General features: G+C 48.7%; 2 protein-coding genes across 5 annotated transcripts; one reads left to right on the top strand and one right to left on the bottom strand.

Annotated features, from left to right (window-relative positions):
* The first annotated feature begins 2,591 nt into the window (after window positions 1-2,591).
* Sh2d2a (SH2 domain containing 2A) lies at window positions 2,592-11,111 on the top strand. 4 transcript variants are annotated; one of them, XM_052731593.1, is made up of 9 exons: window positions 2,592-2,716; window positions 3,279-3,385; window positions 4,043-4,224; window positions 4,748-4,837; window positions 4,994-5,162; window positions 7,389-7,544; window positions 7,789-8,076; window positions 8,295-8,303; window positions 10,556-11,111. In XM_052731593.1, exons 1-9 carry the CDS (start codon window positions 2,683-2,685, stop codon window positions 10,691-10,693), a joined length of 1,173 nt encoding a protein of 390 aa, XP_052587553.1. In that variant the 5' UTR covers window positions 2,592-2,682; the 3' UTR covers window positions 10,694-11,111. The 4 variants fall into 4 exon arrangements, with proteins under 4 accessions (XP_052587553.1, XP_052587554.1, XP_052587555.1 ...); XM_052731594.1 differs by lacking the exons at window positions 8,295-8,303; window positions 10,556-11,111 and having other exon boundaries at window positions 3,279-3,433; window positions 4,946-5,162; window positions 7,389-7,520; window positions 7,789-8,183; XM_052731595.1 differs by lacking the exons at window positions 8,295-8,303; window positions 10,556-11,111 and having other exon boundaries at window positions 3,279-3,433; window positions 7,789-8,183.
* Window positions 11,112-15,271: 4,160 nt separating this feature from the next.
* On the bottom strand, window positions 15,272-46,559 carry Prcc (proline rich mitotic checkpoint control factor). Its single transcript, XM_052730737.1, has 7 exons — window positions 45,843-46,559; window positions 31,021-31,068; window positions 28,732-29,298; window positions 26,501-26,596; window positions 20,566-20,709; window positions 18,625-18,690; window positions 15,272-17,626 (listed from the first exon to the last, which is right to left on the bottom strand). The coding sequence occupies exons 1-7, from the start codon at window positions 46,302-46,304 to the stop codon at window positions 17,540-17,542; spliced, it is 1,470 nt and encodes a 489-aa protein (XP_052586697.1). The 5' UTR covers window positions 46,305-46,559; the 3' UTR covers window positions 15,272-17,539.
* Window positions 46,560-52,167: the final 5,608 nt, after the last annotated feature.

Below are 52,167 nucleotides of genomic sequence, written 5' to 3' on the forward strand. Positions count from 1 at the left end.
TAATATCTGTGTAGTAGGGTAGGGAGCTCTCAAGGTGTGTGCCCAGGAGTGAATAGCTGAGTCATATGGTAGCTCTGGTTTTCATTTTTTTGAGGAATCTCCAAACTGATTTCCACAACGGCTGTATTAATTTGTACTCCCACCAATGGTGAATAAGCGTTCCTTTCTCTCCACTTCCTCTCCAACAGTTTGTTGACACAGGGAATTTGTTGACCGCCATTCTGACTGGGGCCAGGAGGTATCTCACAAGAGTTTTAAATTGCATTTCCCTGATGATAGGGATGTTGAACACCTTGTAAAACACAAATGGCCATTTGTATTTCTTCTTTTGATAATGTCTAGTCAATTCATCTGCCATTTGTTGATTGGCAGTTTCCTTGATATTTAATTTCTGAAATTCAATATAAATTCTAGATATTAACTCCTTCTTTTGGGGGTTTTGTTTCGGTTCTGGTTTTGGTTTTTTTGAGACAAAGTCTCTATATGTAAGCCAGGCTGGCCTTGAATTCACAGAGGTCTGCATGCCTCTCAAGTGCTGCGTACAACCATGCCCAGCTTCTTATAGTTTCTTTTGCTGTGCAGAAACTTTTATTTATGTGTTGTGCCATCTTTAATACTCAGGACCAGTTCCTGTCATGGTGGTATTCTGTTCAGAAAGCTCTTACCTACCCCAGTGTCCTGCAGAGTATTCCTTATGTTTTCTTCTAGAAGTTTCCATGTTTAAATTAAGGTCTTGGATCCATTTTTAACTGATTTTTGTTCAAGATGAAAGATGTGAATCCAGTTTCGTTATTTTGCATGTGAATATCCAACTTTGCCGGCACCGTTTCTTGAATGGGCTTTTTCCACTGGATGTTTTTGTCTCCTTTGTCAAAAATTCAGGGGACACAGCTTTGCGTTTGCTTCCACCGTCTCTGTGCCCGCTGAACTGGTTCAGTCTTCTGCTTCTATACCAGTTCCAGGCGGCTTTGATCACAGCTCCGCCTGAAGTTGGCTGTTGTGATGTTCCAGCTGTTGTGATATTCCAGCTGTGTTCTTAGTCTTTGGGATACTTTGCTATTTGTGGTCATCTGTGGTTCCAGATGGATTCTTGGATTGTTTTTCCTGGATCTGTAAAATATGACACTGGGATTTTATAGGTATTGCATTAACTCTGTAGATTAATTTTGGCAATACAACATTTTCACATTACTAACCTCGCCAGTCTAGCACCATCTAGAGCCTTCTTCGATTTCCTTTTTGATGTCTCGAGGTTCTCCTTGTAGAGGACTTGCTCTTCATTGGTTAGGTGTGTGCCTCCTACTTAACTTTTTGGAGCTAATACAAATAGGAGATTTTTCTCTCAGAGAGTACATTGTTGGTATATATAAAGGCTACTGTTTTGATTTTGTATCCTGCAACTGTGTTATTAGAGCTAAGAGTTTTCTAGTAAATTCTATAGGGTCTTTTCCTTTTTTTTTTTTTTTTTTTTTTTTTTTTTTTTTCTAGACAGGGTTTCTCTGTGTAGCCCTGGCTGTCCCAAAACTTGCTCTGTAGACCAGGCTGGCCTCAAACTCAAAAATTTGACTGCCTCTGCCTCAGAGTGCTGGGATTAAAGGCCTGCACCACCACTGCCTGGCAAGTCTTTTCCATTTCTAAGTAATGTTAAATACCATGTCATGAGTCACAGGATCTGGTCTCCTGGGTTGACACAAAAAGGATGCCGCCTGCTCTGGTACCCGGTTCTACCTCTTAAAAGGCCCACAGCTTCCCAGGACAGCACTCACTGCCTGCTTGGAATCATATGTTCAAAGCACGAACCTGTGGAGACAGTTCAGATTCAACCACAACTGCTAATCCTGCCACTTCTAACAGTGACCTGTGTAGTTAGAGAATCCCCCGAGGTGGCTCCATTATCTGCTCAAGGACGGATGTCAGGCTCCTTTTCTTGAACTCAGTGTCTCACAGATCTCATATGGCTAAAATAAGTCCCCCCAGCCTCCAGAGCAATGGCTCCATGGGCAAAGCTCCTGCTGTACAGATTTGTGGACCCGAGTCGGGAGCTTCAGTGTGCACATAAAAACTGGGCACATGTCTGAAACCCCAATGCTGGTTTAAGGGGAGATAGGTGAATCCCAGGGGATTAACTGACCAGTCAGTCCAGCTGAAATTATAAGCTCAAGGCTCACTGAAAGACCCTGTCTCAAAATGTAAGGCCGAGAGTGGATGAGGAAGACCTTGCTTCACCCTTTAGTTTCCATGTACACACATGGGTAAGTGCACCTGTGGTGTACACACACATCACATAAACACAGACACATACACACAGCAAAATTCTTCCAGAAGTCTAACCCACATCCTTCCTGTTGCTGCCCTGCCCCTCTGTCCTCACGTCTCTCCTCAAAGTAAAACTCTATGCATCTCTGAGAACTGGTAGAAAGCTTTCAGAGAAGGGAGAAAGGTCAGATAGGAAGACCTCCTCAACACTTAACAGAGTAAGCCACCAGCACCCCGGTGCCCGCCTTCCAGGGCCAGGACTGTCTGTCGTCTTACTGGGCTTTCCATGACGTGGGTCCTCTTCATGACAGAGGAGGTGGGTAAAGCGACGACGATGTTTCCTGTCCCTGGGGGAAGGAGTGAGAGGAGAGATGAGCTGCCGCTGCCGAGTGCGCACCTCTTTTGAGAGCACACACACCTGCCTCTATGGAGTTCTGCTTGGCTCAGACATGCCCCCAAGGTACGTGTGAAGTTCAAGGCTCTCCTACCCCTTCGGCCTTCCTGGGCCTGAGCTCCCACATCCCAGTTACAGCAGCTGACCCAAGCCAGAGCGGCCATAGTGTCCACAACTCCTGCTCCATCTCGGGGGCTCCCTACTATGCACCCCTGCAGGCAAGGGACAGGGTCTTCGGAGATTTTTAGGAGACTGGAACAAAAGGGTAAAAGAAGACAACAGGCGGAAGAACCTAGACAGGAGAGGGCCTGGCCTGAAGGGATTCACCTCTCCACACAGCTTCCCGGCCATCAGAAGGCCAGCCTAGTTCCCAGGGTTTCTTTTTTATTGACGAGCCTTCTTTGGCCGCCAGTCCCTCTGGACCCTCTTGACTCTTTACTCCTGTCCCTGAGATTCCCACTCACTTCCCCGGTTCACACTTACACTTACGCTATCGTCATGACTGCCCCTGTCAGGAAAAGCCCCTTCAGGGATGTTTGAGAGACACTCTAAGCCTGGGGTACAGGAGAGAGGGAGGGGCACCACCACCACTCCCGAGAAACCCCGGCAACCCCCTTCATTCCAACAGGGAATCATGAAGCCCCCTCCCCCACCTTCAGCACCTTCCAGCCCATGAACTTGACCCAGGGGAGATGCCAGGACCTGAATTTGGGGAGCAAGCCCAGCATGCAGGCTGTGACGGAACAGGAGGTTCAGCTCAGCCCCAGGGCCACACACACTGTGGTAAGTAGAAACATGGAGGGGTACAGTTGCCTCATCCACTCCCACCCCCTCAAGGATGAGGGCAAGCACATGGATACAGGTCAAGAAGAAAGGCAGCAGGAATGAGTGGCTGGCTGAGGACCGGGACGGGTGCAGAGGAGGAGGGAGTGGGGGTGCCTCCTTCCCGTACACAGAGACCCACCTGCCCTCAGTTTCTGTGGAAAGCTCAGGCCCAGTCAGCAGGTGACCAGGATATGGTCAGGCACTGATCCTGGCCAGATGCAGCTGTCTGCATTCTGGGTCAGCACCTCCATGAAATGCCCAAAGCACGTAAGATCTTATTTCAGTCCCTTCCCCTCCCAGCCACCAGCTCAATGTCCTTTTCCAGAGAAGAAGCCACCCTCTCCTGCCTGGGGCGACTTCCTATACCATCCCCTGCCCTCTGAGGCCAGTATGGAAGGCCATCAGAAGGCCAGAAGAAATTTAAATCAGTGGCCTTGGGAAGGACTTTCTGGACAATCTGACCCTGAGATAGGTTGAGGGACCGATATGAAGATAAAAAGGAGGCAGCTTGGGGTCAGGAGCCCTCAAATCATGGCTGTTTCTGTCCCTGACGTCTCTCATGTCCAGGCTTCTGCCTCAGCCCCAGGAGCCGCCTGGGTCCTAGGGAATGCTGACAAGGAGGAAGAGGTACCTGGGAAAGGTGGTCTGTCACTGCAAGCTGAGACCAGAGCATGGGTCCAGAAGACCCAGTCCCACTGGCTCTTGCTCAGGACCGCCCCTGTTTGGTTCCATGGCTTCATCACCAGGAGGTGAGTCACAGGGGACAAAACCCCCAGAAAGCACAGGGGCTGTGGATCTGAGTCAGTCCGGAAATCATGACAGTTAGGACTCTAGTTTCCCAGGCCTTTCGCTAAGGGGGAGCTCTGGTTCAGTCCGCTCTGTGCCTCAGTTTCTCTCCCGAGGCTCATTTACCCTACTGGCTCTAGGCCTCCTATTTTCAGCCCCTCTCCCTCCATCTCTATCAGCTCCGTCCAGCCCTCTCCTCTTTCTTCCTACCCTTGCAGACCCTCCATGTCTCAACCCCACTTTTCCTTCATCTCCTCAGTCCAGGTTCCAACTTCCAAACTCCAGCACGGTAACTGCCATGCCTGTTGAGGCTGCAGCTCCCCCCGATCCCACCCCCCTGCCAGACTGTCCTGCAGGATGAAGCCCAGGGCCCTTTAAGTAGGACCCCTCATCTCCACCTAGCCATGATATACTTGCTTGGTGGGGGTGAGGGAAAGGAGGTCGTAAGAGTCAGAACTGACCCCACACTTCTCTCCAACTGCACAGGGAAGCTGAGAGGCTGCTGCAACCCCAGCCTCAAGGATGCTATCTGGTGCGCTTTAGCGAGAGCACTGTGACCTTCGTGCTATCCTACAGGTAAGGGGCGGTCCTTGACCATCTGGATGTGGGGCTTTGTGCTAACCAAGGGGTGGGTTCCTGTGCTGACCTGCACTCTCCAAGGAGGGTTCGGGGCTCTTCCCTCAGCATGGTAGGGGGAGAAATGGTGTGTCTGACTCGAAGTGGCCCCTCCAGGAGCCGGACCTGCTGCCGTCACTTCCTCCTTGCCCAGCTAGGGGATGGGCGTCACGTGGTGCTGGGCGAAGACAGTGCCCACGCGCAGCTTCAGGACCTGCTTCAACACTACACAGAGTTTCCCCTCAGCCCCTATGGGGAGACGCTCACCCAGCCCCTTGCCCGCCAGGTGAGCCCTTACCCTAAACCCACAACTGAGGCCAATGTTTGTAATTGTTGCCCCCTCCAGGATCACAGTCAGGGCCAGGCTACTGGCATCTGCCTTTCCCATCCCAACCCATGACCGGGCACACTTGCCTACCCACACCTCTTCCAGAAAGGCCCATGACCAGACCAGCAGGGCAAAGGGAGGCAAGCGAGGCAATCGAGTTAAATTAAGCCAGGTTTACTGAGTCTCCGGGGCAAGGGGAGGAGCAGAGGTCCTGTAAACAGAACTATGGCCATGACAGGTGGGCATCTCACTCATAAACCTTACTTACCGTAGCAACGACAGACAGTCCAATGATGGGGTCAAGTGCGGAGACTGTGGTGGATGCCAGGGGATGCAAGGCCCACCACTTCGCTTGGCAGGAATTGTCAGGGAGCCCCCACCTTCAAAAAGTGCAGGTGCCTCTGACCACTGACAAGACTGACTCCATGAGTAATACAGAGAACAGACTGATCGCAGAAACAGTGAGGGCTAGGAAGAGAGCCAAGCGGCGATGGAGAGTTCCAGGGTTGGCACTGTCACACATAGGGACAGCAGAGAAGTTGGGGACATCGAAACAGAGACCTGAATGAGTGAAAGGGGGCGGTTTGAAGACAGCTGGAGGAAGAGCATTTGGAGCGAAAGTAACAGCCACACGCGGCAAAGGCCCTGAAGTGGGAGGTTGAGGTGTTGGAGAACGATGAGCAGTGAGGGAGCTGCCGTGGGTGGATCAGGATGGCTGATGGAGGAAGAGCCGGAAATGGGGTCAGAAGAGTGAGGTAAGGGGGCCTGCGGCTCTTCCAAGGGTCTGAGGTTCTATTCCAGGTCCAATTACACTAGACAGTTAGAAGCAAAGGCCTGACCAGACAAGTTCATGAGGGCCAGACAGGGCGGCTGGAGAGGGAGACGGCTACGGTGTTTCAGAAGGTGAGGGGGTGGGCTAGTGCAGGGGAGCTGACGGAGTAAAAGGGCCTGCTGGCTGTTGAGAAGGTGGAGCTGACAGCGTGTTTGCAGAACTAGATGAGGAAGCAGGAAGATGTTTGGATGAGGACAAGAAGAAGAGCATGTCTGATCCAGAGAGAAGCACATGGAGTTTGAGATGTCAAATAGGAAGCTACGGGTCGGGGTGTAGCTAGAGGGCCTTGTCTAGCTCCAGGCCCTGGGTTCAATCCCCAGATCCACAGGAGGAAAGCAGCTGGAGCCCACAGAGCTGGATCCAGTCTGGAACAAAGGTCAGAATGGGAACTGGGCCCAACACTAACCAAGCTTGAAAGTCTGGGTCCTTCTAGAGCAGGAAGCCTGTGTGTGGATGGGGAGACGGGCAAAGAGGCTGCAGAGAGTGGGAGGATTCAGTGTGGGGTGGGGGAGTCTCGTACCTAACGACGGTGCTGGCTGTGTGAGAGCCTGGAGAAGATGTGCAGAAGTGAAAGACCGGCAGTGGGCAGAGCTGATCTTGGGTTGGGTTTGAGGTGGGAGGGCGGTGAGGGACTGAGGCTGATTTTCCTGCCGATTGGGCAGCAGGGTGAATACACGGCTTCCTGGGGGAAGGGCAGGGAAGGATGGACACCAGGAGGAAGAGTGCTCATTTGGATCTAGAAAGCCTTGAGTGGATTGTAGGAGCCTGAGGAAGTCCTCCGGAAGCGGAGGGCACATGGAGCCCTTTATAAGGCTAGCCTTAATGCTGAACTAAAAGCTTTAACTACCCAGGGGTAGTTACCAGGGAATAACTGCCTAGGTAGGAATAGTTACCAGGGAATAACTACCTAGGGGTAGTTACCAGGGAAGGCTCATCTCTCCCGAGGTGGTCTCTGCCCCTAGACATTTAGTTTCTGTCTTCACATATTAAACTTCTTGAGCCTAAAGAAATAAGGCCCAGCTGTCATGGAGGTGTGTCCCCCATGCGGATTGCTCTGAAGGTAAATTCTCCTAAAGCCTCCTGTTTCTGCAACCACAAGCATAAAGACTGTCTTGGCCCTGTATTCTAGATGAATGAAGTTGAGAGTGCTCGGCACACCTGTGACCAGAGTTCACTTCCATCCACAGTCCCCAGGCCGCCTCAACACCTTCTCTCCCTCTTCCTCACACACAGAACTTGGCCCACGCCACACTTCTCTCTTCAGCTCTCCCTGCCTCTCAGACCTGTTTTTCCTCCATTACCCGTCATCCCCACCCCACCTCAGTCCTTCAGGCCTCCTTCTCTCCCTGCAGACTGCCGAGCCGGCTGGGCTTTCCCTGAGGACCGAATCAGACTCTGGAAGCAAAAGACAGGAAGATCCAGACAGCCAACACAAGCTACTCATCCAACAGGGGCAGGCCCAGGCCCCAGCACACAAAGAGGGAGTGTGGGCCTCCCAAGCCAAGGAGGTACTATATGAGATGAGTGGGCCTCCGGAGAGGGGATCAGCCTCTGGAGAGGGGATCAGCCTCTGGAGAGGGGATCAGCCTCTGGAGAGGGGATCAGCCTCCGGAGAGGGGACACAGGACAGAGGGAGAGGCCAGGAAGGTAGGGACCTCATGGGTAGATGCTCAGGCTGAGACAGGCCTGAGCTTAGCCCCTGTCTCTAAGGTTCTCATTACTTCTCTTCCCTGGCCTTGCCTTTTCTCCTAGACTTCACAGGGATCCAGACCCAGGCCTCCCATTCCTGCCAAGCCCCAGCTTCCTCTTGAAGTCTATACACGTCCTACTTCACGACCCCATCGGGCTCTACCTGTTCACCCCATCTACCAGGAGCCTGATGAACCCATAGCCTTCTACGCCATGGGACGGGGCAGCCCTGGAGAAGCCCCCAGTAATATCTATGCTGAGGTAGAAGGGCCATCGGGAATGGCACCCACTGGGCACCCCACCCTCCAGAAGTGCTGGTCCAGGCCTATCTCAGGAGGCCAAGCAAAGGGAGTACAGGGGAAAAAAAGTTCAAGAAGGCCAGCAGAAAGAGGGAGCCCCTCCTGAACAACGGGGCAAGGTGAAGTCTGAAACAGGATGGAGTGGTCCATGCGGCCGGAAACCTTTGCCCAGCTCCAGGCCTGAGACTGCTCTATCCACTCTCCTGGACATTCCCACGGGCTCACCTTTGCCAAGCCCTACCTGCCCCCACTTCAGAAAAAAAAATTAAGGGAGACAGGGTTCCCTCAACCTTCCTCCTCCCAGCCTGCCTCTAGACTGTCAGGCCTTCCTCAAACAGAGGACACCTAGAATCCCGCATGTCACCCCCAGGGGACTCAGAGGAAGTGGCCACTGCACTCTGTGCTCACCCCTTTCAGGCTCCCCACTGAGAGTTTCAGTCACATCTGAAAGTGGTATTGCTTTGCCATGAGTCAGACTCCCCATACTTCAGGTCCTTCCTCAGACTTCCTCTCTGCGGGCACCGAAGTTCCCTGCTCTGCCTGTGCCCGCTGAGCTCACCTGTGCCCCCTGCCACCTTCTGCCTTCACAGTTCTGTCTCCATCCAGGTTCCCTATGTAGACAGTGTTTTCTTTGGGTTGCCAACCAGCTCCCAAATAAAGACATGGAGAGTTATTATTAATCATGAATGCCCAGGCTTAGCTTAGGCTTGTCCCACTAGCTCTTATGACTTAATTTAACTATTCATCTGCATTTTGCCTTGAGGTCTTTTACTTTTCTTTCATTCTGTATGTCCTACTTTCCTGCTTCCTCCATGTCTGGCTGACTGGCCCCTGGCGTCTCCCTGGTGTCTCTTTTTCTTTCTCCCTCAAATCTAAATTCCTCCTCCTACTTATCCTCCCTGCCCAAAGTCCCACCTATACGCTCTCCCTCACTATTGGCCATTCAGCTTTTTTTTTAATTTATTTATATTTTATGTGTGTTGGTGTTTTGCCTGAATGTATGTCTGTGTGCAAGTGTGGGATCCCCTGGAACAGGAGTTAGACAGGTGTGAGCTGCCATGTGGGTGCTGGGAATTGAACCTGGGTCCTCTGGAAGAGCAGTCCGTGCTCTTAACTGCTGAGCCACCTCTCCAGTCCTGTCATTCAGCTTTTTATTAGACCAATCAGGTGCCGTAGGCAGGCTAGGTAAAACAGCAACACATCTTTACATAGTTAAACAAATATTCCACAACATCCCCCTGGTTCTAAAGCCACTCAAATGTCATTCAGGCCAATACCTCTCCCTCTCCCTCTCCCTCTCAAACACATACACACACACACACACACACACACACACACACACACACACACGAGTGTCCTTCTGTGTTCCACATCCTTACCTCCCAGAACCTCCAACCAGAGATGTGGGGTCCCTAAACATCTCCACCCTTTTCACTTTAATCTCTGTAGGTCGATAACATCTGCCCTCTCCCCCAATTCTAGCTCCTGCCATTTTCTCATCAAGACTTTTCTAGGAACTATATTTTTGTTGGTGTTATTTTTGAGACAGGGGCTCACTGGCTGGCCTGGAAGTCACTATGTAGACCAGACTGGCTTACAGATAGCTGCTTGTTTCAGCCTTCCAAAGGATGCTGGGATGATGGGTGTGCATCAAGCTTCCATCTTACTATGAAGCCGATAGACCTTGAACTTCTGACCCTACAGCATCTACCTCTGGCATGCTGGGATTACAAGTGTGTGCTCCCGAGCAGCTCATACGGCACTAGGGATCAAGCTCGGGGCCTGTGAAGCTAGACAACCTCTTCACCATCTGAGGTATACCCCAGTTTCTCTAAGAGCTTCTCAACTGGCCTCCTTCGTACCAAGCTTGTCACTTCTGACCCATTCTTCCCCGAGGAAGCCAGAAGGGGCTTTCTGAAGCAGCTGCCCCCCCCCCGCCCCCCGCCCCCAGGTCTTCCACACGGAGGTGAGATCCCATGTCATCAGGCCCACTTTGAGCACTCCCATCACATTTCTCCAAACTCACCAAGAGCTACCAAGCCTCGTCTAGTTTACATGCATCTGTTCTGCCTATGGCAACTCCTACAAGCTTATCTACCTGCTGCCTGGCAACCCTTAACCCCACCTCAAGGCCATTTGCCCTTCTCCCTGGAAAGCCTTCCCTGGCCTGACCTCCTAACACACTTGCTGGGCCCCTGGCCAGCTGGGACACCCCTTCTTCCTTTTTATCTTCTGTCTCCCCCTTTCCCCACTGAGCATGACTCACTAGGGGTAGCCCTGGGGAATACTCAGCTATCTCTAACGTACCAGCCCAGTGCTTGGCACAAAGCAGGTGCTTAGAAAGGGAGAGGGAATGGAGAGGAGGAGAGACAGAGGGAATGAATGGACATGGGTGGGAGTCTAAATGCCCTCTCTGGAGGCTAAAGGGTTAAGACCAAATACCTTTTCCTAGAGACAGCATATCAGCCAAAGAGGCAGACGGTATGACCCAGGGCTGTCCTTCTGTCTGCACTTCTGCAGGTGCTCCAGAGCTGCATTCTGAGAACTCTGTGACAGAGCAAGGCCCTCTCCCTCCTCATCAGCCCTGCCCCTGGAAGTATACCCTTTGTAGACAGGTGCTTCAGAACAGAGAACAGGCATGGCTCCTCTCCGGCCTCATCATTACGTAGTATGTCTGATCTGAGAGAGGCTAGCTAAGGGTATTTTGTGCCCTGAGACCTTCATATTCGCCTGGTCCTTTCTTAGGAAAGGCAGGTGGATAGACTACAGGTGAGCTGTGCCCCTTCATCTACCGCAAGGATGGCAAGGAGGTGTCATGCCGCATGCCAACTCCAATCCATTGGTCTCGGCTGCCTAGAGCGCGGCATTGGAAAGGATATTAAGGTCACGTCCCAGCTCAGCAGAAAAGAGCACCATGACTGATGAGTGATGTCTGCTGTGGGTGCAGGAGCGGCATTTCTTTTGCCTGTATCAATTAAGTTCAATTCCCTCATTATGCAAATAATGAAACGAAGCCAGAGAGGGAGAAGGTCTGGGCCAAGGTCAAGGATTAAAACCTCTGTTCAGGGTTCTCTGTCCTCAGCCTGAATCCTCTCTTCTCCACAAGAGACAGAAGAGATTTCCTCAACTAAGAAGCCTGCTTGCTTTCCAGAGTTCTGTACTGGGGCCTCTCTGGACCCCAGCTTCTCCTGTCCCCTTAAGAAGTCTGCCCTCCTACTCCAAAGCAGCCTGGAGGTCACAGAAACGAATGTGGGATCTTCATCACAGCAGCACACTCCCTGGCTCTCCTGAGAGTCACCACGGACCCAATGCAAGGAAGTGTACTAGGGAAGCCATCCTGCCTCCTATGCCCTGGTTTTTCCTCCTGAAGAAACTGGACTTTAGGAAACCTTGGCCCTCTGAGCCTTCGAATCTGGGCCCTAGTCCAATGCTACTGTTGTCTGAGGGATGGTTTGGTGAGAACAGATGTTAGAATTTGTTTGTTGGTTCTTGTCTGGCTAATAAATCATCACCAACAATCTCCCTCCGCAGAGATCTGTCCTTCCAGCTCCTCCTCCACCCTTTCCTCTCTCCCACTGTGGTTCCCAGGGGTCTAGGGGTTCAAAGACACTTAGGCAAAGTTATAGATCTTTGGGCTGGAAGTTGAGAATCACTAAGGCAAGGCTCCCTTTACCAAGCACTTCTCCCCTAGCTGGGGTAGGCTGAATAGGCAGCCAGGGGCCTGGGAGTGAATGCTATAGAGACGGGGGCAATGATGTAAGACTCAGAAGAAGGGCACCTTATGAGTTTGTGAACCCTTGGAAGATGCAAACTCCTGGAACAGCTCCATGAGTCTCTTGGGACTTCTGAAACTCCTGGGCTTAGGCCCTTGCCTCACTCAGGAGCCCATTCTCTGCCCTGCTCCACCCTGGGGTGTCTTCTCCCTGCCCTGCCCCACCCTGGGGTATCTTCTCCCTGCCCTGCCCCACCCTGGGTGTCTTCTCCTTGTCCTGCCCCACCCTGGGTGTCTTCTCCCTGCCCTGCCCAGACTCACTTCAGGACTGACCTCCTGCCCCAGAGCAAAACTCCTCTCTGGGGTTCTGGCCAGGGAGAGATCTACTCTAGGTCCCACTTCCATCTCACTGGAGGCTTTCCGAGGCTGGTCATGCATGGTCCTGCTGGCTCCAGAGTTCACCTGAGTCCCTGGACGTGACCTTTACCGCTGCTCCCTACCTGGCTGGCATTCTGATTCTGCTAAAGCTCATTTAAGGCAACACGTGCCCTTTGGGTCACAGGCTCTTCCCTCCAGTTTGTTCCAGAAAGCTGGGTGCTGCCGCCATCGCAGCTCCCCCAGCCTGGCACCAACGCCAGCTCGGGTGACTAGCCAGTTTTCTCTTTTCCACTCCTGTGCTGAGGCTGAAGAGCCGTAGGTGCTGAGTCAACAGTTAGGGTTCCTTGTCTGCTGAAGATCTAGAGCCCTCCTGAGCCCTGGAAGATGAGAGTGGGGAACACATGCCCCCACCTCAGAATCAGAGAGGAGAAGAAAGCACAAGAAAGGTCTCACAGGACACTTGGGTAGTCACTTCAGGGTAGGTTCCGAGCAGGCATAAAAGAGTGACTGAGGCAGCAGGAGATGAGAGCAGGAAGTCAGAAAGCAATGAGCTTCGCTAAGCTTCCAGATAGAGCGTGGTGGGCAGGTATGTCTCCTTAGGGCATTCTACTGTTGAACAGTGCAGCCTTTGGCTTAGACCAAAGGTAGGCCCAAAGACGAAGTGGGACTGAGGCCTCACCAGCATATATGGGTCTCACATGAACAGCTTTGACTAGTATGATTACTTAGGGGCTTTGGAGATCCTTCATGACATCTACAGAGGGTTGTGGGGTCAGAGAGGGAGGTGACCGAGTCTTGATACCAAGGGGTCCCACAGATAGAAGGATAAGGTCCCTGCCCTGCCAAGGCTCTCAGAGGTAGCCCAGCCCTGAAGATGGAATCAGGGTGGATATAACTCAGAAGTAGGGCACCTGCCTTGCACCCATAAGGCCCTGGGCTCAGTCCCCAGCTTATGCATACAGAAATAAAATCCAAGGTGCTGACTCTCCCTGCCCTGCTGGCTTCACTACAGACCCGAGGTCTAGGGCTGCAATGCGGCCTGAAGATGAAAGGTAGAATCACCTGAAGATGGAAAGGGAGTTGTAGGGAGCAGGCCCCTCTCCTCCCCAGTCAGACTCCTCACATGGGAGATGGGGACCGGTTCAGTCTTCTCTGGCCATTCCATCTGCTACAGCTAGTGTCAACTGGACGGAAGCTAAAGTCATCCAAGGACAAGCCTCCAGGCACACCTGTGCTGTGGGGGCAGTGTCTAGATTAAGGCCAGCTTCTAAGAATGTCTGTGAGTGACATTAATTAATTAATCATCAATGTGGGAAGATGCACCTTAATTATGGATGGAACCTGTTTCTTCGGTAGGGGATCCTGGACTAAGAGGAGAAGGGAAGGCTTCAGGCTCCTATTGCCTTGGCTCCCCTGCCATGACACGTTTGCAGTGTGAGCCGGAATAAACCCTCTCCTCTGGGATGTTTTTGTCAGAATACCTTATCACATCAATAGGAAAAGAAAAGAAGACACCAACCCTTCTGCCCATTCCGGGCACTCGGGCCCAGACTGCTCCACATCTGCCAACAGTCTGCTCCCCAGTGGAAAGCCCTGCTGAGTGCAGGCAGTTCCCACTGCAGATCCAGCAGTCCTCAGACCCAGCCTTTGGCCATAGTGACTGATCCTCATTGCACTTCCATTTCCCCGCTCCCTCAGCGAACAGATGTCAGTAATGTCACTTGTGGTGGTCTCAGGACAGGGAGATTGGAAAGCAGCAGCGATCAAAACTCACTCAAAACTCACAGATGCACTCAAAAAGGGCTGTGGGCTGGTCATCCTGAACTACCTTACATAGCCCTCCCCTGAAAGCAAGCTATGGACCCTTTGCTGTTAGCCAACTGTGGCTGTCTGGGAGGCTCAAAGCCCCTCATGACAAGATCCCCATCTTTCTGCAGTTTGAGTCCAATCTTCAAACACCTCAGCCTCCTCGGTTCCTGTCCTGGTCAATGTGACTCAACATAGGGATGTTGTTTTGTTTTGAGGTTTTGAGGTAGGGTCTCATTCTGAAACCCAGGCTGGCCTTGAACCCAAAACCCACTGCCTCTGCCTCCAAGGGCTAGGATACAGGAGTGCAACACCACAACCAAGGACCCATTTGTGGTCAAGGCCTTCTCACCTTCTAGCCTTAACTGTTGCTGTTAGGCCAGTTTTAGCCAAGTATCATTCCTACCGCCCCTCTCTCTAGTCCACACCTGTCTTCTCTTTCCTGTTAACCAGAGGCCAGGCTATCACCCCTGGGAAGTGCCTTGTTTCTTTCCCCCTTTTCTTGACCCCCTCCCCAACCCCTCTTAGAAAGGGTCTGACTATGTAGCCTTGGCTGGCCTGGAAATCAGAGATCCACCTGCCTCTGGCCCCACAGTGCTGAGATTAGAGTGTACCACCAAATCCGGCCTACCTTTTGGATCTTGAAACAGTCTCACACTCTAGGCCTCACACTCATCGCAGTCCTCCTGCCTCCACCTTCCAAGTACAGAAATAATAGGTGTGAACTAAGATACATGTCAGCTTTTCTCTTGGTGACTAGGAAATTCCAATCACCAAATAAATGTCATCTTTGGTAGGACTAAAAAGTGGCTTTTTCAAAAATATGGCTGGGAGCTGGTGAGACGCCTCGGCAGATATGAGCACTTGCTCTTGCATAAGACCTAGGATTTGGTTCCCAGCACCCACTCATGGTAGATCACAACCATCCTTAACTCCAGTTCCAGGGGATCCTGATGCCATGTGGAGCACATACACACATGAATGCATCACATAAAACACAAATATGCAAAATAATTTTTATTTTAATTTTATGTATATGGGCATTTGCTGGTATGTATATCTATGGGTGCTGGGAACAGAACCCAAGTCTTCTGGAAGGACAGCCAGTGCTTTTAACCTCTGAGTCATCTTTCCTGTCTGACAATTATTTTTTCTAATTAATTTCTTTTTTTTTTTTTTTTTTTTTTTTTTTTTTGTTTTTTTTGGTTTTTCGAGACAGGGTTTCTCTGTGTAGCTTTGCGCCTTTCCTGGAACTCGCTTTGGAGACCAGGCTGGCCTCGAACTCACAGAGATCCGCCTGGCTCTGCCTCCCGAGTGCTGGGATTAAAGGCGTGCGCCACCACCGCCCGGCCTAATTAATTTCTTAATCTAGGCTTAACCAGGTGGTGGTGGCACACACCTTTAGTCCCAGCACTCAGGAGGCAGAAGCAGGCTAATCTCTGAGTTTGAGGCCAGCCTGGTCTACAGAGTGAGTTTCAGGACAGCAAAGGCTAAACAGAAAAATCCTGCTTTAAAAAAAAAAAAAAAAAAAAAAATTATTTTCTTTCTCGAGTGGGGCATAGTGGAGCATGCCTGTAATCCAGCACACGGGGGCAGGATTAAGCCCTGGTCAGTCTCAGCTATATGGTGAGTTCAAGATCAACCCAATTGTTTTAGTGATCATATCAAAACACAAACTTCTTTTAAAAGGTAGCTACAGACTCTGAGAACTGAAGGTAAAAGGCTCATCTCCTGCCGGGCGGTGGTGGCACACCCCTTTAATCCCAGCACTCGGGAGGCAGAGACAGGCAGATCTCTGTAAGTTTGAAGCCAGCCTGGTCTACAGAGTTCCAGGACAGCCAGGGCTACACAGAAAAACCATCTCAATTAAAGGGAAAAGGGGAGGGGGGTCATCTCCTGCCTCCCAGCAATGTAGGGCACTTCCTACTCCATCACAGTGCAGACTCTGAAGACAAGATACCAAATGCAGGGTGGTAACACAGACGACAAAGGCTGCTCTTAGAGTACACTGGACACAGAGCACCTGGCACAAAGGGACCTCAGACTTCTGAGCCCCGCTGGGTCAACTATCACCTAAGACATCCATCTGGAGGCAGACCTCAGCCTTGCCTGTCCTCTGCGGACAATGGAGGATCACTGGAGCTGAGTGAGGCTCCCTACTGAGACTGGCTGGATGTGAAGATCTGAACAACTACAATCCCTGTGGGACTCGGGAGCCCTGTCTGGCTCCAACCCGAAGTAGGTCAGATTTCAGATAAGCGGGTAGTTTTCCTGTAAGTGATGAAACCCTACAATGTACTTAATGAGAAACAGACTCCTCGACTTACCTCAGCACACAGCACCAGAAAGTGAGATGTCTCATCTGCTGGGCCCTAGTCCCCACCACACCCTATTCAAACTGTTCCTCGGGCCATAGCCTTGCCTATCCAGGACAGCCCCATCAGCAGTGGACTGAAGCACCTACGGCTCTGCTACCTGGCACCCACAGGCTCTGGAGTTTCTTTAGTGCTCCATTCCTGCACACCAGGTAACTCTTGGATGCCTGACAGCTGACTCGTGGTTTGATGTGCTATCTTTGTGATCATTCCTACTTGAGTCTTGACCTGAAAGGAAGACACTACAGAGTACACTGTTGCTGGTGTGCACATAGTGCCCTACAGCTCCTAAGTCTGTATTCTCTTCCAGATTCCTTCCCCAAAACAGCTAGAGATTCTGAAGTCTCCACGGAGATATATCTGGCCCCCACCTTCTATGCCTAGCTTCCAAAGCAGCTCACAATCTGTATTGGTGGTACAGTGGTGAACAGAACTCTCTCCAAACCAGTCCATGCCACAAACCTCAGTGTAAATTTGATTCACTTTGGGAACAAAGTATCTATCACAGATGCTTTTTCTTTTTAAATGGTAGGGTCTTGATCCTGCAGCTCAGGCTGAACTTGAACTCTTCATCCTTCCGCCTCCTGAGTGCTGGGACTACAGGCGTGCAGCGACACACCCAGTTTAACGCGGCTTTCGAGCCATAGGGCCCTTCTAGTCCATCTCTGAGATCAGCACTACTCTCCACATTTGGAATCCCAGGCCTCGGATTATCATCCCGCCCCAGGTAAAACTACCAACGACTGGGATGGTCAGGGCCACAAAGCCCGGGTGTAAGTCGGCAGAGAGGGTAAAAAAGCAAAGCAAGGATAAGGCAGCTCAGGGTGCGGGCGAGGCATCTGCACAAGCTCGACTCTGTGATCCAGACACGGTGCAGGCACATCTGTCACACTCAATGTTTTATTTCAACAGACATCCCTGGTTTAAAAAAAAAAAAAAAAAAAAAAAGACCGTGGGAGAGTTCAACGTCTCGTCACACCGACAGGGAGCAAAACTCCCAACCAAGGACTCAGGGCCTCTGGGGCAGCAGTCTCTCCAGCCCCAGCGCAGAAAGGAGCTGGATTTTCTAACTGTTAAGAAAAATCTATCAAATATGTTCCTTCTCCCAGAGGTGAGAGCTGGGTCCTCAAGGTGGAGGTGCTGGACTTAGAGCAGCTGGGGTCCTGGAGGTGAAGCTGGGGCCGGGCCAGCGGGGCCGGGTCAGCAGGGCCGACAGAAGATCCTGGGCCATCAGTCCCTGAGCCCTAGAATCCGTATTTGGCTTGGGTCTGCCGGCGACTGAGCTTGTTTTCTGACCAGGTGTTCTTCAGCTCCAGCTCCCGCTCCTTAGCCTGGAACACGAAAGAAGTGGGGTGGGGAGTCACTGTGAGCAGCTGGTTCACTGACAGACTGACTAGGAATCACAGTCTTTGTTCATGCTAGGTTCACACTATACCACTGTACATTCCAGACCCAGCCTTCTATTTATTTATTATTTTAAATAAAACTGATGGGGGGGGGTGGCGGTGCACGCCTTTAATCCCAGCACTTGGGAGGCAGAGGCAGGCGGGTCTCTGTGAGTTTGAGGCCAGCCTGGTCTACAGAGCGAGAGCCAGGACAGGCTCCAAAGCTACACAGAGAAACTGTCTTGAAAAGCCAAACCAAACCAACCAACCAACCAACCACACAAACAAACAAACAAAAAACAGATAAAGTTGCTATTGGAAAAGCCTGCTGGGAGGGGAGGGCTAACAAGATGGCTCTGGGTACAGTGCCCGCCACCAAGCTGGATGACTGAGTTCAATCCCTGGGACCTGCACAGTGGCTAGAGAAAAAGAGGGACATTTGTCTTGACTTCCTATAACTTACATTGTGACACACACACACACACACACACACACACACACACACACACACACACACACACGGGGATGAAGCTCGGTTGGTGGAGTTCTTGCATCAAGCACTGGGTGCTATCCCCTGCACCTTACAAACCAGGCAGGGAACCACATGCCCATCAATCTTGGCACTCAGGAGCTAGACCCAAGAGAATCAGAAGTTCAAGTCGTCCTGGGCTATAGCCTGGGATGCTTGAAACTCTGCCTCAAACAACCAAAAGATTCCTATAATAAACCATGTCACTTCCCTCTTACATAACACCGTTTCTCTAATCACCTGTACCAGAGACAGAGGGGAATGCTACCAAGGATGCAGCCTCCCCCTAGTGGCCACAAGGAGAACAAAAGGGAGCCTACCAAAACAGAGCCTGATACTGGGCCTGCTTTTACTAGCTCCACTTCTCATCCCCAGGTTAATTGGATCCTGTGAGTGGAGCCCTGAGCATCCTCACCTGATGAATCAGATATGTGATCTGGTGTTTCCTCCGCTGCTGGCCAGTTGGCTGCTCACCTTTCTTCTACAAGGGAAAACAAAAACAAACCAAAAACACAGTCCTTAATCCACAGATGGAAAGACATAAATTTCTCATGTGCCAGGACAGCGTAAGGCTGGTGAACCGAGACACTAAACATACAGCCTAAATCTCTGGGAGAAAAGTCAACTTGGAGCTATTTCTGTGTCTACATACTTTACAAAGCAGACATTTTATTAGCGCCATTATGAAAAACAAATCTAAGCTGGGAATACTTGCAAGAAATAGCCTGTTACTTCCCCAATTACTGGCTACATTCTGAGGTCAGGACTGGGATTCCTTATCTCCTTGATAACCCTGCTCTATCTCTAGCCCAAGCCCGAGGCTCTGCCTGTGGCCTGACACTGGCCTGTAGTGAGTCTAGGACAGCTTTCATGCCACGGATATGTGATCTGTTGACCTCCTCCAGACCTCCTTACTATCCCTCCATCCATCTGCCCCTTAAACCCACTTCATTTCTGTGCCCTTCTCCCCACTCTGGCCAGACGTCTAGTCTGACTCCTACCTACCACTTACCAAGCCCTCCCATCCATCACCTTTGGCTGAAACTACGGTCCTGTCCCAGGACATGTCAACCACTTCCCTGGGATTACAAAGTTCACAATCTCACTCTTCCTCAATTCATCTTCCAGCCTCCACCAGTAACTACATCTAACTCCAAACCACACTTTGATGCAAACGATTTACTGTCAAAATCTATACTGGTCTGAGCTTTCACTGTGTGGTTTTTCTGTCCTCTGCCAGAGCTGTCTCGGCCTAGAAGCTTCCTCGCCAGCCCCACCCAACTCTCAAAAACGCCTCCCCAGAGTCTCCTCAGCACTTATGTAATCAATTTGCACTGTAATCATTTACACTCAAGTGTCCTTAAATCTCTTCCCAACCATGCTGTCAACTTCTTGGGGATAGGGGACTGTATCTTTTCTTCTCTTCTGAAAAGCAAGCTCAACAAAATGAAATGGGACAAAAACCTGGAGCTGGGAAAAGACCAGATGCTAATTGCTTGTTGCTACTGAATGTCATTAAACGTTACAATTAAAGAAGATATACATAAAACATTCTCTCCATTCCGCAGTGAGCACTCATACCAGCAGCTACTTGTGTGACGGGGCCTCTCAAGCCCAAGTTAGCAGAGCCCTTTCTCCTAAGTGGTTTTTCCAGTAAACAGTGATAGATCTAAGCTGCTCTAACCACAATCCTTTGCTCTATCCTGTATGACCGCCAACATTCAGTTAAAATAAATGATGGGGGCCTGGATGGCCATCTGTGACCATAGAACAAAGAAAAATCAAAGTGGGGGGGGGGTGTAAAAATCCTTGACCTTGGTGTTGCTGGCACGAAGCTCATATTCAGCCACCCCCACCATGGCCAGCTCCTAAATGTCCACACTCGCTGTGCCGAGTTGCTAAGTGAAGACACACTCACCATACTGACTAAAGAAAATGAGCACAGGGAGGTCGGTGGGGTGGGAAACAGAAGAAGACCATTCAGAGACAGCAGCTGGCTACAATGAACTATGCAGGCAGTGGCAAGAGAAGAGCAGTATGCCTGGCACCCAGGGCCTAGAGCCTCTGAAGATCTGCTGTGCCCGCTCCCCAAAGGCTGAGCCAGCCCAGAGTAAGAGCTGGAGACTGATGTGATTACAGGGAAAGCAGCTGTAGACTCTGACCAGTGGGGAGAACCACACACACCAGAGACCTTCACGGAAGCTGTGAAAATTCTTTCAAGTTCTGAAAGGCAGTTTTCCCATGAAGCTTATATACTCCACTACCTTGGGCAACAATATCTGCTAGAGGTGTGTCAAGTAACAACAGGTCAGATGGGGAGCAGGCCGCCGCCACCCGAATGGTCCCCCACACTTACTTTGCTGAAGGACTTCATGGTCTTCTCTTCTGTCAACGACTTGGTCATCCACTGCTGAGCTCCACTGAGCTGGTCATCACCTTTGATCTCCACAAAGTTGATCTCCTCCCTCCCGCGATTCCTCTTGCCCTGCAGCCGCTTAAACTGAAAGTAAATAAATAAACAAAAGCAGAACTGCAGAGGTCTGGAATGTGGGTGAGGGCAGCAGGAGACACTGCTAAGGCTCCAGAGTCTCCAGAGCATCGGTTCTCAATTTGTGGGTACAGACCCCTTTGGGGTCACATATCACATATCCTGAATATCAGATAGTTACAATCCATAACAGCAGCAAAATACACTTATGAAGTAGCAACAAAGTAACTTTACAGTTGAGGATCACCACAACATGAGAGACTACAGTATAGTAGAGGCCGCAGCATTAGGAGGTTGAGAAGCACGGCTCTAGAGCAACGCTGGACTACCAGACACTGTGCCCTCGGTTTCTCTTTGTGAATACTTCCTCTCCACCCTGCCGCCATCTACTAAACTCCTATGGTGCCAGGGGACATAGGCTTCTCAGGAGGGCTCTTGGAGTCAGAGCCAGGGTGGTCAAGAGTATTTGTAGAGATCCAGGAATACAAACCAGATCACTATACCTGCCTGAAAGGTCTACCACAGCTTTCTTCCTTTCTGTTTTGGACACAACCATGATGGCTTCAAACTCAAAATCCTCTTGCCTCAGCCAACCAAGGACTAGGATTACAATTTTTAAATTAAGAATTGAGGGTAGGCCAGGTTGTGGTGGCAAACCCCTTTTAGCCCAGCACTTGGGAGGCAGAGGCAGGTGGATCTCCATGAGAGTTCAAGCCCAGCCTGGTCTATAGAGTTAGTTCCATGACAGCCAGGAACCTGTCTCAAAAACAAAAAAACAAAAAAAAGAATTGAGAGTAAGAGGCCAGAGGCATGGCTCAGCAGTTAAGAACACTGACTGCTCTTGCAGAGGATCTAGGGTCAATTACTAGCACGCACATGGTGGCTTACAACTGTCTCTAACTCCAGTTCCAGATGACTGAAGCCCTCTTCTGGCCTCTATGTGTACTGCATCTGTATGTACCTGGTACAAAGACATATGTTCAGGCAAAACACTCAAACACATAAAATAAAAATAAGTAAAATCAGAGCCAGGCGATGGTGGCGCATGCCTTTAATCCCAGCACTCGGGAGGCATAGGCAGACAGATCTCTGTGAGTTCGAGGCCAGCCTGGACTACAGAGCGAGATCCAGGAAAGGCTCCAAAGCTACACAGAGAAACCCTGTCTCGAAGGAAAAAAAAAAAAAAAGTAAAATCAAATGTGTGAGTGTGAGTGTGTGTGTGTGTGTGTGTGTGTGTGTGTGTGTGTGCTCCTGCTGCTGCTGCTGCTGCTGCTGCTGTTTTCAAGGAACCGAGGGTAAACTGAGTGTGATGACAGACATCTGTAGTCCCAACTACTTGGGAGGCAGAGGCAGGGGTTATTTTTTTCTATTTTTATTTTGTTGTTGCTTGACATTCAGACCAAGGCATGCATGTGAAGTCAGAGGACAACTTTGGGAATGGCTTCCCTTCTTCCACCACGTGAGTAAAACCCAAGCCATGCGGCTTGGCAGCAGGCCCCTTGGACCCACTACGCCATCCATCTCATCAGCCCTGAATCCAGGAGTTTAAAGACTCCTAGCAAGACCCTGGATCAAAAAATAAAAATCTGCAAGATGTCTCTTCTGAAAATCAGTTCTCCTTCAGGACTGGGGGAGTGCTTCACTAGAGTACGTACACAGTGTGCACTGAGCCCTGGTTCCATCTCCCAGCACTGCATAGACTGGCTCTAATGGCACACAGTGCAAGCCCAGCATTCTGGAGGTGGACAGGACAACCAAGGTGATCCTTGGCTACACAGGAAGTTCAAGGTCAGCCGCTAAACAAAAGCGGACAAGCCAGCAGTTCTCTTCCCACGCTTCTCACTAAATTGGTGTCATCCATCATCAGATTCCACCCCAAGAATCCACGGACAAAGAGAATGTGGGATGGAGAGTGATGGAACCTCAAAAGGCCAAAGAACTCTCTTTAATACTCCTCCTCTTTTGTCCTCTGGAAGAGAGGGAGGGAAGAAGAAAGGGAAGGAGGGGAAGGTTAACAAAGATTACCGAGGGGAGGGGAGGGGAGGGGTGGGGAGGGGCAGGGCAGGACAACAACCACATGGACACTAGTCCATACCTATAATACCAACAAGGCAGGACGATTGCCATGACTTTGAGACCAGAACCCCAATGTGTGTGGGGGAGGGGATAGGGAGAGAGGCAAAGAGGAAGGAAGAGAGGGAAGGAGGGAAAACCCAGACCACCTGCAACAGAAGTAAATCCCGGCAAGCCTCAGGCCCTGCTCTGACCACTGGTGAACGCCAATGCCCACGTTAACTACAAGAGACTGAGCGTGGCTACTGAGTGCAGGTTTGCTGCTTCCAAAGATGAGAAACTGAAGGACTCGACCACTGAACTTGCCTAGAAGGCAATACTCAAGGGAGTGAATACACAGACTACCAATCAGAACAAAGGTTAGCAAAGGACAGACAGACACCTTTCTGGGGAAAGTGAACAGCGTTATTTTTCCTAAGAACCTCCACCTCTTGTAATAAGCTGCATCTCCCCTGCAATGGGACAGATCTCCATCTTGGGCTGAAGGCCACACACAGAACAGGCTTCATTTTGTCTGTCAGTCAAGTTGAACCCAGGGTTACTGATCACAGCTGCTGGGTGTCTCTCGAAATCCCTTCTCCCCTTCTTTGGTGTCAATGAACCAAATTATCACTCAACTAAAACCTTATTTCATGGGCCCCACTGGAATTAGATCTAGCCATGAGAACAGACCCTTACCTAGTCATAAGTCCTGAGGGCAAGTACCCTAGGGGGTTTTAGAAGTCCTCGAAAGAAAAAGGAGCTGTCCTTCCTTTTCTTTCTCCAGCCTGCTGGCTGCCATGCAGATGTGATGGCAGGCATTCCGGCTGCTACTGTGAGAATCAAAGCCCCAGTCTAGAGACAGTAGCACAGTTCAGAAGAAACCAGATCTCTAACCACTTTCTTTGTGGAGCTGCGACTCCAGCCCTGGCCTGCCTACCCCAAACCTTCTTTCATAAGGAAAAACCTAATTGCCATTACACAAACTATTGTTGTTTTTTCAGGTTTTTTCGTTCTTTGTTTTTTTTTTTTTTTAAAGATTTATTTGTTTATTATGTATACAGTATTCTGCCTGCACATATCCCTGCAGGCCAGAAGAGGGCACCAGATCTCATTATAGATGGCTGTGAGCCACCATGTGGTTGCTGGGAATTGAACTCAGGACCTCTGGAAGAGCAGCCAGTGCTCTTAACCTCTGAGCCATCTCTCCAGCCCCTCATTCTTTGTTTTGAGGCAGGGTTTCATGTGTATTTCTGGCTGTCCTGGAACTAGCTCTGCAGACCAGGCTGGCCTTGAACTCATGGAGATCTGCCTGCCTCTGCCTCCCAAGTGCTGGGATTAAAGGTGTGCACCATCACCACCCAGCCTCAAACTATTGTTACTTAATTTCTTACTCACATGTTGCCAAACATAATCATAATTGATAAAGCTAAAAATAAATTTCCTGGGGCAGCAAGCTGGCCCGACCTGTGTTCAATCCCTGGAACCCACGCGGTAGAAGGAGAAAATCAGCTCCTGCAGGTTGTCCTCTGACAGCTCTGACATGCATGTGTGTGCTGGCTAGTTTATGTCAACTTAAGACAAGCTAGAGCCATTTTGGAAACAGAAACCTCAACTGAGACAATGTCCCCAGCAGACTGGTCTGTGAGCAAGCCTGGAGTGCACTTTCTTGATGACTGATGTGAAAGGGCCCAGCTCACTGTGGGTGGTGCCACCTATGGGCTGGTGGTCCTGGGTACTATAAGAAGACAGGCTAAGCAAGCCATAAGGAAGAAGCCAGTAAGCAGTGTTTTTCTATGGCCACTGTATCAGTTCCAGTCTTCAGGCTCCTGTCTTGAGTTCCTATCTTCCCTAGACGACAGACTATAATCCGGAAAGATGAAATAAACCCTTTCCTTCCCAAGTCTTTCCTTTTGTCACGGTGTTCTATCGTAACAACAGAAACACTAAGACAACATGCCTACACATAGATATGTACAACAACAAAAATTTAGAAGCAATAAAATTCTTTTTAATTAAACTCTCGGGCTGGAGAGATGGCTCAGTGGTTGAGAGCACTGACTGCTCTTCCAGAGGACCCAGGTTTAATTCCCAGCACCCACATGGCAGCTCACAACTGTCTGTAACTCCAGTTCCAGAGGATCCAACACCCTCACACAGACATACATGCAAGTGAAACACCAATGAACATAAAATAAAAATAAGTTAAAAAAATAAAATAAAATAAACTCTCGCCGGGCTGTGGTGGCGCATGCCTTTAATCCCAGCACTTGGGAGGCAGAGGCAGGTGGATCTCTGTGAGTTCGAGACCCGCCTCATCTATAGAGAGATCCAGGACAGGCGCAGAGCTACACAGAGAAACCCTGGGGGGGGGGGGGGGGGGGGGGGGGGGATGGACATTACACACGACGGGACGGACACGACTCTCACTGGTCATGGTGATGCATGCATGCATGCCCTTTATCCCAACACTTGGGAGGCAGAGATAGGCAGATCTCTGAGTTCAAGGCTGGCCTGGTCTACAGAGCTAGTTTTTTGTTTGTTTGCTTGAAGATTTATTTATTTCATGTACATGAGTGCTCTATCTGCATGTACAACTTTAAGCCAGAAGAGGGTCTCAGATCCCACTACAAATGTTTGTGAGCCACCATGTGGTTGCTGGGAATTGATCTCAGGACCTCTGCAAGAACAGCCAGTACTCTTAACAGCTCAGCCATCTCTCCAGCCCCAGAGCTAGTTCTAGGACAACCAAGGCTACACAGAGAAACCCTGTCTCAAAACAAATAAACAAACAAACATACATACATACACACATACATAAAATAGTAACAATAAACTCCCTATAATCTCAGCAGTCAGAAGACTGAGAGGAAGCCTGCAAGTTCAAAATCAGGCTGCCTACATAGTAACACCCTGTCTCAAACAAATAAATAAATAAATAAAACAAAAACAAAACCTGAACAATGAAAGTTTTCCTTTAGCTTCAGATTTGAAACCTGGTGTCAACAATGGTCATTTGTGGGGCTGGAGAGATGTCTCTGCTAAAAGTGAGTACTGCTCTTGAGAGGACCTGAATTTAGTTCCCAGCACCCACATCAGCTCACAACTGTCTATACTCAGCTCCAGGGGGTGCTGACTCCTCTGTCTCTGTAGCTACCTGCACTGATGTACATATACCCTGACACAGATTCACAAACATACATACATACATACATACATACATATATATATGTATATGTATGTGTGTGTGTGTGTATATATATATATATATATATATATATATATATATAGCTGAAAATAGAATAAATCTTAAGTTTAAAAAAAAGCCACTGTGGGCTCAGTAATCCACTGCTGCCTAGCATACACAAGACCTTGTGTTTGACCCCTAGCACAGAAAATAGAAAGTCATCTTGGCTGTGTCTCCCACAGGCTCAGCTTTGGAACAGGGTCCCTAGTTGGTAGTATTCATTACGGAGATGGTCCAGGCTTGCTGGAACACTGGGGGTGGGCTGTGAGAGTTTACAGCCTTGCCCGACTTCCAATTAGCTTTCTCTGTTCTCTGCTTCCTGTGTGTGAATGGAGATGTGAGCTCTCAACATCCTGCCTGTCCCTACTGCCTTGTCTGCTGCTTGACTCCAGGCCCCTCCAGCATGATAGTTAACCATCTATATGTAACCCTCTATAGGTCGCTTTTAGTTATGGTATTTTCTCATAGCAACAGAAAAGTAACTAATACATTTTGTTAACTCACTGCTTCATCATCAATGAAGGAGGCATCTGGGGCGATTTCCTGGGGAGGGACCAGAGCCGGGTCCGGTGCAGGATAGTAGCCACCACTGTAATAATCCTAGAGTCGAAACAGAAAACATACAACTGAAGGCACAATGGAGACAAAACAAAGCAAACTGCATGGAAAACACAGGAGAGATGCCCACACCAAAGTCTTTCCGATGAACCAGCAGAGCTCCAAGGAACTCGGGTTCACCACCAGTCCCTGCAGCTCCCTCATCTACACCGTCCAGGCAGAGGGGCGCTTGTTTAGGGAAGGGTGACAAAGAATGCACATTCTCTCCTGCTGTGCCTGTTCCCTTAGCTCCTTTCCAAGATAACCCCCACCTCACCTCTCCAGTGCCTTAGCCAGGCCTGACCTGTTCCTGAGATCCAACAAGCTCTGCCATGAGCAGGCAGGAAAAGGTAGCGGTATCAGATCAGGCCATTCCCTCCCCCTCCTGCCCTCACTGGACAGTTTCACTGACTGGCTATCTGGTGTGATCCTACAGTCAGAAAGGGTACAAACATGTACCATGAGCTACTTGTTGCTGGACATGGTGGCACACACCTTTAATCCCAGCACTCAGGAGGCAAAGGCAGGCAGGTCTCTGAGTTCGAGGCCAGCCTGGTCTATGTAGTAAGTTCCAGGACAGCCAGAATTACACAGGGAGACCCTGTCTCAAAAATAAAAACTGTTTGTGAGAGTGTGTACTTGATGACATGGATGCAGAGTCTAGAGGAAGACAAGGTGAAGGCAAGAGCAAGCCTGGTCCCTGTGCCTAGCAACCGTTTCTTCCTTGCTGCCACTACTTGTTTTTTGAGATAGCATCTCATTATGTAGCCCTAACTCCCCGTCTCTGCTTCAGTACACCAACACACTCAAGTACACCAACACACTCAAGTTGTCTGTACTGTCCTTTGCCTGAAAGGCCCCTAAGAGCGTGCATTCTTTGTGTTTTGGGTTTTTTGTTTTGTTTTTGTTTTTCAAAACAGGGTTTCTCTGTGTAACTTTGGAGCCTGTCCTGCAACTTGTTCTGTAGCCCAGGCTGACCTTGAACTCAGAGATCCGCCTGCCTCTGCCTCCAGAGTGCTGGGACTAAAGGTGTGCACTACCACTGCCCAGCCAAGAGCATTCATCTTATAATGAACTAAATGGAAAACATGCTTCATATTCATCACACAGAAAAGCAGAACATAAAAATCCAAAGCAAAGCTGGGTGTGGTAGTGTACACCTGTAATCACAGCACAGGAGAAGGTGAAAAGGACGGGAAAGGAGGGAAAGAATGAAGAAAAAAGGAGGGAGAGGAAACCATCCACTGTGAAGATTTTATTTTTTCCTATCAATGGTAGTTAGTCCATAATCCCTGAACTGCCGCCCCCTTTCTCCTAGCCAGTCAGATTGTGAAGTTGAGCATCTACCAATGGGATAAGATACAAGTCACCACCTGAGTTAAGGATAAAAGACAAGAGGCCATCTTGGCATTGTGTGCTGGCTAGCTAGGTGGGCTGTTGGGGACCTGTTTTGTTTGTGTGCTCCTTTATGTGAAAATAACTGCTACTCAGAAGCTTACACCAAACTTGCCTGTTCCTCAATATCCACATTCACAGAGGCATTTCTTAGTTCTAAGATTATAGACCATTCCTCTCAGAAACAACAAAACAAAACAAAACACCGTGTAGTCACCAGCCTGTGGTACTGCTGGGAAGTGGTGGGACCTTTAAGAGGTGGAGCCTATTGGATGGAAGGAAGATCAGTGGTGTGAAACTCTCGGGAATACTGGGGTCCTAGCTCCTTTCCTCTTAGCTTCCTCTGAGGCAGTCTCGTGATACACTGCCCAAAAGTAATGTAGCAGATGTACGCCCAGAGGCCCAAAAGAAACTGAGCAAAGCAACCACAGACCAGAGCCTGGGAACCCGAGCCCAAATAAACTACACTTCTCTAACAGACACCTCAGGATTCCATCACAGTGACAGAAAGTTGACGTGCAGAATGAAAGGAGCAAAGTCTGACAGGGGAGTCACCCTATCAGCCTCCCAAATACTTGGGCAATTTAGATCCATAAGGCTCAGAATAATGGTGGTGTGTTTTAAGACCTAGTGGGTGTAAGAAAAAAACCAAGCCAAGCGGCACACAGGCCATATCACTGGTTCAAATTCTCATTGAGCTCCGTGTTCCAACAGTCTTGGGCCTGCCCTCTGTCCTTACCCACCTGATAATAAGCACCAGCGGCATTGGCGTCGCCATATGTGGAAAACTGATTGTAGCTGTAGTCATCCCCAGGCTTCGGCATCCAGGGGGCCCCACTTGACCCTGCTGCCATCTTAAACTCAAGGGGAGCATTGGCTGCATCGTCCTGGAAAGCTGGCTCTGGTTCTGTGCCTGGAGGCAGCTCTTCAGGGACAGTGGGGACAGGGTAAGAGTATGGCTCAACTCCAGGTGGCTCAGCCTTGTCAGGGAGGGAGAAAAAGTTCTCAGGAGCAACCTCCTCATCACTGTCGTCATCCTCCTGTGTGATCTGCTTCGTCACCTGCAGGGCAGCACTCTTGGCAGCAGCCTTGATGGCAGACGGTGACGGAGTGGTGGTTGTGGTGCCCAAAACAGGAGCAAGTGAGGCGGGCTTGGTCTTAGAAGCCAGTCTAGAGGGCTTAGCATCTGAGGAGACATCTGAGGGTTTCCGGGAGAAGGCATGGGGCAGGAGCAACCTGTTAGTCTCTTTCACAGTCAGGTTTTTAGGTTGGGGGAGCAAGGCAGACAAACCAGTCCCCTCGCCGGATCCCTAGTGAGCCCAGGTTTGGAATGAGAGGGAAGAGAGACAAGTGAGACTTTACGTTATACACCAGCAACAATGGCAAACAAGATCACAGGGTTGTGCTTCTCCTGAGAGCTTCACAGCCCTCAAGGCTTTGTTACCTCCATGTTCTTAACCTCTGAGCCATCTCTCCAGCCCTCAAGTGCAGATTCTGCTCAAGAAACATTCATACCTGTTGCTAAAAGTTCTGTCTGCCAACCCACCCAAGGATAGCTCTACAGAGTCAAGCACTTAGTAGATCACTTTGTACACTAATTGGCCCCACCCATCCAGAGATCCTCTTACTCATATCAATCGCTTGGGTTCTGCTTTCTGTCTGCTGAAGGGCCAGTCTGTCCTAAGTGTAGGGAGGTATCAATAGGAAAAAGAGAGTGGACTAAGGTCACTGTCCTGGAGCACTAGGGTGTCTTCCCAGCCAAGAAGAGCCTAGAACGAGTTAAACAAGACTTCTGAGGCAAACAGGCCAGGCAGGAGAGGTGTTCAGCTGAAGAAGGGCCCTTCTCACTGCTCTCTAAGTTTACAGTATCAGAAGGAGGTGCTGGGGTGGCAGGTCGAGAGCACTGTCTAGGCCATCTTACAAGTGTTCCACTTCTCAGCACCATCTGGAATCATGGCTACATCCCTCTGCAGGGCCAGGTCCCCACTCTGCTTTCACGGGTCATCTCTTTGTGCTCATTTTTTTTTTGCCATCATTGGTGGAATGCCTTTCAAGTAGGTCTACCTTCTGCAGGCAGCCTCCTGACAAGGGAATCACTGGCCCCATCATTCTTCAGTGCCTCTTCCCTCTGCAGTCACTATCAACACACACCCCATCACCCTCACCAATAGTTTTTTGACTTCCACATGACTCTGTCCTAAGACCTGTCAAAACTAGAAGTGACACCTTAACAAAGTGAAGAGCAGGGACAGCGTCAATACTGTGAATTCCAAGACAACCACTTTTCCCCAAGATTTAAGAGCAACCTGAAAGCAGACAGAGCAGAGACAACTGGAAGATACTCGGAACCAGAGTACAGGTGCTGAGATGAGTGGTAGCCAGCCAGCAGCAGGGAGGTCACTCAGCTGGTCTGGACCACAGAGAAGCAGTCAAGGACAACAGTTTCTTGGACTCTCCAGGGCTGGGCTGGACTCGAGTCAGCACACCAGACACCAGTGTAATCCCAGCTCCACCTACGTTAGCTGTCTAACTCTGGGCCAGTCCCTCAGTTTTCTCATGTAAACTAGGATGATCATAACCTAGGATTTAGGCCCTATGGTGAAAAAGGAATCGGTGAGACACAGGTAAAGCATTTAGAATGGTACCTAGTACGAAGTAAGTGCTACTTGAATATCTACTTCAGGTTAACACAACAGGAAGAACAGGCAATTTTACAACACAGATGCTCCTTATCATCATCTGACCAGCGTACTTCCAACTCCCTACAATCCTTCTGCCTGAAACCTAATGGACTGAATTAGGTTACAGTTCCTGTTCGTATGCTGCCTGTCCTTCCAGAAGAGTCAAGTCCATTGTGCTAAGGCCAGGAAGAAAGGAGAAAAAGAGGGGTGCACCCGACTCAAAGCTAGCTCGGAGAGCAGTCAGACCAAGCAGTCCTCGGCACCTGCAAACATGCTAGTTCTCAAATGAACACCGTGGGCACTTTAAGTCCTAGCTCTCTAGAAACAATCTGGAGAGAAGCAGGAGCTTACCTGCAGGACGGTTTTCTTTTTTGCAGGTTCATCTTCCTCAGAATCTGACTGAGACAAAAAGAACCAGAATAAAGCACAACTGTTTTAGAACAGTAGAAGAAACACACTCAGCAAACATCTGTAAAGACTGGACAACAGAGGCCACCGTGTGTGTGCCCACTTCTGCAGAGCTGCAGCCATGCCAGCCCTAGCCAAATGTTCTCTCTGGGCACTGCAACAGCTACAGAGGATGAGTATGCCTTAATCGCCTTGGTTTCTACTCTGTTAAACTGAGACTATTTCCTCCATTTGGTCCTTGATGCAAAGAAATGCTACACCTATTTTTATAAATGCATCCACTAGAAGATGAATAGGATTTGGCCCACAATCTCACCCAATCTCAGCCTCACTTTTAAAATCACTTATATAGACTACATGACCACAGAGCTGGGGAGCTCCAGTGGGATTAAGTGGTGTGTTAACTACTTCTCTATAAGGCATTAAAGGTCAAAATCGTTGGAGAAATCCATTCCCTCTCCAAGTATGATCTATTGTCTGCCAGACAGCATCATTCCTGGCTGGGAATGCAGGCAAACGATGGCTGAAAGGTCCTGGCTAAGAAAGGAGGCCACTAATATTAACCTTTGGACTCAACAGGACTGGACCACACTGAAAAAACCTGCCTGAGCTTTTTGCCAACTGTGGTGTATGCCTTCAATATCAGCACTCAGGAGGCAGAGGTGAGCTCTTAGCCAGCCTGATGTATATAGCAAGTTCCAGATGAGCCAAAGCTACATAGTGAGACCTGGTCTCAAAACAAAAGAACAATGAAACAAAATTCAAAACCCTTGCTGGGTGGTGACGACAAATGTCTCTAATCCCAGCATTCCAGAGGCAAGAGGATCTCTGTGAATTCAAGGCCAGCCAGAGTGAGTTCCAGGACAGCCAGAGCTGTTACACAGAGAAACCCTGTCTTAAAAACAAAACAAAAAAAAAACCCTTGAGTTCTTGTTTTGTTTTTAGATTGGGACTCCCTGTGTAGCCCTGGCTGTCCTAGACTCACTCTGCAGACCACGCTGGCCTCCAGGTAGCTACAACGGCTACCCTTGGGCTTTAATTAGCTCACTACTAGTTTCTCAACATCTTCAAATTGAGGAAAGATGAAAGGCATAAGAATAGCAAAGGCTTTTGTTTGTTTTTTAAGATTTTTAAAATCTTGCCAGATTGGGGCTGGAGAGATGGCTCAGAGGTTAAGAGCACTGGCTGCTGTTCTTCCAAGAGGTCCTGAGTTCAATTCCCAGCTACCACATGGTGGCTCACAACCATCTGTAATGAGAGCTGGTGCCCTCTTCTAGCCTGCAGGGATACATGCAGGCAGAAAACACTGTATACATAATAAATAAATAAAATACTTTTAAAAAAATCTTGCCAGGCAGTGGTGGAATACACCTTTAATCCTAGCACTCTTTAGAGGCAGAGGCAGATCTCTGAGTTCAAGGCCAGCCTTGTCTACAAAGTGAGTTTCAGGACAGTCAGAGCTGTTACACAGGGAAACCCTGTCTTGAAAAAACAAAAACAAAAACAAACAAACAAACAAAAAACACACATCTTTAAAACAAATAAAGCTTAAAATTAAAAACTACTTCCCAAGTAAGTAAGAACACGATCACCACCACCAATAACAACTATAACATCAAAAATGACTTCCCAGGGGCTGGAGAGAGGGCTCAGCGGTAAGAGCACTGACTGCTCTTCCAGAGGACCCCGGTTCAATTCCCAGCACCCACATGGCAGCTCACCACTGTCTGTAACTCCAAGATCTGACACCCTCACACAGACATGCATGCAGGCAAAACACCAAGGCACATAAAATAAAAATAAATTATTAAAAAAAAAATGACTTCCCAAATCCATTTTTCCATGGTCTTGGTCTAGCATCTGTAAAGTAAAGGTAAGGCTGGCATGGTGGTGCACACCTTCAATCCCAGCACTCAGGAGGCAGAGGGAGGAAGAGCTCTGTGAGTTCAAGGCCAGCAAGACCCTGTTTCAAAAAAAAAAAAAAAGCAAGTTCCCAATAATTGTCATGGCAAAGCCTAGGCATCAAGAGTACTAGATACTCGGGGCTGGAGAGATGGCTCAGTGAAGAGCACTGGCTGCTCTTCCAGAGGACTCAGGTTCAATTCCCAGCACCCACATGGCAGCTCACAACTGTTTGTAACTAGTGCCAGGGGAACTGACACCAATGCACACAAAATAAAAATTGATTATTAAAAAAAAGTTTAAAATAAGGGGCTGGAGAGATGGCTCAGCGGTTAAAAGCACTGGCTGTTCTTCCAAAGGTTGTAAGTTCAATTCCCAGCAACCAAATGATGGCTCACAACCATCTGTAATGAGATCTGGTGCCCTCTTCTGGCCTGCAGGCATACATGCAGGCAGGACACTATATACATAATAAATAAATAAATCTTAAAAAAAAAAAAAAAACAGGTGTAGTTCAAGCGTCCCTCAGTGAGTACAGCCCTTATGGAAAACCACAGCACCTTATTGTATGGAGTTTATGTGTGCTTTTTGAGGGAACTCTTGGTGACCTTGAACTTGTAATGATCCTCCTGCTCCGGCTTTCTGAGTGCTGGATTTAGGGGACACACCACCACATCTGGCTTCAGAGGCTTCTAATAACTAAAACCTCAGGGGGAGGGTGGAACATGCTAGAGCACATGGTCAGCATGTGGAGGGCCTGGGTTTAATCCACACACTCTAATAGGAGAATTACCAATCTACTCTGTATCTATCTACCCCGCCCCCAAACTGGAAAGCTGCGCAGTGAGGAAAACACATCCATGTTCACAGCAGCAGCATCCACAATAACCATTATACAGTCGACCTAAGTGCCCATCAACAGGTAAGTGGATAAAGAAAATATAGTATCTATAACAATGAATAGCAGCCTTTAAAACACAGGGCTGGCCGGGCGGTGGTGGCGCACGCCTTTAATCCCAGCACTCGGGAGGCAGAGCCAGGCGGATCTCTGCGAGTTCGAGGCCAGCCTGGGCTACCAAGTGAGTTCCAGGAAAGGTGCAAAGCTACACAGAGAAACCCTGTCTCGAAAAAACCAAAAAAAAAAAAAAAACACAGGGCTGGGGGACGGCAAGATGGCTCAGCAAATACGGGTGATTGCCACCAAGCCTGATGACCTGAATCCAAATCCCTGGGATCTACAGTATGGAAGGAAAAGAACTGACTCCCACAAGATGTTCTTTGACTTCTATACATGCTCCATGCCATGCACACACCCACACCTATACCCATACACAAAATAAGTGTAATTTTAAAATTTTTAAGGAAGGTTTGTGATATAATTCAGTGGGAGAGGGTTTGTTTGACATATACAAGACACTGGTTCAGTCCTTAGCCAGGGTAAAGGGAAAAGAAGCAGAAAGAATGACCATTGTGAAGTTGTGAAATGGGAAGAATGGAGATACAATGATGCTGTAAACTGAGTACTTACATTCCAGAAATACTAAAACAGTGAACTGCACATGCTCTCACCACAAAAATAAATATTTGGCACAATGAATATGTTAATTACCTTGATTATACCACACTGTTCATAAATTATGATATCATCCTACGCTCCAAAAAATACGCACAATTAATTATAAACTGTCAATTGACAGTACTTTAAGCCCTTCCCATTCTCACTGACTCTTGGTGCCAATATGACTGGTGTCTCTCTGTGTCCTTTCAGTGTGCTTTGGTATGGTTACCCTGCTCCTGACTCTAGATCCCAAGAAGCCTTCTGCACTCATGTCACTTATCTGTCTGCAGTGACATCATATCAACTTGCTCACCAGCATTTGCTGTGTAAATGTGACATATTTCACACGTCTTTCTGTCTTTATTCGGACAACAATGGCTGTATCTTACGCTGGAACACTACCACCCGGCAATCAGAGAAACAGTGATTTTTCACTGCTAACTGCTGCCAAAATATTAAAAACAAAAAACATTTACAGGGAAATCTCTTAGCCCTAAATGTGAAAAATAAAGAGCAGCAAAGGAGACACTGACCACTGACCAAAAGCCTGCTATATATTAATGGTGACTCTTTCTTTTTTTTTTAAAGATTTATTTATTTATTATGTATACAATGTTCTGTCTGCATGCATGCCTGCAGGCCAGAAGAAGGCATCGGATCTCATTACAGATGGTTGTGAGCCACCATGTGGCTGCTGGGAATTGAACTCAGGACCTCTGGAAGAGCAGCCAGTGCTCTTAACCACTGAGCCATCTCTCAAGTCAGGGTTTCCGTGTATGTATTCCTGGTTGTCCTGGAACTCATTGTGTAGAACAGGCTGGCCTTGAACTCCCAGAGATCTGCCTGCCACTGCCTCCCTAGTGCTGGGATCAAAGGTGTGCGCCACCACCCCACAGCAGTGATCCCTCCAGTAGTAGTGCTTTGATCTTATTTGTTTGAAACATGATCTCATGTAGCCCAGGCTGCCCTTAAACTCCCTAAATAGCCAAGGATGACCTTGAATTCCTGATCCTCCTGCTTCTACATCCAGAGTGCTGGAATTACAGGAATGTGGTGCTGGGAATCAAACCCAGGCCCTTATTTGCATGCTACATAAACACTCAAGCAACTAAGCCATCTCCCCATCCCTCCTCCCAGTGGCATAATTTCCATTTCATAGCTCAGAAGTCCAAGCGTGGCAAGCAGGGACACAACAGAACCTGTGCCAGTTTGGGCTTTTTTGTGCTTGGAAAGGAACACTGCACTGACGGTGTACATACCTGAGGGCCACACGGGAATAGCACAAATCAGAACACAGGGCTTCTGTCAGCCCTCAGCCCACCCCAAGGCTAGCTGGAATACTACATATCCCTGTCACAGTGGTGCTGAGACTGCATGGGCCACCGGTCATGAAAATGCACATAACTAAGGTTCCCAGCAGAGCTCAGGGTTTATTATTCTCTGACTCACCACAATGACATACTCAATCAAGAAAAAGGTGTGAACCCCAGCATCTGGGCATGTTCAACCTTTCTCTCTTCCATTTCTTCCTACCCACCTACCCACAACAACACCCCCTACCCCAACTTCTTCTGATCCTGGAGAGCCTAGCAAAGCCCCAGCACCTGGCCCCCTGGGTTAGCATGGAGTCCTGGGAACATCTAAACTAAAGCACCCGCTGTAACAGGTCTACTGGCAACCCTGGCCCAACCAATGATCATTCTTTGTGTTCGTGGGGTTTCTCATTGTTTTTTGGAGACAACATTTCACTCCGCAGCCCAAACTACACTGAACCCTCAGCAATCATGATTCCGCCTCCCAAGTGCTCAGATTACAGGCACGACATCATGCCTTGTAAAAGCATGTCCTCGCCGGGCGGTGGTTTAATCCCAGCACTCGGGAGGCAGAGCTAGGCGGATCTCTGTGAGTTCGAGGCCAGCCTGGACTACCAAGTGAGTTCCAGGAAAGGCGCAAAGCTACACAGAGAAACCCTGTCTCGAAAAACCAAAAAAAAAAAAAAAAAGAAAAAAAAGCATGTACTCATTTCTCAGATCCTGTGGAACACAGTGGCCACTGTGACAGTGGAGACAAACTGTCCTAAGGCTAATACAGTACCTTTGAGAGTGCTGGGATTAAAAGTGTGCCAATATCGCCCAGCTCTTAGTTTATCTGTTAGATACATACACAAACAACCCTGTATGACTGACCATTTCTAATGTCACTCACTACTTCTGGATCTAGAGATTGCTGGCTACCCATCTGAGCGCGAGCGCGCGCTGCGCGCGCGCACACACACACACACACACACACACACACACAAAATAAATAGTTTTATATATTTTTTCTTTTTTTTTTAAACAGAATCTCTCTACATATCCCTGACTTTCCTGGAACTCGCTCTGTAGACCAGGCTGGCCTCAAACTCAGAGATCCGCCTGGCTCTGCCTCCTGAGTGCTAGGATTAAAGGCGTGCGCCACCACCGCCCGGCCTCAACTTTTTTTTTTTTTTTTTGGTTTTTTACGAGACAGGGTTTCTCTGTGTAGTTTTGCGCCTCTCCTGGAACTCACTTGGTAGCCCAGGCTGGCCTTGAACTCACAGAGATCCGCCTGCCTCTGCCTCCCGAGTGCTGGGATTAAAGGCGTGCGCCACCACCGCCCGGCAACTTTTTTTTTTTTTAAGTACATTTTAAAAAAGACTAGCCAGGCAGTAGTGGTGAATGCCTTTTATCCCAGCACTCGAGAGGCAAAGGCAGGCAGAACTTTGAGCTCCAAGCCAGGATGATCAGTTCCAGGACAGCCTACCCAGAGAAAACCTGTCTCAAAAGACCAAAAAAAGGGGGGAAAAAAACCTCAGGAAATAAAGAGCTCACAAGTTTCAGGAAGTCCCTGAAATTTACCAAGTTCCCAAGACCTTCTCCATTCCCCAAGGTTATATAAAGAGTATAGACAGTACAGATGGCTCCAAAGTTAACTCTCTAACCTGTGGAGCTGCCTACATGTCCTGCAGAGCTCTGGAGTGGCAGCTTTTTTTTTTTTTTTTTTTTTTGGTTTTTTTGAGACAGGGTTTCTCTGTGTAGCTTTGCGCCTTTCCTGGAACTCATTTGGTAGTCCAGGCTGGCCTCGAACTCACAGAGATCCGCCTGGCTCTGCCTCCCAAGTGCTGGGATTAAAGACGTGCGCCACCACTGCCCGGCTGAGTGTCAGCTTTTGTGAGCATTCAACAATGAACTTTCAGTGACACACCTGCTTCTGAGTTGTGAATACTTATAACCCCAATAAACTCAATGATATACCCAGTTAGACTCTGGTAGTATATTTTGGTCTGTTGTAAGGCTCCCTATCTGGGGTAAGGAGACGTTTGTTCCTAACTCCCCAGGAATAGTGCCACACAACAGGAGGCCAGCCTGGACTACTGAGTAAGACCACAGTGGGGAGTGGTATTATTACTTCTTTTTAGCCTCACAGGAACCTAAAGCTCAGTGGCCACCACTGTCCTCTCCAGCTGCCAAGAGTGACACTCTACACACGCAGAGACTGCTGAGCAAGAACGGAAACAGACATGTTCCATTAGGCTAGGTCCAGTGGGATCTGCTCATCTCTCAGTGCCGCATTCCCCATGGCAGTCCTCTTATCTTCTCAGGCTCTGGTTCTCAGAGACTCTCCAAAAAGCAATCACTAGCTATCAGGGCCAGGAGCCAAGGAGGAAATCAAGGTTAAGAACAGACACCCACCTCTCCAGACTCCAAATGAATTATACTATTATCCCATTAGCTAGATTCATCAACTTCTTGAACTCTTTGGTCTCTTGTTTGCCCTTGGGTTAGGATTTTGTTTTCTCTATTTTACTTCTTGTTTATCTTCCTTTCTGATTTCTGCCTACCTATGGGCCTTCTCCTCACCTTTTCAGTAAATACCAAGACAGAGCAAAGCACACCTACGTTCAAATATAACCTCTGCCACCACTTCAAAATTATGTGGTTTTGGGGCAACTTGCCTTTGTTGTCTAAACCTGTTTCCTTCTAGGTGAACTGGAGTTAGGAGTCTAGCACAAAATGGGTGAGGCAGAGCATGTGCATGCCAGTAACCCTAGCACCTGGGAGGTGAAGACAGGAGAGAAGTGGAAGATCATCCTCTACTACATAGGGGAGGTGCTGGCAGCCTAGGCTAGACCTTGTTTTGAAGGGGAGAGAAAAGAGCTCAGTGCTGTGCCAACACCTTCAGCAGGTTCCCACAACCCTGAAATTTATTGTTGTTGCTATTTGAAATAGGGTCTCACTATGTAGACCAGGCTGGCCAGAAACTACTGAGTTCCACCTGCCTTTCCATTCTAAGTGCTGAGAATTAAAAGTATGTGCCACCATGCTCCGCAAGGAACCAACCTAAAATTTGTGTCAGAATATATTACATGAGAAAAAACTCTCACATAAGACTTGTTATCCTAAGTCTGTCTTTTTCAGTATGTATCTTCATCCTCTGGGCCTAGGAAATCAACCAATGACCTTTCAGTAAGAACAAGAAGAGCAAGAAAGGGAAAAAAGCAGATAATCACCCACTTCATGGATCATTTCCTACTTAAGTCAAAAGGTGAGAGAAGCTGAGCTTGTGGGCATATTCCTACAATCCCAGCACTAGAGAAGGTGAGGCAAAAGGGATCTTGAATTCAAGGGTAACTGGGAACTGGGTCACACCCACAGTACAGCCACACACACACACACACACACACACACACAAGGGGAGTGGGGGGGGGAGCAGATGATGACAAAGAGAAAAGATAACTGAGGTTGGTTATGGACTGTACTCCTGCATGCCACTCCTCTCCCCTCGCTCCCCGTGATTACAGACAGCTGGTAACCTGGAAACTAGGAGGGCTAGACTACAGTTTACTCTGAGCTGATCTATAAAAAGAAGGAAATAAAAATCAAGATGCTGTAGGTGGCTTTCCCCTGCAGCAAAGGTAAGAAGCACCAAATTCTAAGAAAATTCTCTAAGGCAGTGAGCTTATCCTTGTGTGGTGGTTTTGAAAGAAAATGGCCCCAGCCGGGCGGTGGTGGCACATGCCTTTAACCTCAGCACTCAGGAGGCAGAGCCAGGCGGATCTCTGTGAGTTTGAGGCCAGCCTGGTTTATAGAGGGAGATCCAGGACAGGGAACAAAACTACACAGAGAAACCCTGTCTCAGAAAAAAAAAAAAGAAAAGAAAGGAAGGAAAGAAAATGGCCCCATAGGCTCATAGGTAGTGGCACTATTAGGAGATGCTGCCTTGCTAGAGCAGGTGTGGCTTTGTTGGAGGATGTGTGTCACTAGAGGGTAGGCTCTGAGGTCTCAGAAGCTCAAGCCAGGCCTAGTGAGTCTCAGTCTCTTCCTGCTGCCTGGGGGATCCAGATGTAGAACTCTCAGGTACCATTCCAGCACCACGTCTGCCTGCATGCCACCATGCTCCCTGCCATGACGATAATGCACTAAACCTCTGAAACTGTAAGCCAGCCCCAATTCAATGTTTTCCTTCATAAGGGCTGCCTTGGTCCCGGTGTCTCTTCACAGCAATAGAAACCCTAAGATGGCCTGCAGACATGCACTAAGGGCTGTAGTGGGATTTGTTACACCCATGACCTCGGGCTGTAGGGCCCGAAGGAGGCGGTGCTTCCTGCTGTTGTATGCGACATCTTAAAAGGAGAAGGAGAAAGGTCACATGCCCCTTCTCTCTGCTCCTGCCTGTGAGGTGAATTTGAGAACGACTTCAGGTGTCCACTCCCTTCTGTATTTGTGAGTGTATTTCCTCAATTTATATCTTAATAAATCCCTATTACCCATCAAATAGACTCACGTGAATTGATCTTAATAGAGGACCCATGCACAAGATGAGGTTCAGAATCAGAGCTCTTAGAACCAGACAGGGCACAGCTCTTTAAAGACCAGGATGCAGAGGTAGAGAGATGGCTCAGAGGTTAAGAGCACTGGCTGCTCTTCCAGAGGACCCGGGTTCAATTCCCAGCACTCACATGGAACTAACAACCAGTTCTGGGGATTCCATGTCCTCTCTTCTGGTCTCCATGGACACTGCATGCATGGGTATACAGACACACTCAGGCAAAACACCTATCAACGTAAGGCTACAAGGTCAGGTAGCCAGGTGGTACATTGCACACCTTTAATCCCAGCACTTGGAAGGCAGAGACAGGCAGCTCTCTGGGTTTGAGGTCAGCCTGGTCTACAGAGTGAGTTTCAGGAGAGCCAGGACTACACAAAGAAACCCTGTCTGGAAAGACAAAACAAAACAAAACAAAAACCCTCAGGAAATAAAGAGCTCACAATTTTCAGAAACCCATCAAATAGACTCACGTGAATTGATCTTAATAGAGGACCCATGCACAAGATGAGGTTCAGAATCAGAGCTCTTAGAACCAGACAGGGCACAGCTCTTTAAAGACCAGGATGCAGAGGTAGAGAGATGGCTCAGAGGTTAAGAGCACTGGCTGCTCTTCCAGAGGACCCGGGTTCAATTCCCAGCACTCACATGGAACTAACAACCAGTTCTGGGGATTCCATGTCCTCTCTTCTGGTCTCCATGGACACTGCATGCATGGGTATACAGACACACTCAGGCAAAACACCTATCAACGTAAGGCTACAAGGTCAGGTAGCCAGGTGGTACATTGCACACCTTTAATCCCAGCACTTGGAAGGCAGAGACAGGCAGCTCTCTGGGTTTGAGGTCAGCCTGGTCTACAGAGTGAGTTTCAGGAGAGCCAGGACTACACAAAGAAACCCTGTCTGGAAAGACAAAACAAAACAAAACAAAAACCCTCAGGAAATAAAGAGCTCACAATTTTCAGAAAGTCCCTGAAATTTATCAGGTTCCCAAGACCTTCTCCCTTCAAGGTAGAGTCTGCCTCTGCCTCCTGAGTACTGGGAGTAAAGGCGTGAGTCACCACCACCCGGCTGAGAAACCCTATCTTGAAAAACTCAAAAAAAAAAAAAAAAAAAAAAAAAAAAGACCATGTCACATACACCTGAGCACCTTCAGTACTCTTAGGCTGCCTTTCTCCAAGAGTTCTGTTCAAAGAACAAAACTAGCAACTTGAATAGAACACTGGAAGATAACCAGCTGGGGGGCTGGCATTCCAGTGGACTGTCACTCCACACTTCAGAAGCTGCGTGGGTCACACAAGTCAAGTCCTCTGCTGCCTGCTCCTTTCACCACCTTAACTGGAAGAGCCTACAGCGTCCACCACAAATCTTTTTCTCTTTTGGGGTATCTGAGGCAGGATCTTGCTGTGTAGCCCTGTTGGCTATGTAGATAAGGGATCTGAAACTCGGCATTGCCTGTGCCTCCGCCTCTCGAGTGCAGGGATTACAGGTGTTCCACCAAGTTGTTCTAATGCTACGTTCATGAAGAAACGAGCTGTCACTGTGGAGAGAAACACACTGGCTTAGGTGACACCATCCTCATGCCTTCCCCAAATACAACAATTAAGCTGAGGTAAAGTTGAGGGCGGGGGAGCAGCAGCCAGAACATGTTTCTGTTCCATTCACGGACGGACCTTTCTTAACCCCATTTCAATCAAGACCAAGGTTAGTTTCAATGGCAAAACAGAAAGCTTTTGTAAACTCTTAGACCAAGAAATGACAAACTCAGATGAGAATAAAAGGAAAAGTGATCTGAAAGAAAGTTTTGAAGGAGATGAGAGATTCCAGAATAGCCTTCCAGAAAGAACTCATGTGAATTCCTTCATTCAGAGAATAAACTTAGAGTGCTCCCCTCACCAAGGAAATTTCTCTTTACAACAGATGGAGACAACTACAGAAAACCACACCAACCAATCCAAATGCAGAGTTGTGAAACTCATTCCCAACAGCTACATCTACAAAACAGCTCCTACATCTAAGGCTCAGAGAACACGGCAGAAGACCGGCAGCTGTGAGACTGGGTGTGTCTCCTAGTAACATCAGAACCTACACCCATCAAGTCTTACCATCATGACTACTGCCTAACTAGGAGCTGAACAAAGACAACAGCAGCAACCCAGGAGGCCTCCACCCTACACAAAGAACTACAGGCAACCAAGGAATGCTGAGAGAGAGAGAAATAGTCTCCCCAAGGAAGAACATACCAATCAATCCGTTGTCCAATACCAAATGGTCAACCCTAAAAACATATATACAGAATACCATACAGTCTGAGCAGATCATATTTAGAAATATGTATGTATATGCATAAACATATATGTATGTAACAACAATTAATGAAAAAAGAGGCCATGAATTTGAAAGACAGCAAAGAGGTATACAAGGAAGAATTTGGAGGGAGAAGGGAAGGGAAAAAAATATAATTATAACTTCCAAAAGAAGAGAAGTAAGCTGGGCAGTGGTGACACACTCCTTTAATCCCAGCACTTAGGAGGCAGAGGCAGGCAGATCTCTGTGAGTTCCAGGCCAGCCTGGTCTACAGAGCGAGTTCTAGGGACATAATGGGATTAAAAGAAGTAACCTCTGCTCTGTCTTCATGGAGTCTGTACACTAGGGGAGGGAGAAAAGCTAAGTATACAGTATGCAATATGGTGGTTAAGCTACAGAGAAAAACAAAGCAGGGCCAGGAAATGGCAATGCACACCTTTGACTCCAGCACCAAACTACATCTGTAGTTCATGAATGAATCTGTGTGAATTTCAGTTTCACCGTCTGGGTTTTGTCAAGGTTAGATGAGTTTGGACATGACGGTACAGTTTCTAGAAGAGGCAGTCAGAGGACAGAGAGGCAGACGGATCTCTGAGTTTGAGGCCAAGCCTGGTCTATGTAGCAAGTTCCATACAGGCCGTCTAGGGCTACATAGTAGGACCATGCATCAAAAACACCCAGGGAGAAGCATGTGAGAGGCAACCGCACGTAAGCAGGTAGGCAATGCTCCTGAGAACACTGGGATGCCTGCTGGGGGAAACAAAAACAGAGACAGCCCATGCAGGAAAGAACGCTAAAGAAAAGTAGAGGTAGCAAAGGGAGCCCAGGATGGAGCAATTCGTGTACCCAAAGGTAGAAAGCAAAGAGCTCTCACACACTTTCTTCCCAAGGGTTACTGTCTCCCTTATCAAAGGAAGCCTTCATTCCAAGAGGCCTTGTCTTTTTCTGCTCAAACATCTGAAAACAACAAAGTCAGGCATGGCTGCACATGTCTTTAATCCCAGCACTTGAGAGGCAGAGGCAGAAGGATCTCTGTGAGTTCAAGGCCACCCTGGTCTACAGAGTGAATTCCAAGGCAGCCAGGACTACATAGAGACCCTGTCTAAATAAATAGACAAACACAAAAAACAACATAAGCCTGTGGTGATATTGTGTTCCCCAAAATACTGTGCACCCTAATAAACTTATCTGGAATCAGAGAACAGAACAGCCACTAGATATAAAGGCCAGAAAATGGTGGCACTCATGCCTTTAATCCTAGCGTTCCAGAGGCAGAAATTCATCTGGATCTCTGTGAGTTCAAGGCCACACTGGAAACAGCCAGGTGTGGTAACAAGAGCCTTTAATCCCAGGAAGTGATGGCAGGAAGCAGAAAGGTATTTAAGGCATGAGGACCAGGAATTAGACATGGTTAAGGCTTTAGGCTTTTAGCAGCAGTTCAGCAGAGATCCATTTGGATGAGGACTCAGAAGCTTCCAGTCTGAGGAAACAGGATCAGCTGAGGAATTGGCAAGGTGAGGTGGCTATGGCTTGTTCTGCTTCTCTGATCATTCAGCCTTCACTCCAATACCTGACTCCAGGTTTGTTTTTATTAATAAGACCTGTTAAGATACTTGCTACAAGCCGGGCGGTGGTGGCGCACGCCTTTAATCCCAGCACTCGGGAGGCAGAGCCAGGCGGATCTCTGTGAGTTCGAGGCCAGCCTGTGCTACCAAGTGAGTCCCAGGAAAGGCGCAAAGCTACACAGAGAAACCCTGTCTCAAAAAACCAAAAAAAAAAAAAAAAGATACTCGCTACATAAGCTTGCCTGCCTCTTCTAGAAACTGTACCCTCATGTCCAAACTCATCTAACCTTGACAAAATCTAGACGGTGAAACTGAAATTCACACAGATTCATTCATGAACTACAGATGTAGTTCGGTTGATAAGAGTGCTTGCCTGGCCGGCCAGTGGTAACACACACCTTTAATCCCAATTTGGAAGGCAGGGCCAGGCGGGTCTCTGTGAGTTCGAGGCCAGCCTGGTCTACAGAGGAAGATCCAGGGCAGGCTCCACAGCTATACAGAGAAACCATATCTGGAAAAACCAAAATTTAAAAAAAAGAGTTTTACGCTACCCTTTGCTATATAGTAAATCTGAAGCCAGCCTGGGCTACCCAGCCCTGGTTGTGTAGGCTGTAATCCCACCTGCAGGAGAGACTGAAGCAGAATAATCTAAAATGCAAGGTCATTATAGACAATCAAGAAAGACCATTTCTCAAAATAAAAATTGGAAATAGGGCTGGGGCTGTAGCTCAGTGTAAGAGTGTTTACCTAGCATGTGTGAGGCCACAGGTTCAACTCCCAGATTGGGGGGGGGGGGGGTCATTCTCAATTTCTTAAGCCAGGGACAGTGTAGTTACTTCTTTTTTTTTTTTTTTTTGGTTTTTCGAGACAGGGTTTCTCTGTGTAGCTTTGCGCCTTTCCTGGAACTCACTTGGTAGTCCAGGCTGGCCTCGAACTCACAGAGATCCGCCTGGCTCTGCCTCTGTAGTTACTTCTTAATCCAACACGAGGAGGCTGAAGCAAGATCATAAGTTGGGGCCCCGCCTGTGCTACATAGTGATCCAAGGAGAGCCTGGGCTACACAGTGAAACTGTCTCAAAATAAATATTCCATTTCTTCTCTAACGCCCCTCAAAAACAAGTCCAAGAGTCATGTCCTTTACCACCTTTATCAAGCCTTATTATTTTAGGGATGGGGCCAAGGATAAGACCGGTCCTGGATGTTCAACATGAGCACTAAAGTCCTATCAGCTGTCACTTCAGATGCCCACGTTGTACCTGACCTCAATGTGGCAAGAGGAGAGGCCAACCTGAGATGAAGACGCTAAAAGGGAAGGAAGTGTCCCTATGCATGTACCTTGGCCTGTCAGTACCAAGGATGCCATTTAACCCCTTCTGCAAGCCAGCCCCGGGTTCCAAAATGCCCCGTGGCCAATACCCTAACTCCCCAAAGTTGACAAGTAAGTTCATCTGAATTAACCGCCTTCCAAGAGGATTCTAGCGGCCTTGAGTCAACGGATGAGTCGCTAGGGCTCCATTATGGCCACAAGTCCCTCCTACCCCCAAACTTAAACCCAATGGGGCTTGCGGTGGCCCCCTAGATACTCACATCGCCCTTATGCAGCTCCGGCGCCGCGATCCTCACCGGCTCGGTTCTCTTCTTTGGCTTGGGAAGCCCCAAGGGGGGTCCGACGCTGCCCACAGCCGGGGGCAGACTGAGACCAGGGCCTTGGGGCGACGGCAGCCCCAGCCCCTCCCCGACTCCCGCAGCTTCAGCTGGGCTCACTCCTGCAGGTGGCGGGAAGCCGCCCAAGCCGAAGGGCAAAGGTGGAGGAGGCTGCAGCCTGGGGTCTCCGGTGGGCGGGGGCAGCAACAGAGGCGGGGGAAAGGCCGGAGCCAGCATCTGAGGGGGCGGGGGCAGCAAGGCCGGACCCTTGGGTGCGGGCAGGGACGCGAACAGGCCTCCTAAAGTGGGCCCGGGCATAGGAGCCGCCACATCCTCTTCCTCCGGCTCCGGCTCCGGCTCATCCGGCTCACTCTCATCGCTGCTGGCATAAGCAACCAGAGACATGGCGCCTCCCGCCTTTGGGACGCCCTTGCCCGCAGACTAGGCCTACTTGAGACCCGGGATGTCCCGGCGGCCTAGTAGGCCCCACCACTGGGCAAGGCGGGGAACTGGAAAGCGCCCCCTGCTCCGTGTTCTAGGGCTATCCTCGGCAGGAACCCATGGCCGGGGTTGATTTACACCGAGTAAGAATTCCCGCTTCACTTAAGCTCCTAGCGCCAGGCAACTACACACAGCTAATGGCCGCCGAGTCACTCCGCCTACTACTCGCCTCACAAACATAAGAACTATAATTCCCAGAGAACTCTTTTGAAACAGCCCATTCTCTACCTCAGGGAACTCAGTGCAAAGCATGGCGGGAGTTGGAGTCCGAAGGTGGAGTAAATGGTGCGCTGAAAGACGGAGAGGAAACCCTCCTCTGACGCAGGGGTTCCTGGGATTCGTAGTTTGTTTATTTGTTTGTTGTTGCCTTGAAAGTCCTAGGTTACTACAAGCCCCATAGATCAACGCGGTAGTCACGGAAACACTTAGAGCATTTCGGTACTTGAAGTTAGTTCCTTAGCGCACTTAAGGTTTATGGGAGCTGTGGTACGCTTAGAAACCGCTAGTGTTGTCGGGAAAGTGATGGCGTCTGGGAAAGTGGACGAGCAACTAGCTTAAAGGGAAAGTTACCTGTAAATAAATGGCGATGCTTCCAAGTCTACCTGGGAGTTAGAACAAAGCACTCCAAGAAAAGCCAAAGCCCAAGGGACGTGTATGAAATTAAGCTGCAAAACTAGAAAGAAAATGAGGCCGCAGGCATCTGAGAGCTGAAGTAAATGTGCCATGAAAAAGGAAGGAGGTGATCTCCTTTGCTATGGCTGGTACACATCCAGGAACACATCTCCCGTGAAGCCTGCCTACCAAGAAGTCTGGGGCTTGGGCTCCTTCCGCAGCAACCAGTGAGACAGAGAGGTGGCCAAGGCGCGGGAAACTAGGGTGAGGTACCCAGGATTCATCATTTCACAGTAAAGGGACACACAACGGCCTGGTACACTTCACAGTTCTGAGGAATCGCCTATGCCACCCCCCAAACATAACCAGTCCGCACGTGTGGTTGGCATTCCTTTAAAGGCTGGGCATGCTGTCTGTTCTGTCTGTGTGTCCACCCACGTTTATGATAGGCTTCTTCACGTGCTGCCGGCCTGTGAGGATGTGTTTTGCACCTGTTCTAACCTGTCTACCGGTGATTCTGGATCACATTGTTACCCTGTAACGGAGTGCCCACTACTTGTCAGCCTGTCTGTGCATATCCTCTACATCCATCTCTCTGGGTACTCCCTCCCTGCTCCTAACAGCAGAAAACTATTGAGATCAGCCAACGAAAGAGCTGTTGAGGTGTGGCAAGGAGGCTAAAAAATATATAGAAAGTGTGCTTTGAGAGAGGGATGGTGATAGTAAAGACAGCTAAAGGACAAGCCCGATGTGACTCTTCCTCATCATCATCCTCACCCTACATCCGAACATCTGGCTTCACAGACAAATTTATAATACCACCTTCTCTAGACATCTGCTTAGATCTGCCCAGAGTAACTTATGCGCACCTGTGTTTTAACCAGACTATGGGTCTAGGCAGCTCAATAGCAAATTGCTTATCTAACATGTGCAAGATCCAGGATTTGATACCCCACTGCTGCCTGCCCCAAAACAAATTTTAATGTGTATAAGAAAAAAAGTTAATGTGCCCTAGGAAAAAATTTTGAAAACTACAAATTCTTGCTGGACATAGTGGCCCATGCCTGTGCCCAGCCTTTGGGAGGTTGGGACAGGATCAGGACTGTCTACATAGCAAATTCAAGGCCATCCTGAGAACCGCCTCATAAACAAACAGGAGCTAGAGAGAGAACTCTGTTGGTAACGTGCTTGCTCATCGAGCATAGGAATCTGTCCATCACCAGCACCTATGTAAACATGCCAAGCACAGTACATGGAATCCCAGCACCAGGGAGTGGAGACAAGAGGACCCCAGGAGCTTCCTGACTAAACAGCCCAGGCTTGGTGAGGCCCAGGTCCCAGGGAGAGACTCTGTCTGGAAAGGCAAGGTTGAGGGCTGGAGAGATGGCTCAGTTAGTTGTTAAGAGCACTTGCTACTCTTGCAGAGGACCTGGGTTCTGTCCCCAACTCACAACCATCTGTACCTTAACTTGCAGAGAATCCAAAGCCCTCCTAACCTTTCAGGCACCAGGCATACATATGGTACACATACACATATGTTGGCAAAGACTCATAAAGATGAAACAAAAAAAAAGCGGGCGGTGGTGGCTCACGCCTTTAATCCCAGCACTTGGGAGGCAGAGGCAGGCGGATCTCTGTGAGTTCGAGGCCAGCCTGGGCTACCAAGTGAGTTCCAGGAAAGGCACAAAGCTACACAGAGAAACCCTGTCTCGGAAAAACCAAAAAAAAAAAAAAAAAAAGATGAAACAAAAATAAGTTGGTTTTGTTTTTGTTTTTGTTTTTTCCCCAAGACAGTTTTGCTGTGTAGTTTGGAGCCCATCCTGGAACTCACTTTGTAGACCAGGCTGGCCTCGAACTCACAGAGATTCACCTGCCTCTGCCAACCGAGTGCTGGGATTAAAGGTGTGCACCCTCACTCCCTGGCTAGGGAAATATTTATTTATTTATTTATTTATTTATTTATTTATTTATTTATTTTTACTTATTTTGGTTTTTCGAGACAGGGTTTCTCTGTGTAGCTTTGCGCCTTTCCTGGATCTCGCTCTCTAGACCAGGCTGGCCTCGAACTCACAAAGATCCGCCTGCCTCTGTCTCCCGAGTGCTGGGATTAAAGGCGTGCGCCACCACCGCCCGGCAGCAAAATCATTTTTTAAAAGGTGGGATAGTAGCTGGATGGTGGTGGCACACACCTATAATCCCAGCACTGGAGAGGCAGAGGCAGGCAGATTTCTGTGAATTCAAGGCCAGCATGGTCTACAAAGCAAATTCCAGAACAGCCAGAGCTGTTATACAGAGAAACCCTGGAAACCCTGTCTCCGTGGGAAAGGGGGGTTGCTGAGGGCCGCAGGAATATATCATAAGAACTCAGCTGGTTATGGCAAAGTCACTGCCTGAATGGATCATGGAATTCCTTCAGAGGAGCCAAATTCCAAGGAGCTTTTGGTGTTACTTGGCTTGTTATATATCAGTTGTATTCTGTTATGAAAATCATGTGTGTCTTCATAGTTTTCCCAATTGATTTTTCCCCAAGAAGGGCTAACAGTGTGGACTGATCACTCTCTGGACATACACATTCCAGGTATTTGGAGAACAGCCTCAGGAAAGGTTTTTTCTGGAATCAGATATCTCCCTTGGCCACTTTCAAGGACTAACAGTAATAAAAGTCCACATGCTAGTCTCCTGATTTAAGGTAAATTCCACAAGGAGACACTGCCTAGGTCAGGTGGATGTTAAGTAATAGCTTTACACTATTTAGCTTGGACCCTCCTTTCTTACAGCCTTACTAACTTTATAGACCTCTAACTCCTTACTTAACCACTTTTAGGAATATTTAGATAACCTTCGGTGCTGACAGCTATGCTCAGCCAGAACCCCAGTTCAAGCCTCCCTGTAATTATCATCATTGGCAGCATCCGGCCAGGTCCATCCCCAGATGGAGGAAAGTACCTTATCAGAGATACCTCTGTACTCTCTAAGAACAGACTTAAGCATCCAGGCTACCTGTTTGAGAAGGCCTGGAGGATGTGCCAATTAAGCTTAACTTCCTCCTTTCCCAAATCTTACCTCTAGTTCCAGATCTCCCTTTAACTATCACCAGAGGCATCTAGCTGTACACAGGTTGCCTAGCGACCGAGCACACTTTCCCCCACCCTGCAGAAAAACAGCAGATAGCTTGGACAGATAGGAGCCACGGAAAAAAAAGAAGACAGTTTTATTTTCTCCCATTGACCTACCAACTTATAGATTCTTAACATTTTCTACCAATCACGTTTAAGTTTATAGTTGAGCACGTAAGATCCCTCTTCTTAGATATTACCCAAATTTAGCCCTTAGTTAATTCATTTCCCCATTAGTCACTTCCCTTTTGGGTTGCAAATGATAATTAACAGTTACTGCCCCTCTTTGTGATTCTTATCACCCCTCCGTTTGACCCTGGAAGCCTGGCTTTGCACTGCCAAGGGATTACTGCTTGTAAGTGTATATTTACCGGGACTTCCAGGGCACGGGAGGGAAAGGAAGATTTAGAAGAATAAATGACTGAACTAAGAGCTCAGTGTGTTGAGATTCTATTTCCCAAAAATAGTCCTCGCCGTTTGTGGTTCTCTCTCCTGAGCCCCTGGGATGTATAATATTAAGGCTGGTCCCTCTAATATTATACAAGAGGGGAGAAATTAAAAGATATGATAGCTGTTACAGAATAATACCCAATATTGAGTTCTGTCCTCTACATGTTATTACTCTCTCTCTCTCTCTCTCTCTCTCTCACACACACACACACACACACACACACACACACTCTACATGTTATCAATCTCTCTCTCTCTCTGTCTCTCTGTCTCTCTCTCTCTCTCTCTCTCTCACACACACACACACACACACACACACACACAAATACAGAGCAGATTATATTAGGATCCTGCCCTCACTCCTGCACATGCACAGCTCGGGGTCTTGCGTCTTAAGTCATCAGGGGGTGCTGGCAACTGCTTACATCCGGCGTGGTCCCGCAATCTGGGCCTTAAAAGCTGGATGCAGATCCCACACTCTCTCTGCTCTCTTCTCTGCTCCCCTCTTCCCCCACCCTACCATCTTTCTCTCTCACCAGGCCTGGTCCCCTCTCCACCCCCTCCTTTTCCTCCTAATAAAGTTCTGAATACTGATACTGAGTTCTGTCGTGACCGTGACCTTTCCACGAGGTAACCTGCGCTGCCACCAGCGCCAATTATCATCCTTTCCGATTATAGTGGCTCATGCTTGTAATCCCAGCACTGGGGAGGCTGAGCAGGAGGATCATTCATGATTTAGAGACCTGCCTGGGCTACACACTAGGTTCCAGGAGTATAGAGTGATTGACACATAGCCTGGCAAGGTGTCGCCACAGGGAAAGGCACGTGCTGATGAGCCTTAGGACTTGAGTTCCGTCGTCATCGGACCCCCCATAGCGAAAGGGAAGACTGACTCCTACAAGTCTACGTGTTGTCTTCTGTTTCTCACACGTGTGCCGTGGCACACACATATGCAGAGAAAATAAGTAAATATTGTACTCTGACCTAACAGCTTCCTACTGAGGCTATGTGGGGTGGGGCCCCAAGTCTGGCTCTTCAAGAAATGTCTCAGTTGATTGCAAAGCAGGTATTCAGAAGATTATACTGAGAAACTAGACCATCAAGTCCTACCTCTCAGCTGATGTGGATTACACAATACTGGCCTGTTTTTGTTTTTGTTTTTTTCTTTGTTGTTGTTGTTTTCCGAGACAGGGTTTCTCTGTGTAGTTTTGGTGCCTGTCCTGGATCTCACTCTATAGACCAGGCTGGCCTCGAACTCACAGAGATCCGCCTGGCTCTGCTTCCTGAGTGCTAGGATTAAAGGTGTGCACCAGTGCTGCCTTCTAAGACCTGCTTTGAGATCCAGGCTCCTCAGCCTGATCTCTGGTGACTTGGGACCAATGTTTTTCTTCTCTCAACCTTTCTCATTTTCCTCCTTTGGTTTTGTTTTGATGGTAGTGGTGGTTTGTTTGTTTGTTTGTTTGAAACAGGGTCTCATCAGACAATGGTGGCCCACACCTTTAAACTCAAGAGGCAGAGGCAGGGGGATCTCTGTGAATTCAAGGCCAGCCTGTCTATAGAGTGAGTTCCAGGACAGCCAGGGCTACCCA

Source organism: Peromyscus californicus, unplaced genomic scaffold (genome assembly GCF_007827085.1).
Source record: "Peromyscus californicus insignis strain IS unplaced genomic scaffold, ASM782708v3 Scaffold_9__1_contigs__length_137607984, whole genome shotgun sequence".
Taxonomy (NCBI): domain Eukaryota; kingdom Metazoa; phylum Chordata; class Mammalia; order Rodentia; family Cricetidae; genus Peromyscus; species Peromyscus californicus.

Bases quoted from the DNA above. Each gene is read 5' to 3' on its own strand.
- Sh2d2a (XM_052731593.1), top strand. From the start codon at position 2,683: ATGGAGTTCTGCTTGGCTCAGACATGCCCCCAAG. The intron at 3,386-4,042 runs GTGACGGAACAG...TCTCATGTCCAG, and splicing joins GCAAGCCCAGCATGCAGGCT to GCTTCTGCCTCAGCCCCAGG. The intron at 4,838-4,993 runs GTAAGGGGCGGT...TGGCCCCTCCAG, and splicing joins ACCTTCGTGCTATCCTACAG to GAGCCGGACCTGCTGCCGTC.
- Prcc (XM_052730737.1), bottom strand. From the start codon at position 46,304: ATGTCTCTGGTTGCTTATGCCAGCAGCGATGAGAGTGAGCCGGATGAG. The intron at 20,710-26,500 runs GTGAGTTAACAA...ATTTACTTTCAG, and splicing joins CCTTCATTGATGATGAAGCA to TTTAAGCGGCTGCAGGGCAA. The intron at 17,627-18,624 runs GTGAGGATGCTC...TTCGTGTTCCAG, and splicing joins TCACATATCTGATTCATCAG to GCTAAGGAGCGGGAGCTGGA.